Below are 72089 nucleotides of genomic sequence, written 5' to 3'. Positions count from 1 at the left end.
CGTATTTCGAAGGCCTTGTCTTCAAGGTGGTATTGCGTGAACTCGCCAGCGCACGCTGAGAGGCGCCGAACTTGTGGATTCCCAGGCGTCCATTTAACAAGGCGGCGCGCTGAGCCAACACCACCACTTCGTCTCAGTCCAGACGCAGCCGATGCTACAAGCGCGAGCATATGGCGCTGAACAGTGCGTGTACTGCACGAGCGCGCGTGCTTGGGAAGGACGCTGAAAGCGCGGAGCTCGCGCTTGTCGGCTGCGTCTAGACCACGGTGTGGTCGGTACTAAAGCTGAAACGAAGAATCAAAGGGGGATCGGTGGCCGAGTGGGCTGGCGCACTCCAGCTCGGAGCCCGTGGAGCGAAAGCCCGCGCTGCAGAACCCAGGGATTCTGGGCTCAATCTCTACTCCTGCCGGTTTCGACATGGATGAACATCGTACCGGCGTGCGGTCGTGTATCACTACTGCGTGGTGCACGTTAAAAGGAGCGGTGCAACGATATTCATTTGAAGCGCCTTGTTCACGTCTCCTTTCTTGTATCTTGTCCTTGTGTATTTTCGGCGCCCTGAAAGTTATCATGAACCAACTAGCCCAGATTGCCATTCTAATGATATTCATTTGGAATGTTTTTTCACTTTACACGAGTTTACTGGCACTAGTGGGACTCAAGGATACTCGCACGCAACGCCACTGACCAAGAAACTCCTCTGTTGCGGTGTAATTTCAAGGACAGAAGCGATCATTTTCATTTAATCTCTCCTTCGCAAATTTTGATGACGTAAGGTGGGGATCGCAGTACACTCCAATGACGATATTTGAATGCGGTTCAAAGATTGGACCCGAGCATTGCGTGGGCACTCGATTTGGGCTCGTGATAATTACTAGCTCGAGAAGCATTCGGGTAGTGGCCCGTGTCCACTCCCAGCAACGACGACCACAGCCGAGCCATAACAATGTCTGGAACTCAGCGCGTGTTCTGTGCTTTGCCAACCCCAGCGCGTGGCTATGATCAACATTGGCGGCATATAATCGGCTCCAGATCACGTGGCCGCTTGTTCTGGCTGCGAGTTGAGGGAGTGAACGCTGCTCGTTTTTCCTTAATTTTTTTTCTTGGACTTCTATTGCGTGGGGTGAAAAACGAACGCGTGTTTCATAGGTCATTAACGTCAGGGATCCGTTCTAAATGGTATTTGCGCAAAGAACAAAAATTGTTGCATCGCCCCTTTAAAGACGCCAGGCTAGCGGTTGTACTGCACTGGCTAAATTACTCATCTACAGCTGAGAAACAGGTCGCTCTTTGATGCAGACTAACTTCAGGCTGTATAAACATATACACAACACAATTAATATTAGAATAATCAAAACCTGTGCACAAGAATTTCGCCGTCATGAAAGTGAGATAGAGCGAAGACAAAGATTGTGTACGAGTGCTCGGCTGGACTTCGTGTCCTATAGTGTTGAAGAATGCTCGGCATTGCACTCGGGTTCAATTGCTGCGTTGGCACCATCCAACTGTGATGAGGAGGATGAGGCTTTCAATATTTTTACATGGTTTTGGCTGAGCTAAGTTCCCACCTGGATCGACGACGGGTGTCAGTCCCTCGTTAGAACGGCCGCCTTCTCAACTCTCATCCACGGAGCTGTCACGGTTTGTTGGCTGAGTTGGTGGAACGTTTGGACGTCCCTCGTTATACTATCTTTTTGGCGTAGAACTGTGATGGTAAGCGTAGCGATGATAAGACTCGGCAAAACGTGAACGCGCTCGACTCATATAATTGCGGCGCCGAGGAGGAGTCTCGAAGACAACTAGGGTTCTTCGCGTCGCGGTGAATGGGCGAGACGGGCCGGATGCGGACAGAAATCCGCCATGCAGCTCCGCGCGAGAATGGCGCGGGTTCGGTGGGCGTTCTGCAGCCGGGGCGACGGGCGCTCACCATGGTGGTTCGGCCGTCCAGGTGCCCCGCAGGTGTCCGAGGTGGTCCGAGGCGGCAGCAGTGGTGTCGTCCGAAGCAGGGCCAGAATGACCGCGCTCCGGTGCTTCTACCTCTGCGGCGGCGGAGATGGCGGGAGACGCCGGAGTGGAAGAACAAGTCGCCCCCTCCTCTTTTCGGCGGGGGCAAAAGACGCCGATCGGGGGTTATTGCCCGCCCCTCGGCGGCAGCCAGGGCCCGCCGGCTGCAGCGCCCGGACGTCCCGGCAGAGGTGCGTCGCCGGAGTGCACTCCCGCATAGTAAGCAGGCAGCGACGCCGGGCCAGCATGGCCCAGACAAGCCGCCGTAAATCCGCGCGCGGGGGGGACCGATCGGTAGCGCTTCGTCTCTGCACCGCTCCTCTTCTCGGGAAGGGTCCCCTACACAATCCGTTCGCCGCCGCTCAGTTGACAAGGCGGTGGGGGCTGACAGCTTCCCGGACCAATCAATCGCTCGCATTTCGTTGCCTGAACCCCCGCTTTCTGCGCGTGGGTACTCCAGGAGAGCGCGGTCACGTGGTGCAAAACGGACGGCTGGCTGGTCCAGCTAGCACGAAGCTTCCACCGCTTTGTCAGTGGGTTGTTCCTCCGGTGGATGCTTGCCGACACTTCATCTTGACTCCCCCCTCTCCTTTTAAGTCCGGATGCGGGAAGGCGTCCGGAGAAAGTAATCGCGAGCGGTCGTTATAAATTGGTCACGAGACGGGGGACTTGTTTTCGCTTCGCGTCTGTCAGATCACTCGCTATCCAGTGAGCGATGTGTCTCCCGCTTGGTCCGCTTAGTCGAACCATTTAATTCTTAAATTTATGGCCCCGAAATGCAGCGTGTCAATTCCCAATCGGCCGACGTCTTCGGTTTCCCTCTGCAAGTACCTCCCTCTGTTCTCAGTGGTTTCAGAGGAATGTGAAGGCAGGTATAGACCTTTCCAAAATACGCTCCTAGGCCGCGGCCCTGTCATGATGCTGATGCGGCTGGTGCGACTCTCGCGTTCCCTATCATCTAGAAATTTTCTGCGACTCTCCTGGTCGCAATCCTCTACCTATGTTTTACGGTTTTGCATTTGACTTTTTTTTGGCTCCTCTTGAAACTTTTCACTTAAATTTTTTGATGCAAGCTGCGTACCCTTTTTGTGTTATCTTCCACTGTGCGAAATAGGGCTGGTAAGTGCCTACCCTTCAACCGTTTCTGCTCGACATCCACGGAAAAAAAAGAGGGGAAGGACGTCGAACGGCCCTGACGCGATTTGGCGAACAATGACAACTGCTCTACCCCCTCCCAGAGATAATCCGCGTAGAGTCCTTCTTAGTCATAGCCAAAAATATTTGTTCGGGTTGAAGTCAGTCGCGCCCGTTCCTTTGCCTTGGTGCTGGTGTGAAAAAAGGAAGCTCTCCCCAAAACGTGCCCCAAAACGAAGTCATCTGGGATTCCATTTGATCGTAAAGACTCAAGATGTGACTGTCGTCGACTCTGACTGCGTTGTTTGAGATCTTTCTCAAATAATTTTTTTCAGATAGCGCTGCATCGTCTGGTACGTAGAATATATTGCTCGAATGTTAACACTCGCTCTATAATATGTGTGTGTCCTTTCCATCGGTAAACACGTTATTTGTGAGCGTAAAAACTGCATGCCTTTCGGCTATCTCCTGTTGTAAATTATTTTCGACAGCGAAGCGCCTTGTCGTTTGATGCGCGGCTAATTGGGCATAGTTACAGTTGCGCACACAGGGACAAGGACAGAGAAGAGGAACACGTAGACGACAGACAAGCGCACTCTCACAACTCATGTATTAACGAAAGAGGAAAAGAAAGTGGTGCAAAACGCAGGATCCTCTCGAGCGTTGGCCACACAGGCACGAAGTACCACAGGCTTGAGGGCTCGAGGGGCACACGTAAAATTACCCACACGAAAAAGATTTTAAGAAGTCAATTTCCTCCTCTGTTAATGAAACAGACGGAAAGCTAACATATCGCTCGCCCATGCTTAGGATAATGAAAGCTTCAAAAAATCTCTCTGGTGTGTTTTTCTCGGTACCTGCGTATTATCTTGGTTTTTGAAACTTTCATTATCCTAAGCATGGGCGAGCGATGTGTTAGCTTTCCGTCTGTTTCATTAACAGAGGAGGAAATTGCCTTCTTAAAATCTTTTTCGTGTGGGTAATTTTACGTGTCCCCCTCGAGCCCTCAAGCCTGTGGTACTTCGTGCCTGTGTGGCCAACGCTCGAGAGGATTCTGCGTTTTGAACCACTTTCTTTTCCTCTTTCGTTAATACATGAGTTGTGAGTGTGCGCTTGTCTGTCGTCTACGTGTTCCTCTTGCAATGGGAAGGAGCTGAACTAGTTGGTTGTACATATTTAGACTGTGGAAACCAGCTGAACTTACAGAAAACGGTGAGGATGCCTTTTCTCCTTTCTCTCCTCACCCTTTTCTGTAAGTTCAGCTGGTTTCCACAGTCTAAGTGTTCCTCTTCTCTGCCCTTGTCCCTGTGTGCGCAACTGTAACTATGTTCAATAACTACCCACTCGCCCAACTGTCTACTCTACCACAGGCTAATTGGGCAGCGGCATCAAAACTTATCGTGAAAAAAAAAAAAAATAAAAGCGACAACTAGCATTTTAGTCGCATTCGTTCTGTCGCGCGCGTACCCAAGGAAAATAGTTTACAGTTTTGTTTGTTTTTTTCAAATATGGTACATTGCTTTCTGAATGTCCTAGGGAAAATACACACACTATGAAACACAAAATGCAGGGGGAAAAGACGAGAATGTTGCCGCCAGCAGTGTTTGAAACTGCGCCTATGCAGGCTGCACCTATTGAAATTACAGTCCACTTGGTTAGGGTTAGCAGGGACGTCGGTGATAGTCTAGCCTCAAAAGCAGTGACTGGGCTCGATAACGGTTTACTGCCCCTGGGGTCGAACACTTTTTGGAAAGACGCGCACCTCGGAGATTTCGGAGTATATGGAGAGTTTGAAAGCACATAAACGCGAGGAACGGCGTTAACGCGTGCAGACGACACGTCATGAGCAGCTCACCCTGCAGCGTGAGCTAAGAAATTGAGTCGCATATGTATCTCGGTTGGAGTGCATGCGTGCGTGTTTTCGCCAGGTTTCACACGGTATAGGAGAGTGTGAATGAGCACGCACAAAGTCACCATGCCTGTCAGAACACTCTCGACATTGGGTTTGTTGTCTTGGAAGGTGTCGAGCATGCAGGACCTTTCAGGAAAGGGTCCACGAGACTCAAGATTGGCCGCGATTAAGCTGCGGTCACGCGGGTCATCGTGCAAAAATCAGTTCGCAGACACTTTCTGAGGCGTGGTTCTTGTTTGTATGACTGTCAGATTGGCCATATAAGAACTGTCCGCGGACATGTTGGAAGAGTGCATACTGCATATGTATGAAAAGAAGCAGACGCGGTTGAAACATGCGTGGGGCGTACCCGCAGAGAATTTTGTCGTCATATCTGCAAAGGAACCCTGTGTCGCTGTGTGATGTATAAGCGGGGCTGAGGCAGTAGACTGCAGCCATCGACAAGAAGGTGAGGCACCTTGATATGGTACCGGAATCAACTTGAAGACTACTCGGCTTTACCGTGAATACTGACATAGATGAACAGGACGCGAGAAGTGGCTCGAATGAAAGCGCAACCATTCGTCCGAGACGGCTCAATGATATATCACCGTCTCCTACAGCGCAGTGCGGGCAGCGCGACAATAAACCCTTTTACTCTTTAGAAACATAAATCGCTGCTTGCGTCTATAGCGACTTCCGGTTGATCCATTTTTGTGAGCCTGTCGAGCTTGCTAATTTCACCGGTGCTAGAAAGCATAAATGCTACGTGGACAACAAAGTTGGAGATTTAGCGAGGGCCTTGGACTGTAGGATTTAACATCTTGGAGGAGACAAGTTGGTTTAAAAGAAAAGTCGAAAACTTCGGAACATATCTCGCGCTTCTTGGTTCTTTTGGATTTCACCTGGAGAACTGGTGGTTAAATGATTCATCGACGTTTCAAACAGCGGTGTTACCACTCATTCACACTGGAAGCGGATCCGCGTTCGCAAATCGGTTGCGAACGCGGTTGCATATAGATCCAGGACAATTGCACGCGCACTCCATGACATCATGTGCGCGTGCAATTGTACTGGATCTTTATACAACCGTGTTCGCAACCGCTTTGCGAACGCGGATCCGCTTTCAGTAGGGAGTTTTCGTAGACCGCGCTGCCCCTTCCGCTAAGCGTTCCGCAACGAAGAAGTCGCTACTGCGCCTGCGCGCCGATAGCCTTGACTGTGGAGTTTCCGCTATCGCAGCGGGTTGCGGAGGGCCTTGCGGGACGGCGAAAACGATCTACGAAAACTCCCTAGTGTGAATGAGCGGTTAGGGTGGGCCTTGTTCATTCTTCTTATGAACCGGAAGTTCGCTGGGACGTCAAAGGTTGGAGCACCGCCTGCTGGCGTTTGCAAGGAAAAGGGTCTATTGACAGTCACGCAGCCCGCAGAGCGCGAACAATTAATTTTCGTTTTTAAATCAGCGTATGGTCGAACTCGCTTTTTGATTGTCACCTTTATAAATGCTTAACGTTAATGGTACTGTATCTTTATAAAGCAAGAAAGTAAACTGGGAGCCATTTGTCCTCCTTCTTAAAAACCACTTGTCTGACTGAGAACGCCGATTGTTTCGAGGTACAAACGTGACGTCCCACGGCCGCGACCGCCGTAAAGCAGCCAATAGACCATTTTCAGAAGTACGCGCCATCTATTAGCTGCTGCTCGAATGATCCGAGTCCGCCATTGTTTGGGCACGTACTGGATATGTATTGGACACGGGGGCTGCGTCAGCTTTCGGCGAGAACTCGGATCCAATCACACGCTTCGTGCCGAAGAAATGGCGATCGACAATGTTGCTCGATGGGCTTTTGAAAAGTGTCCAAGTTAAAAGTTCAGGGAAAGCTCATCACACCCCTTTTCACTTTCGTAGAGCGAAGGCTGTCCTCTCCAGTGTTAGGTCTGCTAACGTGGAAAGAGGTCGTAGGAGCTTCCCCTTAGAGGGGAACTCCGCCGATTTTTTGGTAGACTTCGATTTGGCTGGAAATTTGCAGACCGCGTCAATAAAGCTTTCTCAAATGATAACCAAAATATTTTAAGATAATAAAAAATTTCCGTGAAGTTATTCAACTTTCAAGTTACGCCGGCCGCGAGGGTTCCAGGAGGCGACTCTCTCTCTACTGGCAACAATGAAAAATCCCTACTTTTCCCTACCCGCGTGCGTCACGAATGTGCAGGCAGACGAGCGACTCGGGCAGCCGCGGCCCGCGGCCCGCGAAGTGGCTTTCCGGACGCCAGCGATCGAGATCATTTTTCCGCAGCTTCAAGGTTGAAAGTTCCTTTGCAATGGGTAGCAATATGTACTCCGCGGTAGATTGTAGAAACAGTGCCGGGAAAAAGCTTCTTCTTTTACCCTTGTTTTCGTAAGAAAAAAAAAAAAAAGCTTTCCCCGGCAGCAATGGAGGCCAGCCGCGTCAAGGTGCTTTTGCGCGAGCTGTGTGCCGAGAGAACTAGTGTCACGTGAAACATTTTCACTTTTGCTCAGAATACTTTACAGCCGCGTGCTGCGAGTTGAGTTTCCTTCAGCAGCTGGAACGCTTCAAGAGCGGCAAGCGCAAACTCAAGCCGGCTGTGACCATTACGACACCCGTCTAAAGAAGGGCGCTAATATTATCGAGAAATATAGTACACGATCTAGCACTATAATCGATATTTTGCACAGTCAAATTTGTTATTCACAATTGGTTCAGTGATTTTTTAATTTTTTAATTTGTTTTTTTACAAACACTATATTTGTTTCGACGTCGAATCTGGCTCGGGCTTCTCTCGGAGTTCTACTCACGCGGCCGATATGTTGAAGACAAGAAGTGAAACGTCTAAACAAAGTTCAAGTCTGAATTTAGACATCACTTTGGACATATTGCTATTCCTGTCTGATATTACAGAGGTTTATGGAGCAGGTGTTGAGCTCCATTAAAATACGATAGAGCCTTGCCTGGTTTGTTAAATGGTTGGCGTGCAATATTCTTTGCAGAAAAAGTGGTGAAAACGTCTTCAATTTATTCTATTGCGGAGAAATTTTATATAGGGCTGAAAAGTTTTTTTAACCATAATAATATTAATTTTGTTGAGGGGAGGCATTTCAAATTTACAGCTGATGGAAACTGTGCTAAACTTAATTTTAAAAAAAATCTTATATAGAATTACCCTTTTCCAAAGTGCACTCGTGGATGGGTGCTTGAAAGCGTTGCATTCTACTCAGAAAGTAGAGAGAAAAAATACAGGTACATATTTTTTAGCAGCTTTTGTTAACTTATTTTTAATTAAAAGATTTATGATGTCTTCTTTCTGTACCTCAAGCACTATTGTATCTTCAAGCAAATATTCTTTATTTTGAGATGAACAGTGTATTTGTGTATTTTATACGCTTTCCAAACCAGTCCCATGACCTGCATTCAACACTTCTACAATACCCTTGGTGGAGCAGATATTGATGTTTTTAACCCGAATTTCGTAGCTTTCAAGCCTGTTGTAACTAACCTGTGAACATTTTGTTGTGCATCATTACCAAAGCGTTAAGCTGTTCATGAGCACAGAAAATAAACAAATGAATGAATGTATGAATTCCATTGCACCTTGATGCTTGGCTTGGTGGTTGTGAAGTTCTTTTAATCGTCATTTTAACACAATATTCATGACCAGTAACCTGCCATCTGATCTACACAAATGCAGTTCATTCTATTCTATACATTTCATTGTTTACGAGAATCTCAGTCTGCATGTCTTAGGTCCCAGCCCAGCACGAATATGTTCATCGCTTTGGAAGGCGAGCAATGTACGCGCCACACGCACGAACGCTGAAAATGGCATCGACCAGAAGCGCTTTTCAGAAATGGTCAACAGATCTTTTGCTAAATTACTTAAGCACCAAGGAGCATATTCATGCCACATGAGTAGTTACACGTGCTGACGCCTGCATTAGCAACTTTTCAAAAGGAGATCTAAAACAAATGGCAAATTCCTTCAGGTCATACGATCGTGTGGGGCATCTGTACCCACATTCCGAGCATTTTCCGCGGGGCTTTGGCAATTCTTCAAAAAATGTATTGCGTGACTCTTCGACCTTTCTTCGCCAGCCATCTTCTAATAAAAGGAGAACGGGTTTACTGGCGATATTACGAAACTAGCGAGCCGCGGCTTGAGCGTAGCGAGTTGCAAAAACGGTTTTAAGAAAATTCCAATTGCTTCCGTTTTTCTTTTATTTTTCTTTTACTTTCTTATAGTTAGGCATGTTGGCCAAGGCCATACTTTGTGCAAATATAGATAATTATCAACTTCAAACAGCACGAACGGCCAGGTTCTTTTGCTGTTAGACGCGAGAAAGGCGGGCGCGAGCGCACCCGATTGCCGGCCGCGCGCCTCGCTGCACACAAGTGACGTCACGCTTAAGCGGCGGGGAAAACTAGGGAAAAACTAGGGAGAACGATGTTTCGGTTTCGGCAGCAAACAATATATCACTTTTTTAATTAACTAGAGTGAATCTGGGAGAACGACATAGCATTTCTGAATCAGGAAGCCATCCGCATTCAGATGATGCCTTTGGATTAGGTAGCTCAAAATGTCGTCGGAGTTCCCCTTTAAAGGGGCCATAAAACGAGTTTAGACAGGACTTTACTGACGGCATATCCTTTATGAAATTAAAAGCAAACTAGCACGCGAGATTAGGATAGGCCAAATCCTAATTTTTGGCATGAAATTTTGGCAATTTTGGCACGCCACTGTGAGTTTTCGTTCTTTTTGGTGCGAAACTGGAGGCAATAAAACGAAAACGAATTCCTGCTCCGGGTTTCATAAACATGAAGATTAATTCGGGTCTTCATTTGGAAAAAAAGCTAGAAAGTCATTTCATAGTCCCTTTGACTCTTGAACTGTCACCGACGATAGTGTCGCCGTCCCTCTCAAGCCGCCAGTTTCGAATTCACCGTACATGCACCCGAAGCACAACTTTGTACATAAATATTAAACTAAAGTGTGTTTCGTGTGTGTTTACGCTTAACCGGAAGAATCGGCGCCTACACATAGAAAGCTCAAAATTTCACCGAATGTAAATTTAGACGGGAGATTTTACCTTGTGAAACTTCAAAAGTGTAGTTGTCTTCCTTAAAAAAAATAATGAAAAAAATCAGACCAAGCATTTTGACAAAGTCAACGGCGGCTGAAATTTATTTATTTATTTATTTATTTGAAAATACTGCCAACTCCTTAGGGATTTTCGCAGGAAGGAGCACACAAAAGTAAGTAAGTACACACTCGTTCACATTTCATCACATCTACAACAAAAAATGCAAGTAATTTGTACAATAAACACTGGGATATAAATAATAGTAGAAACACCTTTAAGATTAATACACAAGGGTTAACATACATTTCCAAAGCCAAATTAAACAACCACTGTTCAATCACACGTAGAGAAATGCAGGTAAAGTCATTCATAATTACAGATCACTGTGCAATAAAACATCCAACCGAGATAGAAATGATGTGATGGAGGTGCTGTTAGTAATGACATGATCTAGTTGATTCCATTCTCTGGTAGCTAAAGGAAAAAAAGAGTAGCGGAAGCAGTCATTTTTAAAGTAGTATTCAGTCAAGGTTTTACCATGTTTGTGCCTGGTCTGTCTAGTATTTGAAAAAGAAACGTACTTGGATTTGTCAATTTTGAAAGCATCATGCAGCAGAGAGTACAAGAACTTAAGCCTAAGTAGCTTGTTAGCCGTGTAAGAAGACCACACTTTTGAAGAAGTTCAGTGGGTGAGTCGGTGCGCCTGTATTTGTTAAAAATAAATCTTACTGCTTTGCGCTGTATATTTTCAAGCTTAGCTATATTATTCTTCGTGCAAGGAAACCAAACGATGTTTGCATATTCTAGTGTTGGTCTAACAAGGCTAGTGTATGCTAAGAGTTTAGTGGGTGTAGCGGCTAGCTTGAGTGTTCTTTTTATGTACATAAATTTTTTAATGCCTCTGACGTTACATGATTTACGTGTAGATCCCACCTTAAATCTGAAGTAATAAATAAGCCTAAATATTTACACTGAGTCATCCGTGAAATCGTTAAATCATCAAAGCCGTACTGAAGTTTAGAGATAGATTTCTTTCTTGTTACAGACATGCAAACAGTTTTGCTCACGTTGAGGGACATCTGCCAATCAGCGCACCATTTATTGATTAACTGGAGAGAGCTATTTAGTACAAGGTGATCATCCGATGTGTTGATTTCCCGGTATATGATACAATCAACTGCAAATAATCTAATTTTAGCATCAATGTTAGTTGTAATATCATTAATGAAAAGTAGGGAGAGAAACTGGCGCAAGGACAGAACTTTGCGGAACGCCGGAGGTAACTCTGACATTTTCTGAAGCCTCTTGTCCATATTGCACAAACTGGGAACGATGTGATAAGTAGTTTTCAATCCAACTAACTATAGGTCCTTCGCCAATAGCGTGTTTTAGCTTGATGATTAGCTTGGGGTGTGAAACTCTATCAAATGCTTTCGAGAAATCGAGCAGTAGTATGTCTACTTGCTTTCTGTTGTTAATGCTTAGGCTCATGTCATGCAAAGTTTCAAGGAGTTGGGTGACTGTTGAACGACCACTTCTAAATCCATGTTGTTCAGGAGAAAGAATTTGGTGTGCATCAAGAAATGTTGTAATGTGCTTTAGAATGATGTGTTCAAATAGTTTACAACAAGTACAGGTGAGAGAAATCGGCCTGCGTGGCAAAAAGCGCGACGCATCACCTGACGATACACGGCGATATTTGTGGATCCAAGACACATTCGTGCCACCGCCCGTCGCACGACGCACACATATAGTTGCTGGGCCATCATTAGCACAGAACGTAGAGTCATTGGCTTCGCTTTAAAACGCACATCACCTAGACAGAAGGCCTCCGCATGGTCTCCTGAGTCCTCTCCCTCTATGAAAAAAACGTCATCAGAGTCGGATCGCGCCAACTCGGCTATTGGGTCTGAGGCCGACCTTCGACGCGCTGATTAGATACGAGCGCCAGCCGAACACTGACACAGCACTCGTGACCAATCTCGGGCCTCGATCAATCTGAGAGTGATGACGCGTGCGGAGGGCTTCTGTTGGTGACTATACTCGCGGAAAACTTTTTCTGGCATGTTCGATGAAGTGAAGACCGCCCGAGCACAGCTGTACCGTCAGTTTTAGCTTCCCTGCCAGGAAAAGTTGTCCTCTAGTATAGTTATGCCCGAAGCATCAATTAAAGTGTTAGTGTTAAAAATAAAACCGGTGCATACGTTTCTGTATTACCATTACATTACTATTTAAGTAATTTTGTCAAAGAAAACGTTACTGCAAAAGGTATGTTCACAACACTAAAACAATGCCGTGTTTGCTTTTTTTCCCCCCACCCGATGAAGCTACTATAGTATGTTACAGGTTAAGAAGGTAGAACGAGAGAAAGGAAGGTGAGAAAGGAGGAACCGGACGCAATGCTGGCGAAGGGAGGGGTTTCTCTCCTCCCCTCGCCAGCGTTGGGTCCATCATCCTCCTCTCCCACCTTTCTTTCCCTCGCCCTACCTTCTTGAGTTGTCACCGACTATAAGCCGTCCTAAAATAATAAAAAATATATCGAAATTGTTGTAATAGTGGACGTATAAGGGCAATTTCATTTCCAATCGCGCAGGAAAAAGAACGTAACATCCCAAGCCTAATATATATGTGAGTATGTGTGTGTGTGTGCGTGTGCGTGTGCGTGTGCGTGTGCGTTCGTGCGTTCGTGCGTGCGTGTGTGTGTGTGTGAGAGTGTGTCCAGCACAGACGTAAAACGTCTGTGCTGGGCCGACGTTTTACGAGGTCGAAACTGAAAACCGTTTTTGCGTAATATTTTTGGTTTTCGAGGCATTCACAGGACCAAAGATAACGGTATTTCGGCGATCGTCAGAGGTGGCGTATTTGGAAGCTTCTCCAGGCTCAGATACTTTCCGCAAATCAAAGAACGTTTACGCGGCTTTTTAAACTACATTAAAAGCGGAAGATGTCCATACAATTTTTTTTATTGTTATTATTCATTTCTGGAAGAAATCCAGAACCTATCCCTTTTGGCGATAGTTCACCAGATTTGGATAATGGCAACCTTTGTAAGAATCCATTTTACGACACAAGTTCTACGTATATCAAATAAAAGATTAAACAAAAAAACCTATTCAACAAGCACAATATTGTTATATTCAAATAAGGTTATATTGAAGAAAAACAAAAAAAAAACACATTTGAATACAAGAGAAAACTCTGAAAGTACAAATTTCAATATCAATTTTCTCAAAAACGTCACTTTTTAATATTTTCGCTTTTTTCTTCGTATGGAGCCTTTGGTACGGTCTAAAGCATACAATAAAAACAAATCGTAATATATGGGTTAAACATATAAATCCACACATTTAAAAAAAAACGAAATGTTTTAAGTTCTATTTTAAGATGCGAAACTTGGTCGTCGTCATTTGTATGCCCATTAATTAATTAATTCTCAGCACCATGTCATTAATATTTCTTGGCTTTGATTTAACACACAATTAGGTAAAGTAAAGCTTCTGCTTGACGGGATGTTATGTTGACTATACGAGGGTTTTCTGCCATCTGTCCAATTTAGTAACTTAAAAAAATTCTGAAATCATAATTAATTGGGTTTCTTAAATTTTTTCGTGATAATTAAAAGCTTATAGGTACTTTCCTCCAAACGTGTTATGCGGAATGATTGAATAATTGGGTGAAACCAAATATTTTCGATGTTCCGAAAGAGGCGAGCACGAAATTTCAGCTTTTTCCAACTCTTGCTTCTCCACGCACACTGAGTCTTGTAAGAAGGTAAGCTTGTTTAAATGATATCCGCTCCTTTAACTCTTTTTAGAAAAAAGCTTGCATAGACAGTGGGGAGGTGGATAAAATTACATAAAATATCAGGCACTGCAAGTTCACAGAAGCCTGATGCGTGACGGAATGTTACGTTCAATATACGAGGGTTTTCTGGCACATGTCCACTTAAGTAACTTTTAAAATATCTGAAATTACAATTATTTGGATTTCTTAAATTTTTTCGTGATAATCAAAAGCTTATATATACTTCCCTCGAATCGTTTTATGTAAAATAATTGAGTAATTGGATGAAACCAAATATTTTCGATGTTCCAAAAGCGCCCAGATCGATATTTCAGCTTTTTTCAGCTCTTGCTTCTTGACGCACACTGAGCCTTGTAAGAAGGTAAGCTTGTTTAAATGATATTCGCTTCTTTTATTATTTTTAAGAAAAAGCTTGCATAGACAGTGGGGAAATGGATAAAATTACATAAAATATCAGGCACTGCAAGTTCACAGAAGTCTGATGCGTGACGAAATGTTACGTTCAATATACGAGGGTTTTCTGTCACATGTCCACTTAAGTAAATTTTAACAAAATCTGAAATTACAATTATTTGGATTTCTTAAATTTTATCGTGATAATAAAAAATCATAGGTACTTTCCTCCAAACGTGTTATGCGGCATGATTGAATAATTGGGTGAAACCAAATATTTTTGATGTTCCGAAAGCGCCCAGCCCGAAATTTCAGCTTTTTCCAACTCTCGTTTCTCCACGCACACTGTGCCTTGTTAGAAGGTAAGCTTGTTTAAATGATATCTGCTTCTTTTATTCTTTTTTGCTATGTTATACAAAAATTTGTTTAACATAGCATTTAGAGATCCGTCCCCGTTTCGAGCTTTCGTCCATAAGTGGCATGACCGAATGTATTTTTACAAAAGCTGACAGCATTTTGTTACTTTTCTTGGCATCGCACCTGGCACTCCCCGCATGCCGTCACAGCACATATGGCTCGCACTACCTCAATGCCAGGTGCGTGTCGCGGCGTGTGGAGACAACTCAAGCTTCAAACCTCCCTGCACAACCGCAGGTCGACAGAACTCAAAAGAACTGGTCGTACTGATTAGTTTGTTAAAATAGCCGCCCCCGAAGCCTGCAATTATTCTTCCGAAAAGTTATGTAGTACATCAAGCACACTGCTACGAGAAAACAAAAAGCAGAAGGTTTTTTGTTTTGCCAATAAGATTCGTTACGCGACTTGTGGATGAAAACCCAAAATAGGGATGGTCCCTCACTTTGGGTAAAATGATTTTCTAATTATTAACAGTGAACCTTGAACCCATTTTAACGTCGCTTTGTGGTCACAATAAGCGCCCTTATGAACTTCCGTTACGAAGCCCGAGGCACAGTGCGCGGCAAAACTGTCCGTTTCAACGTATACGAACTGTCGCAACGATGGTCGCACCGGACTGGTTTGGTCGTTCCGGAACGTCGGATCGGCTCCGGCATGCGATCAACTTGATATTCGCCGCACGGCAGTCCGGCTGTCGGACGGCCGCAGGCAATGGCGACCGCACGGATGGCGCGAACGTCTTGTTGTCCCGTGACGATCGGTCCGATGGGCAGACGAGCTGCTGGACCGGGGAAGCGAATAGCGGTGTGAGCAATGGAGGCCATGGAGTTCTTTCGCACGCGCACAAAACGTGCTGGTCATTTCGCGCGTCCAAAGCAAGTCGACCCTTTGGGACCGATCGAGACTGCCGAGACCCGAATACAAAATAGTTTTTTTTAAGAAACAAACACCTTTACACCCTAGCAGCATCAAGGGGTGTACACTCATTACTTAACCCCCTTCTTGCACTTTCCTAACACCCTTCTGACACCCTTTCATATTCCTAAAGGTGTATAAAAAGTGTGTTTTAGTCGTGTCGGACACCCTTCTCGCACTTCACATTAAACATTAAGGTGTTAGAAGAGTGTGTCTTGATATCATTACACCTATAAGGGTGTAAAAAGTTTATTGTGTACGCTCCGTTTCACCTTACGATGGGCAGCAGCGCACGCTCTACGAGCCATTCCAATGTCGCGTGAGTGTCACGTGATAGAAGAGAGACGTAGCAATACGTAGGGTGCATAGTCACCTGATATGATCGCAGTGCTCGCTTCGCTGGCATGGCTCGTAAGGCCCGCTGCGGTCCACCGTGATTAGGTGATGTTGAGCAAAAAATTAACCTCACTCAACTTAGATAAATATATTTTTTACTTACGATTTCTTAGATTTCTTGGACAAGTGTGTGTAAAAATTAAAAACCGTTATACATTCCATGCTTAGTTATTTCTAAAGTGAAGCCAACCAACACTATGGGTAAGTGTGAACAAATAATTAACAATCTGGCAAAAGCAAATGACTACGAATAGCTTTGCATCTTAATATAGAACTTTAAATATATCGTATTTTCGAAGGTACGGATATGTGAGACCGAACCATCTATTACTCTGATTTCTATTGAATGTTTCAGACCACTCCCAACAAATTTTCATACGAAAAAAAAACAAAAAAAAAAACGAACACGAAAGTATTAAAAATGTCCTTCGTAAGAAAATTCATGTTGAAATTTGAATTTTTAGAGTTCTACTCAGAGGCATTTTTCGACAAGCTAATTTTTGTAGGCTTACAACGATATTGTACTTGTTGAATATCTGTTTGCTTAGGCCTTCATTTATGTCATAAAATGTCATGGCCTAAACGTTATCCTCGTCCAAACCTGATAAATTATCGTCAAAAAGGCCTAATTCTGGATTAAAAAAACTATACATAAACAACAAAAATGTTATTAATGTCTTCCGCTTTTAATGTAGGTTAACAAGCCATGTAGAACGTTCCTTCGTTGCGCGAAATGTATCTGAGTCGGGCGACGCTCCCATATAGACCTTTTTCACAAGGGCGCCGCCATATTGAAATATTGTCACTTCCAGTATGGACGAAAACATTGTTTTGCCGTCGCCACGTACGCCAATAGGATACATTTAAGGTATAAGCGTAACCGTCACCCATTCTCGTTTCGCCACCCCTTTATTTCTTTTTCCTATTTACGGGTTTAAATGTTTTATTTATTTTTTGTTGCCCATACCAGATATGCCCACCAGGTGGCTGGAGACGAGAGTATGCAAAGAGTACGCGACCTTGACGATCGCCCAAGTTCCCAAATCCGTGTTTGGTCCTTTTAAAGGCGAAAATTCGAGAGCAAAAATAAGGCGCAAAACGTTTTTCACTTTCGTCCTGTAGTCAAGTTACATGTCAAGAAAAGTTTTCCGTTTGCAAGTACGGCTTCGGGGGCAGCACCATCTTGCTGCTGTGTGAATATATCGTCTGATAGTCGAGCACTGCTGAAGGGTACCCACGGTTTCCAGACTAGCGACCAAACAAACCGTTTTCCATCCACGGTGGCCAGACTAGCTTTCGAAGCGAGGCTGCTCGCAAGCGTCTATAGGAAAGAATTTGCATAGATATATCTCTACCTTTTTTTTTTAACGTTTTTGAGACCTGATTTGTTTCTTGTTTTTTTTATTCTTGAGCGATTTTGAATAAAATCACCTATAAACGCTCCTTGAAAAATTCAGATGCAACGTGTTCCATTCTGCTGCGAAGTTATTTTATATAAATCGCGCAGCACTGAGCGATCCACCCGAGTGAAACGGAGTAGTGTTTTCTCCCAAGATGATAGTCGGAGCCTAAACGGAGCATTAAGAAAATCGATCAGATCGCCGTCCGCGATAGTGCGCGCGGGGCGTCCGTGCTCTAGTTCAACGACGCGCAGCCTCCGTGACCTACGTATGTGCTCCGTTCACCCCTTACGCTGACAGTGCGGGAGGGCTACGCACTCCCCGGACCAATCAACCGCCTCTCTTTCATCACCTGACCTCTCTCGGCGCGTGAGAGCATGATCACGTGGCGAAAGAACGACGTATGACTGCAGGTCCAACAGATCAGACAGTGCGGTGCAAGCTTGGCTTGCATCACACTGTCAACTTAGAATTTTGTTTTCTTTTTGGGTAGCAGGGGTGTTTTTGTTCTTGATCACGCCACTTGTGTGGGCAACCCCGCGCTGGCGGGGTTGCCGACACAAGCGGCGGTGAGTTGCATCGTCTCGGAAGTAAGGAAACAATTCAAACCATGCAAATCACTCGCAATATGATCGCAGACGCTTTCTGCGCAGATCGGTTACAACTTGGAAGTGCGCATCCGTTACCCTGTGGCGTGACGAGAAGGAAAGCGAGAGATGAGGCGGAGATGCTCGTAGTCGGCCGACACTTTCGGCTCCTCCCCGCAGTTTGTATTGAAAACGTGACCCATAAACCACGTGGCTCCCCGATCGAGTTGTTGGAGACTCTCTGAAACTTTTAGCACACTTCGCCTCCCTCCAAGCTTTCTTCTCCACGCACAGCGACTTATCCTTGCGGCCTGCTGTGCCGTGCCCGCCGCCACTGGGGGATGCTCGGGCGGCGTGATGCACCTCAATTGGGTCAGTGTCTCTGACGCCTGCGGCAAAACGGTAGTGCCGCGTTGGTGGCGTGCATTTGCATAGGCGCAGATAGCTTCGCTCGAGCCTCAGGCAATTCTGCACGCATCTTGCAAGGACCCGTTTCGGTTTCCTTTGTGGAGCGTGTGCATTAAGCTGGGCATTTGTTTCAGTCAGCTGGTGCACTTGGATTGGGTTTAGAAACTGCGGACAGCACCTGCGCTCTAAGATGTCGATGTGCGTCTTGAGAACGGCTTATCCAGCTCAGACAATGCCCGTCACGATTCTTGCCGTCAGAGGGGTGAAGGACATAACTAGGCTGCAATGCATTATCGGGCTATAGAGCCCGATAATTTATTTTTACACACGCGCCTGATTAAAATCGCCATTGCTGACCTTCTCTTGTTTTCCCAAGATGCCAAGCCACTAAAGCGGGCGTTCACGAGCCTCCGCAAAAGGCCTATGCTGTAGAGAAGGACACGCTAGAATCTAAAATGCAAAAAAAAAAAAACCTGTTAAGGATGAAGTGAAATAAACGGAAGAGGAAACAAAAACTAAAGGTCTATTATGGCGGCGCCCAAGCTCATCTGAATCAAAGCGTTTGTTGGCGACAAGATGTTTTGGTGGCCCATCAAACATTTTTGAGTGTCCATCAAATTTTCTTGATTGCCCATCAAACCTTTTTGATGGCCCTTCACAACTTCTTTACGAGCCATGACACCCTCGATCTTGATGATCCAACAGACTTTTTGGTGGCTCATCACATGCTGGTCCGACAGGCTTTCTTGGTGGTGTCTGATGTACCATCAAACATTTTCTGATGGTGGCTGGTGGATCATCAAAGACTTATGTTAGTAGCTCACAGACCATCAAAATGTTTCTTGTAATGACTGCCGGATAATAGAAACGTTTTCATGTTTCCCGGGTGAGCCCGTCATGCAGAATATCTCGATAGACCATCAGAACGTCAGAGAGGCTGACGGTGCTTTTCATCACAACTGAACGTTGTAGAGTGTCGAAAGCAGCGAGTGCATTAAGCTCATTTTTTCTTCCATTTTGTTTTCTCGGTTTAATAGTTTAACATTCAGTCCTTTCTAAATAGAAATAATAACATGCCATAACCAAAATACAAACTTTGCTTTCAGGTTTTCACGGAGATTTCGGAAGGTATCCTAATGCTTCCGATGTTCCCTTTTGAAATAATAATGGACACGAAATAAAGTTAAAATTTGTCTATAATGCGATCTTTGTTTTCTGCCGGTACATATGTCTGTTTAGAAATTCATACCTACCATCATACCATTTAGACGTCAGATGTCCCAAAATACGAGAGACCCTCACACCATCAAACCATCGAGCCATCACACCGTGAAATCATCCAACCATCAGACCAACAATGTCCAAAACTACGAAAGACAATCAGATCATCAAACCATCAGACCATCAATATCCCAAACTGCGAAAGACCATCAGATGATCAATGTCTCAAAATACGACAGACCATCAGAAATTTTCTGATGCTCCTTTTCGTTAGGGACAGCCTGACATTCCTCTTATCTCCATTACTGAACGTAAAATGCATCATACTCAAGACGTCATATATAGTGAGCGTTTCGCCAACCGATTTTTTGAGCTACTTCAACTAACTATATTTTCTGACTCCCCGGCCTTTAGCCTTTCCAGTATGCTGTTTAGCATCGCGAAATTCATAATAGGTATTCTGAAATCGGCAAATGAAAATGGTGCAAAAACCAATATTCAAATATTCGCGCACTTTTCAGTGCCGTGACGTCAGTGGCAGGCAGGCTTGCCAGTCGAGCAAGTAGTCTAAAAATAGAATATGCCAATCATTTGTTCCGTGCTGGAGCGCGGATACGGGAGCGAGCTTACAAAGCACTCATTTGACACCAAGAAACTGCTTCAAATCCGTTGGGAAAAACTTCTGTAGTCCAAAAAGTTAACCTCTGCCTTCCACTGACGTCACTTTGTTGTTGTTGCCAGTAGAGACTTTCAGTTTGAAAAACATGGTGAAGACCAAAATTGTAAATTCAATAACTTCGCGAAAAAACAATATTTTGACCTAATATTTGGGATACTATTTTAGCAATGTTTTTTGGTTAGTTTAGCAAAATTTCAAGCAAATCGAAGACAATGAAAAAACTTGTGGAGTACCCTTAACGAACGGCAAAGCGTTCCTTTTTTTTTTTCGAACTGCGCGTGCACGTTCGAGGCTCACGAGACGCCGAAGCGTCATCGAAGGTAGAAAGCTAGCGCTAAAGTCTGAAAAGCTGAAACTACTCCCTGCTGTTCAGGTAGACGAGAATTACGTATACTCTGTCCTGTTCTCCTCGTCTGTCTCTTCCTCGTATTTTTGCTTTAAAGTATTACGTTAAAAATAAACATTACTAGGCTTTAGATTTTCAGGCATTTATTTCCAAGAATAACCTGCGAGCGTTTCCTCAATTATCATTTATAAAAAAAAGGAAAGGAATATTTCCACTAGTGCCACTAAATAAGCTACACTTCAGAGTAACGACACTTGGCCATATTGTGTCTTAAAATCATGGTTGCCAGTTATCTGAAGTTTTATCTGAAATCACAGGAAACGCTTTTCCGCCCTCCACAAATGTTTAAACAGTTCGCGACAGTGAAGAGCAATATTACATGAGCTTCCTAACACCGAATCTAATGCTGAGGAAGTCGCACTTTTGAATCATGACGGTCGGCAGTTGCGTCTGCTCTGCATACGAGCTAAAATTGCGGCGCCCGCAACAATGTTGGGCAACGGAGTGCCGATACTCCAAGCGCAGCTCACTTAGGGGCTTTAATTTCCACAATTTGTTTTGTGCGGACGATTAAAAGAAAACGGAGATTATAGGTGAAGAGCAATTGCCGATAAAAAGAAAACAAACAAACAAAAAACACAACAACTTTTGCAAAGCTTCAAATTTAATTTAGAATTTATGCATGCAGTTTTATATGAAGCCGGGGTCACACTGTGACATCGATGCTTCGAGTGCCGCTTGGCAATGAGTTCAAGAAGAGAACTCGGCACGCGGCATTCGAACCACGCATATTGCGGTGACTAGTGTTTGCAGACTGTCCTTTTTGTGATGGATGAGCAGGGGTGCTATTCTGGTCACAAACGGTCACGTTCGTGTTTCTCGAAAACTCCTCCCCTTTACGAACCGCGCGCTCCTATTGGCCACAGCCCGCGTGATAATTCCACGCGGTTCCCATGGGAACGTTCGCGAAACACGAAAGCAACTGTGTGCCGTAACTGTCACTCTTCGAGCTCGGACCGTGACGACAAAGTGACGTATGACCACGTCCGACCTACGTAGCACATAGCGGAAGTCGCGCAACTAGATTAACTGCGGTATTACTCGACACACCCTACTCTCTGTTTCACTGTGAGTGCGAGCTAGTGCGGGTGTAGGAGCTACAAGGACGTGCTCCGGGCTTTCAACGTCCCTGTCGAGCAGGCGCGCTTGCGCAGTGCAAACCAACGTTTGTGCAAGCATCGTTTGGGGTGATGTGCTCGTGCTTTTAACTTCTGTTTCTATTGAACGAAGGGAACAAGCTTTGGGCAGGATTCTAGAGCGTAGAAAATGGCGGCGATGTTTGTTGCGCAACGATGGCTCGATTAACGCGTACAATGACGGGTTTTCCGCGAGCACCCGGTAGCCTTCGCGATGCACGACGACTGTTTCTGACGACAATACCGCTTGTCGAAAAGCACCGTGTGATCGCAGTGTGACCAGCTGCGCGACGAGAGACGGCGACGATGAGAGATGATGATCGTCGAGCAGCAGCAGACTAATTGAATCGCACTGAGATTTTTCGCAGCGGGGAACTACAAGAGCGCGGTTGCCACCGATGATCACATAGCTAATGCCCAGTGGATGGTGATCAGAGCCGTGACGGCCGTCGCGAGTGTCGCTGTTAACCGGCTGGGAAGAGACGGCTGGGTCGACGAAACCCCGAACCGAGGCAGCTGAGGCATGTGCGAAAGAAGGCTTTTGTCGCCACCACGACAAGCATACCGACGTCGTGGGGTGCGTTGACGGAACCTAGAATCTAACAGAACCTTCGTCACCATTATCATCGGCCTGAAGGAGATCGTCACCGTTCTGAAGGACTTCAACACTTTGCCGCAAACACCATTTTGCCATTAACAACATGGTGGTAAGTTGACGTTTAAACTTCAGGGTTTCTACCGCTTCGAAGTTAGTGCACGCTTAGTACCTATGTCTTCAGTTGACAATTTGTTGCGGTCTGTAGCTACTGTCAATCACGCAATAAAATCTGGATGGGTTGCTGATGGCATTTTGTTGTATCAATTAGATATTTTACCTTTTCACGCCAAGCTGCTGGAATTGCAAGTCAGTCATCGGAAAGTCATAAGAACACTTTTCGATGCCCTGCAATAAACTACGAACAGGTCTGTCCTAAAATGAATCGTTACTTGTCTAGACAGCAGCAGTTTAGTCTGACAGAGTATGGTAACATTGTTACCCACCGTACACGAGAAATTTAGCCAGTCTCTTGTGGTTGTCATCTTCGTGACCAAGAAAAACAATAAAAATAGAATTGTCTTACATTAAACACACGTGTGTTTAATGTAAAGGTTATTATAGCAATTAAATAGATTGTCGTTTCAAAAGTGGCAGTAACTCATTGAAATTAAAGAGTAGTGTGAGCTGGATTTTTGAAATTTGCCTGTGATGCAGAGCAAATACGCACTGTTGGCTTATCAACATCAAGCATAAACGACAAGCGGAGGCAGAGTAGATGTGTGAAGGAAAAGCGAGCATATGTACTAAAGAAAGAACTGCTACGTAACGTGAAGAATGTCAGCAACTATCTTGCCATTGTGGTACGAGCACAGTGGCTATGCACATGCTTATAGCAGCCTGTGAATGTAGGATGCTCCCGTTATGTGGCAAAGCCAGGGGGGGGGGGGGGGGGGGTTTATGGGGCTTCGCTCCTTCCCTCCCCAAATCCGGCGGGCCCTAGAATATACACAAAAATTCCGACACCATCCCCCCCGCACCCCAAGTCATAAACATCCCAGCCACCTCAACCCCCCTCCATCCTCACCCCCTTAGAAGCTCCTGGCTACGCCACTACTATCAACAGCACTCAATAGATAGTCAGCATTATCAAGATAAACGAAATTTCTTTTATTTTATGCACCATATAGACAGTGTTTTTGTCTTTATATGCATGCAGCCAAAGCACACACTGTAGAAAACACTTGTGTGAAGCCTGCGTTCACAATGCGGTCCCCGTCAAACTTTCGAGGCGTTAACGAATTCCACAAATTAAATTTTCAACGAAACGAATTCGTTTTGCAAAACGCTGGCAAACTTACGTTGCGTTTTACATCATTCACCTTTGTCGTCCGATGAATCAGCAGTCAGCACTACACAAACCTCAATGAGCTTGTCGTTTGTTTTCTTGCCGTTGGGGCGATCGCTGGCGGTCGTGGCGGCGGCCCAATTCTTTCTCAGACCGTTGGCTGCTGCCTCCGTGCTCGCGGAAACGTGGGTCCCTTTGTGTCAAGGTGAGGTTTTGAATCTTAATGCACGGCAACGCTGAATAAAGGTCTATTACCGTCTTCATAATCTCAGCAACGCTACCGTACGAGCCACAACAACACCACCACTTTCAAGCTTCATAACACCGGCACAAATAGAAGCCAATTCTTGCATCTCGCCAAGCGTTACATCGGAGACGTTAAACGCCAGCTCACTGTGCTCTTCGACCCGGTCCTGCCGCCGAATGGGCTCATCCAACAGCACGAAAGTGTTCGTGTGCGCGTTGGTCAAGTGACCGATCGCATGTCAAACCCCAGCCGCGGTCGATCCGACGAGCATCGCGGCCATGTTCTTTCGAGTTTAACTCGCCAAGGGTACGGTTGTCGAGTTAAAACAATGCAAATAATCCCGTGCATTCTTGTTCTTACGTCATTTTGTCGTCACAACCCGAACTCGAAAAATGACTGTTAACGGCAAACAGAGGCTTTCTAGTTTCACGAACGTTTCCATGGCAAAGAGCGTGGAATCGTCACGGGCAATGACGCCAATGGGATAGCGAGGTACCTATGTAGGGACGTGTAAAAACGTGAAAGCCGTTTTCTTTTCTTCTTTTGTTCTTTTTTTTGCACGAGCTTTTTTGCAAATATAAAAATAAGTAAAAAAGACTGCCCGAGATTATGCGGTCGCGTTCATTTCTTCAGCGCCGAAAGAGAAGAGCATGGCTTATGGGGACTACCGTCGTAATCACAGTGGTGAGCAAAGCGAACAAAGCATTATTAAAACTGCACGAACAAACTTTCCTGCATCATCCACAGCATGTTCACAACCGGTGCACTCTGCGTCGATCTCATGACTAGTCATATATTACCACAGAGTCGTCGTCAGCTCTGTATCCATTTGGAGTCTCCCTCACAGGCGAACAGGAAATTTCATTTGCAGCTTAAGTTCACGGCGGCTTCACAAAGGATGGTCGGTGTCGCAGCGTACCTTCACCTAATATTTTCTTCTCGTAATGCCATCCGTATCGTGCAGAAACAGGGAAAGCAACCACGCAAGCGAGACACAAACACCACAAGGTCGTTACCGCGGTTTTCGCCATGTTTGTTTTCAAAGACCGTAGCGAAAGACTTCGAGAAAAAAAGCTGAGATATCTTAGCTAAATTTACTTTACGTCATAATTATTGAAATAATCTTTTGTATTTTATAAAAGGATAATATTATTTTTCTCTGTTTCCTTCCATTTTCCGGAAGGTAGCCTTTTCTCCGTTATTCGCTCGTTCTAAGTCCCGGAGGAAAGGAAGAAGATAACAAAAAGAACAGGGGGAAATGCAGGGATTTCTTCGCCCCAACTGGGTGGACACGTCACCGCGACGTAGGGCATCGTCAGATTCTAGCTGACCGCGCGCGTGAACTCGAACGTTGGGGCGGAGCCTCAAACAAGAATCATTCTAGTTTGAGGCTCCGCCCCTTCTTTCTCGATACGTCACAACTCGAAAGGTACCCATTTGCGACCAGAATAGCACCCCAGTATGGCTCCGGCTTAAAGGGACTGTCTGGTGATATCCAGAAGTTACTAAGTTTTTACGCTGGGCGCATAGAGAGTGCCAAAGTAAGTCGGATGTTATATTTTTTTAATTAAGAGACGCCCCAATATTCGTTATATTAATTATGCACATCACTACGAAAGTTCACGCCAAATTTGGCACGTATGCATGGCTGTTTGTGTCGTGACGTCACATCAGGCTTGGTGAAGTCAGAGTCGCGGGCGTTGACTTATTCCCGGTTTTGATCAATATGGTTGATGGTGCATACAAAGATCATCGTCGAAGAATTGAGCTTCCCTCAATAGCCTAGATCTTGTATTTCTTAAAACGAAGGCATTGTGCTGCGACAGCAGTCAAGAACGGTTGTGACTCTCTTTGCACGATGTTACGTCAGAGCTTCCGCTGTTGACAACGAAAACGCTGTGTGTTTTGCGGGTGCAATCTGAGCATACTGCACTGGCTAAATTTCTCATCTACAGCTGGGAGACAAGTCGCCCGTTGAGGCAGACTAATGGTGAATTCGGGTGGTCGCCTCTCTCCTCTGACCCTGCTTCAGCAGGGCGCCCCCCCTCCTCGCCGCCAGAGCTACACGGGATCCTTTTCAGCCGATCACAACTGCTGGGTTCAGAGCGCTCCGAGATTCTCAGACCAGTTAGGGAATTACAATTTCTGGACATTGGTAATGCATTAAAAACAACACGATCTTACAGCGTACGGTGGACGATTGAGCAAAATTTACGCTCGCAACGTGATGAAATAACGGTTTTGACGTAAATAGTATTACTCATCGGAATGTAAAAAAACAGAAAACAATAGTATGTGACTTAATTTTCCCAGAACGGAACGCAAGCCAGCGCTTGGAAACAGTTGTCAACTCATCGCGTTTTCGACAGTGAACGCGCTGCGATAGCGGTCATGCGTACGACTGAGCAGGCGAATATAAAATGGTTAATAAACCGCATTTTTTTCACGGCGAAATATCGTGCAATGTGACACAAGTCGCAGTGCACTATATTCGGCTCTCCCTTTATTTTACAACACAAACCTTTGAAGGCACTTTTACCAAACCTCAAAAATTTCTTGAAGCGACTACAAAATCCGGCAAAACAGCGGCGAGCTCTGCGAGCTGTTTCGTCGTCGGTTAGCGGATTCACCACCTTGAGATGAACGATCTTGTGAAGGCGCTGGGAACAGTTCACACGTCGGCTTTTCCTGTTACGGTTGCAAATGAATGTCGTCCCGTCCGTTGTAATCCTCGCACCGCCGAATGCACAAGCACTTTGTAGAACCACACATCAATCACCGTCATGCCGGACCCCGCACACCGCCACAGACCACTGCCGGCCATCGTCAACAAAACCACGTGATCACCGTCCAGCTACCACGTGACACCTGCGCCGCACCGCACTCCGACGGCTACAGACGGAGTGCGAGAGAGCGCTCTGAGAGGGAGAGGCGCCCTCGGAATGAACCACCCGATCAGGCCACAACACTCTCTTTCAACCACCCGATTTCGAGCGCTCTGGAAAGAGCGCTCGAGAGCGCGCAGAAAGAACCACGCGAATTCGCCATAAGTTCTAACTTGTATAAACACGCACAAACACCGTTTATTTATTTTTTTTTACAATTTGATTAGCTTGGTTTTGTTTAAAATTGAATTACTTGTGCGGCAACTGATTAAGAATTCGGATATTGTTCAGTTGATATTCCTAAAAGCTGGTACAATATCATTTAATCGTTTTCTGAAAGACAAACTTTTACCGGACAATTGCTTTGACGCTTCACGCTGCATCATAATGCAACACTGCTTGCAAACGACCGATGACGAGTTCGAACACGGGTCAACGTCCAAGTTTCCTAGTAGTCTTTAACGCAGTCAACCAGAGATTTGCGGGTTTTTTTTTTTAATTAATTTTTTCCGCTCCGTGTGACGGCAAAAATTGAAGTGTTCTCAAGCAAGATGTTTCCGCTACGAGGAAGGCAAGTTGAACTTGCCTCTTTCGCAAGGTTTCGTTGATAACGGCGTACCGTGTGGTTTCCAACACCGTCCAGTCCTGACCTGAATACAACTGAGACATTGCGACCATCCGTGATGACCAACCGACTGATCTAACTCTGATCCTACTATCCTCCTAGGTCACTGTTTGGCTCTGATTCGAGACTGACAGGAAGCTTGATTCTAGGCATGTATACTATGACCGTGCGCCAGCTCGTCCGCGCAGTGACTCTCATGAAACACCTGAAACATTCCTTATTTCCATCGTCAGCGATTGGGGATACCGAGGAAAGAAGATTACAGGCCCGACGAACGTTCAAAGAGGGTACGTGGTTTCGTTAGTACTAAAATAAAGTTGTATTTTTAATGTGGTAAGGGGGAGAATAGAAATCAGCATGATTTAAAACGTGGTTTAAATCATAATTTAAATGAAAATTTAAATCGTGATCTAGATCAGACCAATTTTACTACGATAATTTAAATGAAACCATTGTCGCAAAAAATAATCCCGAAAAAAATTTACAATTTGCCTATTATTTGATGTTTTCGTATCGAAATGGAGGAATCATCCAGCAAGTAGGATCTATAAAAGGCTGAAAGCGAAGAAAAATAACCATGTTGGGTTAACCTGAGACTATGGTAGAGAAGGAGAAGAGACAGAAAACAGACAGGTCGACGTCTCAATGGATTTTTTCCAAATACCGACGGCACCAGGCGGTGGCTGCACGAACTAAAAATCGAGAAAGTGACCTACCTGCGTTACCAATCGATAATGGGAGCTACGCTACCAGTTGCTTCGCTCTCTGAGCTGCGTCGCGTGCCTAACGCGACTTTAAAGAGGGAAATCCGTAGCGTCCACCCAAACGTCGTGTTTTTCTTTCCGTCCACTTTCTTTTTTTTTTTTTGTGTAACACAATTATATATATGCTGCAATTACGTGTTCTACTCGTCGATCTACCGCCTCATTCCGAATTTCCTCCATTTTGCGTTCCGACTTCCACCGCTTGGCATAGGGAGCTCGCGCGTGCGCAGAACGCTCCTCGGAAAAGGTCCATTGCCTCTCCTGCGTTTCGATGTTTCTTCTCTACCCCAATCTCAGGTTAATCCAACATGGAAAATATTCACCAGCTCACCTGCACCCTTACGATAGTTTCTAAGACACATAAGTTATCTTCTGAGCAAATCAGAGCGTGTTCGTCAGCCACGTAACATTCTATGCGCCCAGAAACTGGTAGAGTGTATAGGAGACTGAGCTCGTGGGGAAGTCCGCGTTCTAGCGCGTTCGACGAGTGCGGTGGAGACAAAGGCTGGTAGCGTCAGGTCTACCCACTAATCTATCCAATCAGAGCTCGGAGTTCTGGCGCCCCCGTGCGCTCTCGTGCCCTCCTCTCCCTCGGTTTTTCGGCGGACTGCCACAAAAATCGAAACATATATGGTTCGAAACCTAGAAGAGGAATTTCGTATTGAAATCCAGTCGCGAAAGAAAAACTAAACAAAATTTTTTAACTAACTAAAACGTCAGGCTTTTTTTGTTCTAGTATGGCGGGGATTAAGCTGATAACAGGTTGTTAATTAAACCGTGCTTTACATTTACACTTGATCATTCTTCCGCATTGTTAGCAGTGAACGGACGTAATTTACCGATCAATATGCCGTGTTGAGAAATACGTCTAGTATAATGAATGACTATTTTGAAGCTTCGGTAATTTTAATAAAATAGTTTGATTTCAATAAAATAATACTTTTAAGTAATTTTCTAAAAAAGAACGTTTATTTTCTACCTTGAATGTTGTTGACGACTGTATGTAACAACGTTATGTGGTCGCCTGAACGCTTCTCGCCACATATTGAACACTTTTTCACTCGTTTTGGCAGCAATTATATTGAACGCTCAGTTCTTGCGATCTTTTCTGCAGAAAGTAGCACGTGGAAACAAACGTCAATATAGTGTTTTTTTCATCTCTGACCATGCAGGTTCCACTCTAAGCCGTACTTAGCGAAGTATTTGAAGCACCATTTCAGAATCCCCCTAAATGTTATTATCTATACAGCTCGGAGTGGCCCTAGCATGAAAAGAAATGAACGTCTGTACTTTACATTATTTAAGTCATGCCCCACGACGCCACCACATGGCTGTCAAATATTTTTCAGGGCAGCTGAGGTGAATCGAACATGCTATGAATTTTCATCGTAGAGTCTTTATTTGTTCTTGGAACAAATCGTATTTGCAGAAGAGAAAACGTTATAACCTGCCCGAATGACTCTTTCTAGAGTCGCCCGCCCGCGAATTTTAAAGGGAGGGGGGTTTGCTTTGCAAAAAGACGTAACGTCACAGACCTAACAAATATTAAAAAAGGTGCTTTATTTTTTTTTTTTTATTTTCCCCTAAGAAAAGCATTTGGATGTTCTTTTTTGTTCCTTGGAGGCTGGGCAGGTCCAACTTTCTAATTTGCTGACGTTAGTAATCGCTGGAGCTCGGCGTATTGCGGAGTTCACCGAACACACACAAATAGACTGTCATTAAGGCTTTTTCTCTCCGACGGAAATATAGCTCGGTCAGAAAGAACAGCGCGCAAGTCGTAGTCTCTTGCTGGAAACCATCTGGCAAGGCAGGAAGGGAGGTGAGGCCAATGAAGTTCTAGTCGCACACGCACACGGAGAGCGTAGCGTGCTCTGGCGGAAGCAAGCCAAGTTTCACGTGCGGGTAAGCGTCCTCATCGCCAGAGGGTGCTCGACTGCCAAGAGCAAAAAGCGCTTAGCGTTACCGGAAGAGAACCGGTAGCATCTTCACATGGATTCTACCTCGGACACATGGTCTTCGAGTTGTACTGTCGGGAGCCCCGGCGACGCAGACCACCGGACGATAGTGACGAGAGCGCATTCAAGCCACAATAACAACTTTAGTCCTCCACTCCAACAGCGCGAAGAAAAAGAGAGTTCCCGGCGTGTTTACAGCTTAGGCGGCGACGCTACGTGTGTTGCAAGGACGGTCGCCGGGCAATATACTGCGGCGGTAGTTAGACTCGATCGAAGCCCTCATCGCTCGCATTCCTGTCGATTAGCCGTAACGATCTCGATGCGTGCTGCTGGCTCCGAATAGGGGCGAACCTCGTTTCGTAGCGTCGCGTAATTGCCGGTTCGAGACAAAATTTTCGGGGTGGGGTGGGCCCCTGCTTTATGCCCGCATGTCCCGCCTGCCCCAGTTCCGGGCCTCTGAATTCTTCGGAACCTCCGGGCTAACCTAGTTCCGACGGCGGTCTCTGTAGAAAGGGACAGCGAAAGTTGCTAACGACGTTCTCGGAATGCATGCAAACTCACGAGAGGTGGTGCGCGTCCACTCTACAGATTCGTAAATGTCGCGTCTAAACGATTTGCTGTTTCGTCCCTCGTTGTGTAGATATGTATCCCCGAACGTCTAAGTGCAGAGGAATTTGCAAACTCTTTTCCCCAAGCAAGCAGATTATATATATCTATAACAGAAAATTGGCACCGACCATTATCCCTTAAGTTACTAAAAAAGTAGTGCTGAGTGTTGATTATTATTTTCAACCCGATTAAGCACCACTCTTTAATTGATTAATTCATCGATTAATCGGTATCCTTGATTTTTATGCATAATAGGTTTAATGGTAAAAATTACTTTTTTTTTTTGTGCCTTTTCTGAATATGTGACAAACGGCACAATATAGAAAATTTGATCAATCAACCTCGATATGAAGCTGAGAACAGTTCAAAGGCACTCACCTTCACAGATTACTACTTCAATTATTGAGGCAAAGAGGTTCGTTGATATTATCCGGCAAGAGCTACCTCCTTTAATAAGAGGAGGACGGTATTTTCACGACTCAAGAAATAAGTATTAAGGGGAATTCACCAACGCGCACACCCCGAAATCCTGTGCTGTCCGAAAGCGTATTATATACACCTGAAAATTGTACGCGGCAATTAAACTAAGATAAGTTTCACCCAGTGTGATATATTTTTGTTTTTTCTTGTAATGGTAAATATTTTATTAAAAGTATCTAAGTTGAAAACATAAAGATCGACTGCACCAGACCCCAATGCATCATAAGAAAAGAAAAAACAGTGAATATTTTTCGGCTTATTGTTTCCTGTCGATACTTACTCTTATATTAACATGCTCCTACACAAAAATAAAACCTTATGTTGTTGTTTTTTTACCATTGTGAGTTGCAGGTTTTTTGCCTTCTGTAGCCGTCTTGACAAACAAAAAAGCTTTCCACAACAACCCTTTCGCATGATACAGTATGATTTGCAACTAATTACAATAGTTTATTCTTCAGCTTTTGGTGAGCAATTTTCGCTCGCAATATTTTGCCATCAAGGGGAGAGGCACAACGGCGCATGTGCGTTAAGCTCCTGCAAGAACGACGATTGCTTCCCGCAGTGCTTGGCAAGAAAAGGACGAGATTCACACATTTATCAGCGACCTCCGCGGTTCTCCGTTGCCGGTTCTTCAGAAGCGCCATAACTTGCGCAGTGAATGTTACGACAATGTGAAATGCGGGACATTTTGAAGATTTGGGAATGTCTTGCGGGACGCGGGACACGAGCCCTCAATGCGGGACAGTCCCCCGAGTCGCGGGACGGGTGGTCACCCTAGCAATGGGTGAGGCTGCTCGTCGTGGCTGCGTAGCGGCGAATGCGAATGAGGTACGAGCCGGGGTTCATCGTACCAGTGGTGTAGTAGCAAGGCATACCACGGCTGAGATGGCCTCGCCGGTGCTACCACCCGAGTGAGAGGGCTGGTGGATGTCTGCAACTCGGCAATGTATACTTGCTCGCATGGCTGACTGGTGGAACGGCATAGAGTCTGTTTAGTCCGGATTGAAGGCGTCTACTGCTGCAGCCAGAGGGTCCGGATTTCAGCTGAAGTCTTACTTGGTAACTACTAACTGGAGAAGCCGGCAAAGAAGTCTGTCTGAAATTTGAATGGGGCTATGCAGATTGTTGATCTTCTGGAATATGCTCAGGGACAATTGTGACACGGTGGACAGTTCCCCAGGTTCCACGCCTGGCGCCGTCCATCTTTCTTTTTTTTTTTCTTCAAAATAGCCTTGTAACGTTTACGTCACTTCCGGAACAGCAAAAAAAAAAAAAAAAAGGAAAAAGAAAGAACAGTCGGGAATTTGATTGTAAGTGAGACAGAGGCTGACGCATGATGTCGGTTTCATCGACGATAGCTCCCTCCGACTAATTTCCGCAACATCATATCCGACACGTATGTTGAATAAGCTTTAAAGCTTGAGCGCAGTGTTGGACAAAATACTCGATAAAAACACTAAATACCTGCTTCATAAAATATTTAAAATACTACTCAAGTTACAATCACTGTAAAGTATCCTGAGTGGAGTGCAAATACTTAGAAATGTAATTAAATTACTTTTGGAAATACTTCCGAATGGCGTAATTTATATCGACGTCAGTGACAAACACAATTATACAGTTGCGCAAATCTGGTTTGCCAGAATGGTTCTTTAGCGCGCAATAGCACAAAAAGCCTATATAAACATAGTAGGGTTATTGTATACAGTCATGCCATACATGTTTCAAAACATTTATGGGGAAAAAAATTCAGCCTTTCCACTTTGATGAAGAAGGAAGAGCAGCGGAACTGTGGCTTCTGTTCTCGACGGTGGCTTTCCAGGCGGACGATCTGCTCTTCTTTCGCAAGGAATCTGAAGCGCTCGGCGCAGTGTAACTTTAGGCGGGCGGCGGCTCATTGCAAAAATGTGAACCCACTTGACCCACCCGAAAACGCCGCTTCGCGGCGTCCGACTTTTCGCTAAAGTGTCATTCGGTGAAACGTGGGCGTTTGCTAAAACGTCATTCGATCAAGTGAATGCCTCCCCTTTAGGCGACAACGGCCTCGCGGCGGTTACGAAACCATTCGCGCTGCTGCGCGCTTCGCCGCTCATTACGCGTTACACATTTTTGAAAACCGGAGACGACGGACGAAGAAGGGGACAACACACAAAACGTCTCAATTGAGACATTTTGTGAGTTGTCCCCTTCTTCGTCCGTCGTCTCCGGTTTTCAAAAATGTGTAACATCAACCAGCTCGCCTGCCTACTTACTTTATCTTCAATCATTACGCGTTCCCGCTCTGCTTCCTCCACAGAAATGTTGCCGCGATCTATGAGCGACGGCGGCAACCAGAGTGTTGTGTCGACATTTCTTTGCTACCGGACGCGATCCTGGAAAAACTAACCCTTAACAGCTCCGCTTTAAAAAAAAAAGAAAAAAAAAAAGGGTTGCCTCAGCTATAGTGCTGAACATCACGTCCTGCGGCGCACCTTAGACGCAGCGTTTAACTATACACGAACTCAACTCTCCTACGTCACGCCGCGGTGGTGGCGCGCCGGACGCACTTCCGGTCTGGGACGGTGGGCAGAAGTCGCCGTGCCAGACATGCGTTCCTGTGTTCCTTTGGGAGAAACGAGACAAAAAACCTGCCTTCTCGTCAAAATGCTGCGATGGGGGCTGTACCAAGAGTCTGGAAAGGTTTGAAGATCTGTTTTCATGTGTTTTCGCCCCCTCCGTTCGTCTGAGAACGTGGATAGTAGCCGTGAAAAGGGCAAAGCAGACGCTGTCGAACTACGATTGCGTGTGCGGGCCACACTTTGGGGTCGCCAGATGTATTTGCTTTGTTTCAACATGAACGAGAGAAAGCCCCCAAGTTGTCCGGACCACCCACGGGTTCAGTGCGTCTTCAAATTCACACGGCCGCCTGATCGTTCGAACTTTCGTCTGCTCTTTCAAAGTTGTCTGCTTTTTGTCGTCTGCTCGTTCAAACAAAAGCGGCCCGTAAACCAAACTTTGACCCGGTGATTGCAATAAGAAGTGATTGCAGGCTTCAAAACACTTAAGTAAGCTCGATGTAAACAGTAGATACAAGATGTTAATTATTGGTACCGGTGGCCATCACCGACTTGTTACGCTTGGTCTGTTCCCGCTTCCGATTTTCAGTATCGACGTCGATCATCGCCGCCACCTTCTACACTTTTGCAGCACGAGCGACGTCGCGACCGAAAATAGCTACAAGAATCTCATCATGGTTTTGGCGTCCATTCTGCAGCGTTCATGCGAATGAATCGCCGCACGTCAAATTATTTACGGAAAGTTTAGCGGCGTAACGAGCCTTGATAATTTCGCTCAGGCGATTAAAGTGGTAAGACATTGCGATGAGGACGTAGAATCGATAACTCCAACGCGAAAAAGAGTATGCAGACTCACACAGACGCCGACAACGTGACATTCGAATGGTTTGTTGACGCGGGACGCGGTGCTTCTTGCCCGTACTCTATTGCGCATGCGTTCGAACTGTCGTCTGCTCTTTCAAACTTAGCTGCTTTTTGTCGTCAGCTCGTTCAAACGACAGCGGCCCATAAACCTAACTTTGACCCAGTAATTGCGATAAGAGCTAAATGCAGGCCTCAAAACACTTTTGAAGGTTGATTGGGGTAAGTCGGCTAAGTGTAAACAGATACAAGAAGTTGTTGATCATTGTTACCAATGGCCATCACCGACTTGTAATGCCCGATTCTACTTGCGGTTTTCAGTATCGATGCCCACCATCTCAGCTACGGTCCACGCTTTTGCAGTCCGAGCGACGTCGCGACGGAAAATAGCGAGCAGAATCTTAGCGTGGGAGTCAGGCTTTAGCGCCCATTCTGCGGCGTCCACGTGAAATGAATCGCCGCACGTCACATTATTCACGCAAAGTTTTGCCTCCATAGTTTTGCTGAAGCCGCTCAAGTAGTCAGACATTGTTAGGAGGACGTAGAATCAACAATTCCAACGCGAAAAAGAGCACGGGGACTCCCACCGACGCCGACAACAACGCAATTCAATGGTTTGTTTATGGGCGACGGCGGGCTTTTTGCTCACCATCCACCGCGCATGCGCGGCGCCGGTGGCGTCCGCTAGGGGCGCTCCGGTTCGTTTGCAAACATGAGTTGGTGTATAATCTATAGTATTCTTTTTAGTTTACTATACTATAATTTATAGTTTACTATAAACGAACTTGGGATAAGGAAATTAGAGAATGAATGACAAAGAGAGCCCACATAATATCCACGGCACTGGCCGCACCTTCTTCATGTAGGTTGCGTTCAGAAAGGCACTCAACGTTGGAAAACGCTTTGTTGGCATTTTGAGAGGTCATCCTGTTCGTAGTTCGTTTCCTGTCCTGTTCTCTGCTCATCAATATGTTCGCTTACAGACAGTATTCACGAGGGCAATAAGTGCCGGACTGACGACACAAAGAAAAAAAAATCGTCGTTTTGCAGTAGCGTCGTCAAATATACAAAGAGCAAAAAAAGTCTTATTTTTTGTCCACTTCTCATTTTCTTCTACTAGTATTTGTTATTTTCTTGACACTGAAGTCTTCATTGTTGCCGTCGGTCGTTTCCCGTTCTGCATTGCGCCTCGGCGTGGCAAACCTTTACTTCCATAAAACCACCACTTTTGTTTGAAGATACCTTGGGGGAAACTCTAGGAACCAAAAGGCGCCTTTAGAAAGGCGAGGAGAAAACCTTCATTGTACGAACTTTAGGCTGATATATGAGTCACAATGGGCACAAATGCGATGTTTTCACGAGCTCAATCAAAGTCACCGTAGCTTATCGGAGCTAGCAACAGGATTTGGTTACTCGAAAGAATGTTCCCGTTGGCTCATGCCACGTCCACTCCACTTCATACCGAAAAAGTTGGAAAATTGAAGGTATGTCAAATATGTATTTGGGATAATGAGTGCAAGATACTCAGAAATGTAATTAAAATTCCGTATCAAACACTCTCGATCAAACGTATTTGGATATACCAAGATACTTCGAAAAGTATTTCAAATACAGTATCTTGAGTAGAGTATTTGAGATAGGCACAAGTCTGCGAAGTTGAACGTGGAGCAACTGTACTCAAACCACGACCTTGAGAGTGAGTCACACAAGAAGAGTCCGACAACTCGTGTGCCGGAACCCTTCCGATGACTTTCGCGGCTCAGATGCTATATATCGCAGCGCTCCGCGGAGCTTTCCCAGCCTTCCGGATGCCAGTTGCGTTGAGGCCGCCGATACTGCGCACTGTATACAGAGGCGCGGCAGATAACCCGGAAGCCGGAGTGGAACAACCTTAAACTTGACCGGGAGGAGGAGGAGGTTCGAGGCCGTCAGATAAGCAGTTTCATGAATGCGCGACCGAGATGAGCCAACCTCCTCGGCGGCGTAACCTTACGCTCCGAACACGACGCCGTTCTTATCTGGGCCGCTTCCGGAACCCGACCGATGCCACTTGAGCTCCCTCCGGCTTCTTGGCCGCTTCCTTTTACGTGTTCTTCGATCAACGTCTTCGCGCGCTCACAGTCTCGGTTCTGCGTGGGAACTCGAATCCACTGGGAAAAACAAAGATATGCGGGTAGCACCAAAGACTTCGGAAATAAGTGCGAGCGGCCTTTGGAACCATGCAAACACGTGAACCGCCACGAGTACCCGAAAACCTTCCGTTGGAGCAGACCTATGGAGCCGGGTGCTTCGCGGCGTTCTGAATTCTGATCAGGCTCATTGCGCACACCCAACGATCACCTGCTGTTACCCTGACGCGTATCACCGTTTGCTGGAGCAAATGCAGGGCCCTGACTGCCCTATTTGAACGTCCCGCCCTTTCGCAAGCAGGGGACGACAGGGACCCTTTCGCGCTTGTTGTCTATTGTTTGAGGTAAGGGGACGAATCTCACCAAAGACGGCGATGGGGTCGCCCTTTTCGAAGGAGGCCGCAGTGGCGGACGCCAGTGTGTTGTATCACTAGGGCGCGTGAAACCCACCCGACCCCCCTCGCTCACGCCGCTTCGCGGCGATAGTCTGGGGCGACACAAGCGGTGCGGCTGAACGATAGATATTTGGCGGTAAACAAAAGGCTCACTTGGGCGCGCGTTAACCCACCCGAACCCCCTCGTTCACGCCGCTTCGCGGCGATAGTCTGGGGCGACACATTAAAAGGCGACAGCAATGGGTGCAGCTGTCGATAAATATGTGGCGGCAAACAAAAGGAGGTTAGTTTTGGCGGCGAATGCAAACCCTAGCAACGCGGCGGCGATCACGATAGGGCCGCAAGACAAGCAATTCGACCAGCAAGCAAGCAAATCCTCGCGAGGCGGCATCTCTATATCCGCGACAGCATCCGTGTACACGTGAAACACCGGCGCGCGTTTTAACCCGCCGGCGGTGCTCGCATTTGTGACGTGCCTCATAAAAAGCCAAATCAGAAGCCCGGGTTCGCCCCGTGGCTTTACTCCATGAGGAAGCAGCTAATTGTCCCCCCCCCCCCCCCCCCCCCCCCTTTCCTTTCTTCTTGTACAACTCTAAAACACACACAGCCACCCGGACTGCGGTGGGAATCAGTTCATAGAACGACGTTTCATCGACAGATCGTTTCATGGACAGACTATTTCATCGACAGCTCAGATTAGATTTTGTCTGTAATAAGCTACATCAGACTGTCGCCGCGAAGCGGCGTTTACAGGTGGGTCAGGTGAATCAACATTTCTGTAATGAGCCGTCGTGAACTGTCGCCGCGAAGCGTCGGAAACGGAGTGCCGGATATGCCAACACGCACCTCGGTGATACACGCGCGGCGAAATGTCCCCACAGCGTGCAATTCGCGTAGCGAGTGTCGATGAAACGTTAGTGTCGACGAAACGTGTGTCCATGAAAGTTGGGCCTATGAAAAGTAAACGAAACGTAGTTCCAAGAAACAAGTCTCGACAACACGATACGGACCTCCCAGGCTGTGTTCCAAAATTTACTCGATCCGTCTCCGGAGTAGAGGTGTCCTACCGTAACTTTCAAAACTTACTCGTGCTTACACGAGGATGTCAGAGCTCGCGTTCCAGAAGCGGGTTGTTTACTCCGGAGTAATTATGCGAGTCTTGTTCGATTGGTGGGAACGCTTCCCATCAAATCGAGTAAAGACGTCACGTGATCTGTTTGCCGTGTGCTCCAATACTGAGTTTGCTAATAAGTTGAGTTCCAACCGTTACGAAGATGTCCGCCTATAGATCTAATATGTCATATTCCAGTGAAAGTAGTGTGTCATATAAATGATGCAAGTTTTGATTTTGTTGATGTGAAGTCTGGCGTGCCACCGGGTACAGTGCATCTTCTGCTTTCTGCATTTAAGAATGACGGCTTGGTAGGGATTACCTCACCTGTGCCTCCCTCGTAGTGTAAACGCTGTTACTGATGCTGCGGTTTTGCAATCAGACATATATGGACGCTTTGCAAACGCGCCAGATTACAGCCGCCATTGTTGACCTTCTCTTGTTTTACCCAGACACCGAGCCACTGAAGCGGTCGTTGACGAGACTCCACTAAGGTTAATGCTGGGGACAAGGACACAGTGGAATCTAAAATTGCAATGGCCTGCCCTCCTGTGGTAATGAAGTGAAGTAAACGTAATGGAAACAAAAACTGAAACTCAGTTACGGCGCCGCCCACACACAGCTGCTGCAAAGCGTCTACACTCGGCGACAGTTTAAGAGTTCAGGATGAGTTCGGAGTTGAGGTCGCCTCCTCTCCAGCGCTCGCTCTGCTTAACTGGAAAGAGGTGGCAAACTATACAGCATGTAGACAAGCGGTTTTAAAGGAGTTGTGCAGCGATTTTAACGTTGAAATAATTGGCATCTTCTACTTTTGACATTGTTTATCTTGTCACAGAGGACAGAAAACACATCTCCTTCCTTCGAAATGTTGGGATTCCGCCGCGTAATCGCGAGGCAAAAATTGAAATATTCTCCGACCTGAAGCCGCCAGCGGCGGCCACGAGAACCACATGGCATGACGTCAATGAGGCTCTTATAGAAAGATGGCAAGTTGCGCGAATACCTGCTCGATCAAAAGGTAACTGTTCTATAAATCTTGTCGTTCCAACATAAATATAAATGCGTAAAAAAACTGGTATCACTGACAAATCTTTTATTATACGAAGGCTTAGTGGCGCCATCTATCCTAGGTCCACAAAACCATCTGCTCTATCTGCAACCGCGAACAACCGCCAGAAGCCGGAGGGGGAGGGGGACAGAGCCGGACGGGGATGGCCGGACTTGGATGAGACTTTCCTCCTTTCACCATGTTGTTTGCGCTACGCCAGCCATGCGTCAGCATGGCTGGCGCAGCGCGGTCGTGAGCGGACGAGTTTTCGCTGCTCACTGATGGCTCTAGAGCTTCACCGGAACCCCGCGTGACCCCCATTCACGTGACAGCGCACGTGACTAAGAAGATGGTGAAGGAATTGAGAGGTGCCGAAAACCTCACTCTGTCTATTTTTAAAATAAAAACTGGGACATGTAGGCAATAGCGGTTTCTTGTTCTTTTCTTCAGAAAGGTCGATACACCAACTCCCAAATTATTTAAGCAAAGCAGAGAAATTGTTGCACAGCTCCTTTAAGGCAATATAGACGGCCCGCGAAAATCTGTTTCTCAACGCATCCCGCTGCAATTTACTACGGAGGTGCAAGCAGGCAATAAAATTTACAATAAAAAAAAATTAAAAATAGACTTACCTCGTTAAAAAAAAAAAAGAAGCATATTTTGGGCAATTAATATTTTGGACAACGCGTAGTGAAGAGTGCTGCCGACAGGTAGCGTACGCACCGTTGTGGGAGTGCCGGCCAATTCGAGTTAAATAACAGACGATCCCGCGAACGTTCCTACTATTCTTCCTTGAGCGCGGCGCGCTTTTTAAAAATGCATACTTTTTAAAGCGTAATTTTTATTTTAAACCTGAATTTAATATAAAATAGACGCCCTATTGAAAAAACCAGCTTAAGCTGGTCCCAGCTTCAAGCTGGGTTATTGCCCCAGCATGCCCAGCTTGGCATGCTGGTCATGCTGGTTGATCTGGTCATACTGGTCATGATGGTTGATCTGGTCCCAGCTTCAAGCTGGGTTATTGCCCCAGCATGCCCAGTTTGGCATGCTGGTCATGCTGTTAAACTGGTCATGCTGGTGAACTTCCCAACCAGTTTAACCTGTTTAAATTAATACACAGAATAAAAAAGCCAAGCTCGTCAGAAAAGCCAACTCGGCATCCAATTTATTATTTTCGTACTTGCGGCAGCCTCACATGAACTCAAATGCTACACATCCTCGGCGCTGACACAGTACTAACCGACGCACAGATTCTCAGTGCAAATTGTCTACAATGTTAATAAAACCAGATTGCTTATCTCTCAACACGAAAAAAATACTAGACACAGGCCAAAAACAGGCAATAGCAGACGAAAATACTACACGGACGAGAGAAGCGAACCTGGGTCCCGCCAGCGATGGGGGCGAAGCGGCAACTTGCGTGGTCGGCAGAGGCGAGGAAATCCGTGTGGCTTGGATGGCATTGGCGATACTCCTCGGCACCGCCGTCATTCTTGGGCACACACACGTTCGAAGACACGAAGCGACGCCGCAGTCGGGACGTCTGACATCTTCCCGCACTGAACGGACTGCCGCTCGCTGTCTTCTCAAAACCCGCTTCGCTTGCACCGTCGTTCAACTAGTCTCCAAACAACGCGCACACAGCCGTCCCTTCGATCTGCCCTCTGCCCAAGCTATCCAAACGCGTCTTCGATTCTCCGTTTCTACCACTCTCTCTCTCTCTCTCTCTTTTCTCGCACACAAAGGTAGCTTGCAGCGCGCCTGACGCGCCCGGTGGTCTACCAAAAACGAGAGGACAAAGAACAGGACGTGGCCTCGTTCCAGCAGCCGACCTTGTCGCGCGCGCTCCCAGCAATGCCAGTTCGGCTATCTCTAGCCGACCTTGGCGTGCGCGCTCCCAGCATGACCAGCTTGACCACCACGATTATTATTTCGACCAGATTCACCAGCTTGTCTCCCAGCATGACCAGCTCGTCTCCCAGCTTGACCACATTGGCTCCATGGAAAACCAGTTTGACCAGTTAAGACCAGACTGGCTCCCAGCTACACCAGATTGAATCTAAAACCAGATTCGAGTGAGACCATGCTGGTTTTTACTTAGACCAGACTGACCAGCTTAAATTCCAGCTTGCCCAGCTTAAACCAGCTTGATTGCCAGCTAAACCAGTTTAATTACCACATTGACCAGTTTGACCACCTTGATTACCAGCTTGACCACCTTAATTACCAGCTTGACCAGTTTGATTTTCATGCTGGTTTTTCCAATAGGGCGTGCAAACCTATTGTTTGGCCTATTACAAAGAGCGTTCAACGCAGCATTTCGTGTCTCGGTTGCGCCATCTGTCGGATGCACCTCTCAGTACGCGTGCATCCTCTGCGAAGGTTGTCGAAGTAGATGGAACCTCTGAGTGGTGTAAGGTGTGTGAACTAGGACTAAAGGCTGATAATATCAGTCCAGCTGTTTGTATACAGGAATTTTTTCCTTGACTCTTCCAACATTGAGTTTGTTGAAAAATAAAAGAAAGTATTATTTTGTTTCGTCGTGCTATATCATTGATAATAATTAAAGTAGTAAAAAATAAAACATTTAAATCATCTGGAAATCCCTTTGCCAAAAACTGTCATCTAAGGTTGACTAGACCTAGACTATGCAAAATGCTAGTTCCGCGTTGTTGAAATTTATTTAAAGCAAGGTAGTGTTGCTAAAGGATAAAACAGGGAAAAAAAGAGGGAAAGTTTCTTGCTGCTTGGAAACGCTTACACCCGAATGGCCTGTTCTGTGGAATCTGCACCGAAGGCATTGTTTAGATAGGCAAGGAGAACTTCAAAAACCGTGTCGCAAGGCTTGTATCGAGAAATGTATATTATAAATATTTCAGCGTAATAGAAAATAAAAATGCGATTGATTGGGAACCATTGTTAGGCTGGATAAAGGGCTCGCCTGAAGTTCATTTTTGCTGTTTTGAATAACGTTGCGGAAATTTACGAAAGTAATTATCGAGCTATGTCTCGACTCCCGTGGACCATTAAATGAAGCCCCACACAATATTCTACCGGAATGACCTCACGCGATATTAGGGAGTTTTAGCGAGTCGTCTTTGGAGCACGCGGTTCCGAAATCATGAGCGGTGCAGGTGGTCCGTTCCGTGAAACAGTACGTGGAATTTAACATAATTTAGCAAATCGTAAAACTGGCGCAACCGTGAAAACGATGATGATGATTGTGTTTGACCGGCAGCGCCATCTTCTAGTAAACATGTGAAACATTCTAGAGCGTACAAATCCTTGGCGCCTCGTGTTGCCGGCGTATGACTGATGTAGACAAGATGGCTGACCTAACATTTGCCGGTCAGAGTTTCAAGACCTGTGACTCTAGATAGACTAAAAAGTCCCACGATAGCAGAGGTAGGTGATGTGTCTCCGTCATCTTGAACTTGAGCAGTGATTTCCCTACACCCCCCCCCCCCCCCCTTGTTTTTCTGAAAGAAAGATTTACCCCCCCTTCCCCCCCCCCCCCCCCCCCCCCCCCCAACTTCAATTCCTGGGGAAACCCGTAAAATTCAGCTATCATTCATGTTGTGTGCCGTCGAACCAAATCGTTTCGTCTGCTCGCGGTCGCCACGGCAGCTAGTCGGCCCGCAGATGGCAAAACTTCACTAGCTTGCGTAGTTTACAGCATTCACGATTACTTACCATTGTGAGCAGACATCGAAATGATTTGATTCAACCCCTCAAATAAAGCAGAGTAACAGAATGGCCACATCGTTTCCCGCTGTTCTAAGTCTAACGCTCGGCTGAGTCGGCGGAGTCAGTCACCAAACCGACCGAAATGTTTTTTGACCGAGTCGTGAACGGTGCTGGCTGGGTTCCGGTGACGACCCCAGCAGCCAGAATGGGAGCCACAAGTGAGAACCTCCCAGGCCCTCAAAGACTCGCGTGCGCATGCGCAGTGGCGTCGTCGATCCGTTCGAGGACGAACCGTTCGCGTGGAAACGACTCGCTAAAACTCCCTATTCATTTTCCCGTCGGACAATCTCTAAGCAGGATGCGCTGAGGGAGTCATCCTCGACAAGTAATACGGTGGAACCGTTCCTTTACAGAAAGTGATTCTGACTTTCAGCTTTGCTCGCTTTAAACATCTCCTGCGTGTGCGTTCGGCAGTACTTTCATTACCTACGTATTTCGCGCAACCGTCTCGCTTTTGGGACTCCAGCTCATAGAACCCTTCGAGGCTGCAGGTTTGGGAAATAAATAAAGAAATTCTGTCAGCCTTTCGACCCTGATGTTCTTTTTGGTCGACGCAGCTCTTATTAATATTTGTAGTCTGGAAACGGGGTGCACATCCGGATAAAATGTGTAAAAAAAAAAAGGTGGATGTGGAATGTAGAGCCCATGACGGATGGGGGTCAGGTTGCCGCTACGGCTCGCCGCAGTCAGTTTCCGGCACGCCAGCCGTGTCGCTACTCCACTGCCCGATCTAAAGACATCGTCGCGATGCGGTTGCTCGTGCCTTTTTTAGATATGCACGTTGACGTCCGAACACAACGAGAGAAAACCGAGCCGACCGTCGTGAGAGCAGACGTCGCTGCCAACTGCGTCGCCGGATGGCAACGAGAAACGAGATTTCCGGCCGGCGAAGCTAACAAGAATGTATGAAAGAAAAAGACACGAAAATGTCTCTCTCGCGCACGAGAGCGAGAGATTGAGAGCTCGCGTTTACTTCATTTTTTTTTTCCCTCCGTTGATGCGGCAGTCATAAAAGACTGCCGGAGGCCAGTCGTTGAACGTACTCAAATGCAAGTTGGCCATGTGGAAACCGCAGTTAACCAAGTGAAACCGAAACGAAACGAAAATAAGTACTAATAGACCGTTTTTTTCACTGCGATTATATACAAGAATAATGATTAAAAAAACTTTTAGTCGATTTTAGCGAGACTTACTGTCGTTGTCTGGTACTGACAACAGACTTTCCGGAGTATAAAGAACAAAAGCTCGAAAGAAACGTTCTAGAATTGGAAAAACAAAAAAAGCGGAATAAACTATTCGTCCTACACGCAAGGGGAGCGAGTGCAGCCCGTATAGCTAAGCAGAATTCCAGCACGTGGTTTTGGTGCTTGAGAATTTTTCAAATAGGCTTAATTTATCATCTGCAGCTGTCACCAGACGCACATCGAGGCAAACTACCTTCCGGCTGTATTAACTTACTTTTTTTTTTTCCATGCTCCTCGGCAACACGAACATGGCTAACATCGCGCCTGCTACGTTTATCCCCCCTCAGGGGCGTCGTAACTGTTCACACACAGAGGCGAACTGGGACTATGGTGGACGGTGGATGTCGGGGGAGATCATTATACCACTTCCCTCGTATTGTTAACTTCACTGAAATGCCTAAACTATTGAAATGCAAAACAAAACAAATAGAAATTGCGTGGCGACCTCCTTTTCGTTCTTTCTCTCGGGAGCACCCATGTCAGTACTTACACGTTTTGCCGTGCTCCAGTTCCGCATTATCCTTTGCGACAAAAACTCCAAACCCAGATGGAATCGGGCCCCGAAGCCCTTCAAGAGACGCGGCCACGGAGGCCATCCCGCTCGCAGCCTCGCTTCTGCACCAGCGCGGATCACACGAGGAGACTAGAAGACCCCCCGACCGGCCGCTGACAGCTTTGACAGCCCGCGCAACGTGCGTGTGATCGGCGCACATCAATACCTCCGGTTCCATTGCACACCGGAGAGAGTTCGGACAGCGTAGTTCAGCTGGCACACGCCGGGGGCTTCGTCTCGCTTCGCCATTCCAAACCGGGAGTAATGGAGACCTCCTCTCGCCAGGAACTCGCCTGTGGACGGACAGACGGCCGTCTCCGAAGACGGTCCCTCGTGCTGCCGGAGAACGCGCTGTCGACGGGGAGGAGGACCTACCTTTCGGGCCTTCGTCAGACGTCAAGTGCGCCATCGTTTAGGTATACGTAAACGGCAATAGAGAGGCGAATCTTTGTCGCTTCGACGGCTCAGTTTTCCGACTCCTTGGAGGTTCTTCGGCTGCGTTAGCACTGTCGACTGTTATGAAGCCCCCGTACCAATAATAGTGCGCCTGGTGCGGCTGCAAGACCGAGCGACTCTCTTCCGCAGTCAGTACTGCACGCACCCGTTCTACTGCTCCAATCGGGAAGGGGTGCGTCGTCACTGAATCGGCTGAGAAACGAGGAGTGAGCGAGTGTGGTTCGGTGGCTGAGGAGGACGTTTTTGCGCTCCGATAACGATACCCAAAGACTACGCGATGCAGACGCAAAGGCGCCGGCGGAGTACCGTGTATCGGCAGCCTAAAAACAACTCGAGACCGAGGGAAAAAATAAATAAAAAAGTGTGCGTGTGTGTATGGGGGGGGAGGGGGGTGGACAGTCCCCTCTCCTCGTTCCTTGAGTTATCACGATGTCAAAAGTTAGCCATCTCACCTCTATCGTCTTCCGCTATTTTTATCATTATCGGAATGCAGCAACGATCCACTAAACTCCATATTCGTACCTTCAAATGTGGCCCACAAAATGAAAGGGCGTACGTAGACACCAGGACAAGAACGTCCCTGTTTGGCGTGCACTTAAAAGGCCCTCGAAAAAAAAAAAGGCATTTACACAATCGGCGCGTCAGCTCGCGATCCCGACTCTGCGGGTGACCCTCGGTATACGCCGGATCCATAAAGACCTTCTGCCTGAAAAAGGCCTTTAAAGCCCCCTTGAAGGCTCTCTTGCCGATCTTCAGCTTGTTTGCCTCTTGGGGCGGGTACGAGAAGCCTCGAAGGATGGTGTCATGCACGGGTCTTGTCTTCTAGGAAGTACGGATCAGACAACGACACAATGGGTGTATAACCGGGGCAGCAGGCGGCGGGGAACACCGAAGACACGGATTCACGTGAGAGTTTTTTTTACTGTACACAGGGCATGAGTCTTGAGAAGTGTAAACGAAGGTATAGGGGCCAAAGAAAAAGGAGAGAAAACGAGTTGCCTCGCGGAGTTATTTACAGACTCGAGTGTAATACTTTGGTTCGATGCATCGCTCGGAGAACGCGGCCGGGGGACCTCTGCTTCCGGCGGAGCTGCTCGGGCACCTGCGAGAAAAAAAGAAAAGAAGGTGAAGGTCAGACGAGGAACATCAGGACACTACTTGGAACCGTTTCTGGCAAAAAGGTCTAACAAGTTAAGAGATCCCACAATCACGTGACAGCCGAGTCAAGAGATTAAGCGCGTCGATAGATCCAACGCGTCAAAAGATATGGGTCAAGGTTTATCGAATCAAGAGATCCAACAATCACGTGATAATTCCGAGTCAAGAGATCCATCGAGCCGAGAGTTCCAAAATGCGCGAAGAGATCAAAAGAAGAGATCAACCGAGTTCAGAGACCCAAGGCGTCAAGAAGGAAGTTCAACGAGTGAAGAAGTGTGTGGCTGATTAAAAGTCAACACCACAGAAGACTTCGTTAACCCGAGACAAGTTCACTATTAGATATGGGCGAGGAGTCGGAAAAAATTTTTTTTTTCGGAAGTGCTTTTTTTTTTTCGTTTTTACTTCTAGAAAAGGGGGAGAAAACAACAATAAACGTTTGCTGTAAGACGGCATTTCGAGCTTCCAATCGCGATTTTTTAAGTACACCATAAATGACCCTGAACTTCTTTTAAATGTTATTTCCGTGTTGTTGACGCACTGCGGTATGTCATCTCTTGGACGACTTTTGAGGGATAACGGGGCTTTGCGTGTCCCATACAACTTGTCAAGACACAATGAGGGCCAAGAGATCCAACGAGAGACAAGAGATCCAGTGAGGGTTAAGAAATCCAAAAAACCAAGAGGTCGAATACTGAACCTTCTTGACTCGTTGGATCTCTCGACTCACTAGACCTCTTGTCTAGGAATTGCTGGCAGCCTGGGCGACATCGGCGCCACCCGCGACGATGCCGTAAAAAGGACACGTGACTTGGCGAAAATTTGACGGTGTACCTGGCCAAAAATGACTTATGAAATGCAATTAAAATTTAATGCAGTTCCAGAAGTATATGTTCTACACAATCGGAATCACTGCAGCACAGCACGTACCTCATTAGAGTTACGGGTTACCTATTCTCTACCCGACTCGAGCGTCAACAATTTGACGGCGGTTTTCCTCGACGCAAACGTATACTCGTTCGTTCCTTCCCTCATTGTTTGAGGATCCTAAGAAGCCCCACTTTACGTTCGTCACGCTTCGCTCCTTTGTCTCGCCGAGACAGCTTTGTCACTTCACCGCGCCACTAACCATTCAAGGGCGACGGTATTTTTTATCGCGGCAATTCGAAGAGACATTTAATGCAAGCCACTCGCGACGGGCGGGCAGGCGGCCAAATAGAGTAAACCCCCCTCCCCGAGACTTTCGACGCCTCAGGGGCGGATCTGCATAGGCGCCGCCGTAACTGCTCTCGAGTCCGGATGGCGCACTCCAGGCACGCCATCACGCGTCGGAGGTCATCGCCCTTGTAGACCCAGGCGACCGTCGTTAACGCCCAGGCGCTTCGAGCGGCTTCGTCGTCGGCGGCAATGCTCCCCGACGGGGCAGGAGAAGCGCGGTGCCAACGGCTCGCATTTCCATGCGCACGGAAAGCGTCCTAACGATGCCCCGCAACGGACACTGCGAGTCACCGGAGGTCCAATCCCCCAACTCGCAGTGTATCACGTGACCATTCTGCTGGGCGGAGTGAGTGTGCGCGGAGCGTGAAGTCGCGTGGCACGCGTGGAACGCTGGAATTGGCTAACACGAATCCGCAGCATCCGCCGTCTCGCTACTCCGTGATACGATTTGAAGACTCCGCATTTACACCTTTACGGCGAAGAACCCTAATCTTGGGGGGCGGAGTGACAGCAAGGATCCAAACGTGTCAACCGTGTCACGTAGCGCGTACAACTTTCAGGGGACCGTTTGGTTCGCTTTTTTTTTACCGCGGTTCGTGCCTTCGTTTCGTATAGAAAGGAAAGCGGAGCTGACAGTGCGGTGGGGGCTCATCACTTACTAACCTGTCTCTCTGCGCGGGAATATGGGCAAAAGCGTGATCGCGTAAAAAAAAAAAAAAAAAAGCAGATGTACAATTGGTTTAAACGAGCACGTAGCTCGTTTGGACCAATCCTGAGCTAACCACACTGTCGGCTTACGAGTGAACGGAACATATGCAGTCTCCTCTCCTACTGCAGAAGGCTAGATTCCAGAGCTTTCGCACACCTCTACTTTTCAGTTGATCGACATATAGAAATGCGCCTCCAGGGATTACGCAATCACGAGACGCATTTTTGAAATGGGACCATCATCCGTCCGCGAGAAAGGTTGTCGAGTTGAAATTCTGCGGACTCCGAATCGAGCAGTTTGACGACGTGTGCGAAGATACATCGATTACTCCCGAATATACCATACAGGCGCTCTTGCTGTCGCTGGTAAACCTGACGGCCCGTACAATGCGATCCTCGCGGGCGGCGGCTCCGAGCTGCTCTAAAACTGGCGTATACAATAGAGAGGAGCGAGCCGTTTCAAAACAATGAGCGCGTCTTCGAGTCGGGAAGAGTGCCGTGCTTAGAAGATACGAAGAAAGACAGGCTTCACTGCAAGGGGGCGATAAAAAAAAATAAAAACGAGGTCAATAGACAATTGCAAGTATGGCGTCCAGAATGGTGCCCCGCACGGTAAGGCCCGTATTGCAGCTTGCGAGTGAACAGAGCTTTCGCAAGCCTGAAATAGCACGGGCTTGTCCGCACGAGCAAAGACATGACGGCGGCCATTCGCCTTGCTTGCAATCGTCTATACTCCGTTTCGTACTTAGTGTACAACGACGGCCCACTCGGCCACCGATCCCCTCGGTTTACATAGCTCTCCACTTGTAATGGAGAGGTCCCGGGTTCGATACCCGGACCAGGCGGATTTTTTCGGTCGCTCACCAGCCACCTAGCTGTGTTTGGAGATTTATGTTTGTCCCTTGTCCCTCTTGTTCCCCTTCTCCAGGGATTATTTTCATCATTATTGTCCAGCTCGCTTGCCCCTTTGCATTTAATTGCATTATAATTATAGCTTACGTGTTCTTACCTTGCGAATAAGTTACCGAAGCATTAGTGTCTCGAATGTCGCGTGGTGAGTGACAGGCTATGTCTAAATTTTCTATCTCATTGAAGTGGTAGCCACGCTTAAAGGGACAATGAAGGCGATTTTATTAAATTTTTTTTAAAATGGTGTTTTTAGGCTTCTTGGGAGCCTCGCATACTGCCCAATTTTTTATAGACATTTGTGACGCGTATTTCTGTACCTACGAAAGAACTGAAGAAACCGAAACTGAACTATCTGCGTTTCTCGTTTTTGGGCCTCCGAAAACGGAGGTGACGTAGCGAGTGACGTCACATGTGAATTGTCGGTACCGGTAGCATTTAGGGCGTCGAGACTCTGGTTATCGCGGTGGGTTATAGCAGCGCGGTGGCGCGGTCGTTTCGTCGGACCAACATGGACGGCAATGCCGCTCTCGCGAGCGAATTCGGGCTCCCGTTCAGTAACCTCACACCAACAGAACGGGAGATGCTCCTAAAGGCCCTGTCACACTGAGGCAACAGTTGGACAACTCTATCCGGCAACACGGGGAAGTCGTGTTGCCGGCAACCCTGTCACATCGAGGCAACAACAACAGTCGGGCAACATGTTGCTGCCGCCCGGCAACAGTGTTGCCCGATTTGTTGTCCGACAACCCAGTCACACCGCGCTGACGGCGAGGACAACACGGGGAATACTCCGCCATCTTGATTGTTTACCTTCGTGTGCGGCGCGGAATCGCTGGAAATGTGACTCTACAAAGTGCTAGTGCGTTCGAAGGGCCGGGAATTACCACGGTACGACATCAACCAGTGGCTATAATTAGAAAACTTGACACAGGGAGTATTTTTCGCTCTTTATTTTATCGAAATGTTCTTCATTCGCTGAAAAAGCAGATAGCCCTAACCGAGGAAAGTGGCATCGCTGATGTATTTTTGGGATTTACGCCACCGTATGAAGTGATTCTGTCCGGTTCTTTCATGCAATTCCTACTTCTACTGTAAAATTGCGTTAGCACCGGAAGTACCCCAAAGCGTCTTTTGTAACGTGGTGTTGAGCTGAACTGACAGTGCTTCAAAACTGCGACACCGACACCATCGGCCTTCATAACAATCGGTGAAATAAATATTTTTCAACGCTGTCTACTGGCCTACCGCTGCTACGTGATCGCTTCATTCCCCCAAAACGTCCTGGGTATTTTTAAAACAAATCAGGTGTCTGGTAGCGGCTGTTTCCAAGTTCCAAGCATCAACAATCATGATCAGAGTGGTCGTTTTATGCTTCGATTTTTTAATCTTAGGTTCTCTGAGTTATTTTTATTATACTTTATTAGTGGGTGGGTAGGCATGCCATTTTATTTCACTATCCGTAATGTGTGCTGGTCTCTCGGGAGTTCTAATTTCAAAACCAGTCTGAACGTTCACGACCGTAGCTGTGACCATTTCGAAAATTGCTTTCCGTAACTACGCAACCAAAACATTAATCGAAAATATTTTAGCTGCACGCCAGCCCTAATTATTGTTAAATAACGTTTTCCAAGCCTTTATTTGAGTAAGACTTTATTGATAGGGGACTAACTCTACCATCGAATCTATCTATGTTGTCGTGTTGCCGGCCCGAAATTCGCTCAGCCAGCGATCAGGGCAACACTCGTTGTCCAACACAAGTTGCTGCTGTTTTTGTTGCCGAAAGCTGTTGCCGCGGTGTGACAGCTTTGTCGGACAACACGGGGAGCGAGCAACAAGTTGCCCGACTGTCGGACAACGTGTTGTGTTGCTGTTGCCGTCGTGTTGCCTCAGTGTGACAGGGCCTTAAGGACACGGAACTCTGGAATTCCTCTTTACGAGTACGCCCCGGAATTGCCGCCGACCCAGAGTAATTCGCCTCACAGCTACGCCCAGACTCCGACTAACCTGAAGGTTCTGTTCAAAGTCTCCTGACCGAAAATGTAGCGAACAAATTCTGACGCCACCGCCGAGACCTCTGCGCAAGACAACGCTGTTCAACCAGAGACTTCGCAATGCTTCATCGCTTGGGAGTAGGTGAAAACTAGCGCCGCCCGAACGATCACGGGTCTTCAGTCGACCGTTTGAACATACTTCAACAGCGCACAAATTTGGCATGACTGCCGCTTTGCAGAATCCCTCGAGTGCCGTGTTTCTAAAGTAAACACGGCACCGACATCTAAAACCAGAACTAAAAACCTCCCGCGTGCTCCGCGCTGTGATCTTTATTTTATATATTTTGTTTGCCCATAGTTTCCCGTTGCCCGTTTCGCGTGCAGTGTAGCAAAAGAGAAAAATAATTATGGTGTTTTATTTACGGTTTAGTTATCATTTTCGGTTCGATTTATAGTTTTCATGGTTGTTCAAGTGGAATTAGAACAGTGTTCATAAAAATCACGAACCAAAGCGTGACCGAGGGCACGTTTCTCGTTTCGACCAATCGCTGACACGTCTCTTGTGACGTCACGCTTCCAGGCCCAGCAGGGTCACGTGACCTCCGCTTCTGCTGGTTTCTCCCGCAACGCTCGGGGCGTCGCCTCGATCGATCGCGGTACGATTATTACCGTGACTGTTTAATTGAATGGCGCGGCACACAAGCGCCGGTTTTGGCTGAAATTTGGGCAACGTGGCCTGAGGCGTGCCGGGAACCCAGTTCACTCGCCAAAAAAATATCCGAAATTGCCTTCATTGTCCCTTTAATACGGAACACAGGAGTCCTTGTGACGTGTGGCGTAAGCACAAGTCAAGATTTTGTAACGCACCGTAAGAAAACGGGGCCGTCTGAGCCAGTCTTTATGGGCTCTTAGGAGGGCCACGCACGAGGGCCACACGAAACTGCACGAGTAAAATGATGCTAAAAAGAGCGCGGAAGTCGTGTCCGTGCCAACTGCGTCACACAACGTCCCTTCACGCGCGCGGCAGGACGAGCGAGAGGCGTCGAGTGGCCTCGCAAGCCACACGCGCGACACTAAACGTGCTCCCATTTTAGGCCCGCCCTCGCAAAAATGCGGACGAGTTTTCCTCTTTTTTTTCTTTATTTTATTTTTTGTGGAAAAAATAATTGACGTTATTAAGCCGCTTCCATGAGCCATGCGGCGATTACGATTTTTTTAAAGAAAACTTGCGGTTTCTCCTCGCGAACTGCTTGAATGTTGTAACGAAGGACAGCAAACTTTAACCTTGAGACGGGCCCTTTATAGTCGCTGCTAAGCGGACAGCAACGGCAAAAAAGACGTCATTACCTTCCGCCGAAAACCGGAGGGCAGACATAGTACATCTAAAAACAAACCTTAATAAAAAAAATAATAAAAAGAAGACGGCTGACGGTTATCACGTTTTTAGCTTCTTTCGAAGGTTTCCGACGACCGTCAAACTTCGTCAAACGACTTAAAAAACGAAATGCCCAAAAGCTCGGAATGCTCAATGCGTAAAAACGTCACGTCCGGCAACCGCCCTCTCTTTTCTTTTTTACCCGCTTTCTGGAGCGCGTGAGGCGGATCACGTTTCGCGGGTCGGGTCGGACAACCCTTTGTCACGACGCACGCATTCTTCTCTTGTCTGGGCATGCGCTGAACGAGACGGGGTTTTTGAGAAGACGCGTCTGCAGAGAGCGAGCGGCTAAATAAATAATAACATATAAAAAAAGAGAAAACCGTTGGGGCGCCATTTAAAAAGGCGAGTCTCCCGAGGTCACGAAGGAAACGTAACCACATGCCCTGTCGGGTCGGCACAAAGGCGCCAGCGGCGCTGGTCCGGACGTTAATACAAAAAATGAAAAGGAACGTCAGACGATACCGGCGTGGAACAGAGAGCGAAAGCCAACGAAGCTTGCCCCCGTGTATCGCTTCAAAAAGGAAGCTGGGGGAATCAGTACCAATATATATATATATATATATATATATATATATATATATATATATATATATCTCCCGATAAGTCCGACCCCAGCCGAGAGTACACGATCCGACAGAGTCAATCATGCAGCGTCAAAAATGCATCGTCATGATGCTGGTCGCTTTTGTGCTTTTGCCATCATCAGCTGAACCAATCGCGCAAAAAAACAGAAGTAATACACGCAGTACGTTTTGTATTTTACACGGTATAAAGGTGGGTGTGACCAGACTTGGACCAATTCCGCTTCAAGCAACAAATTGCTTGGTGGTTCGTTATTAATATACTCCTAGTTTCGTAAGGAAAGAATTACATATTTTCTGAAGTATAATTATTTTACTCGAGCTACGTTGTCAAGGATAGCGTATAACTTCAGCAGCGCTCAAACTCTGCCAAGGCTAGTTGCGCATGCGAATAATACGCAGGACAAAGTCACGTGTTCTCACAGCAGTGTGGGGCTGCGGTATTGTAGCTGGAGCTACGCTAGCCTTGACTATGTCCGTCCTTATTTACGTAACGGATTTATAGTATTTTCTGTTGACGACAAAAAAGCGGGAAATGTGAACACATATCAAAATGACTTTCAATTCCAGAAAAATGGGAATGTATTGATTCCGGGAAGACGGCTATACCCGACATCGGAACTTCTCCTTTTACTCAAACAGGGTTGTCGACGTGGACTTATCTTCACCGCTCAGGTTAACGCCCCGCGTAAACACCTTCCACCACTCCCGTAATTAAAAATAAAATAAAATAACAGTGTCGCGCATTTTGCAACGTTGTTAATGATAGCGCTAGAATGACTGTATAGACGCTTTGCGCACGCGCCAGGTTACAGCCGCCGTTGCTGACTTTCTCTCTCGTCTTACCGAGATGCCGAGCCACTGAAGCGGCCGTTAACGAGCCCCCACAAAGGCCTATGCTGGGGAAGAAAACCAGGTAGAATCTAAAATGGCAATAACATGTCCTGCTGCGCTAATGATGAAGTAAAGTGAATGGAATAAGAGGGAACCAAAACTCAAAGTCGCGGTTCTAGCCGTGCTCCCACGCACAGGTGCTGCAAACCGTGTATATTTATGCTACTCCAACTGGAGCGAGCGCCTGACCTCGATCGGTCGTTTCGTTCACGCGGTACATTCTCGCAACTTCAACACACTCGCTACTTCAACCCGCACGCTCGCGACAGCAGCCTTGACAAGGCAGTACGCGACGTTGGAAACAAAGTATACACGCTCGACCGCAAACAGGCTGTCACGCGTACTGACACGACACAAAAAAAAGGCGTCTGAGGCTCAAACCCTTTCTTCAAGTTGCCATTCCACTCGAATCGTTTCTTTTTTTTTTTTTCTGTGTCTGTCACCGCAGGTGGTAACTGACGACAGCATACGTCATTCGTCGGCTTGCTCGCCCGCATCGACGGAAGACAGTGCGCTCCCCCGCTCATCCATCATACAAAAGTCACGCGTGTTCGCTGCACACACGACGACGGAATCATCTGCGGATTCAAGGCTGTTAGAAACACGTTTGCTTCGTACAACTTCTATGCTTTCAACGTGTCTACAGAATGTTCTTCGCATGACCAATGCGACCGTCATACCAGGGAGAAACAAGCCTCAAACTGTCTTCTGTAGAACGTTTTTTCTGTATGACGTATTCAGTGTGAACGCGGCTTCGAGCCGCGGTTATAAAATAATGCCACACTCGTGCGAGGCCTTATCTGAAATCGCAGGAAAGGCTTTTGTTCCGTCCTCCGGAAGTATTAAAAAACAGTCCGCGACGGGCCAAAACGATATCGCCCGGGATTCCTGAAACCGCACCCAAAAGCTCGGAAGATCGCAATGTCCAATCGTAACAATCGCAGTGGTGCCTGGAAAGCGGTTCTCCGACTGGTGCGTTTAGCATCCTATTCCGCCCATACCTCGTAAGTGTTCCCGGAGTACCAACAAACGAAGTCACAAAAGTCGAAATGTCACACTGTCAGACTTTGCGATCCCAACAAATAAACAATAAAAGTTTAAAAAAAGAAAATAAAGTTCGGGAGATTTTGATGGATTTTGTCGTCGCGGGGTCCCAACTTCTGGCTGCCGAAGCTTCCGTGAACTGTCAAGCTGGAGAGCGATTTGCAGCAGAGCAGGCGTCTGTCAGATCCTCCACCACTGCCTTGACAGCGCCAGCGTCATGTCGCGACCGGCGACATGACGCTGCAATGACTTCACCGGGCGAAATTCGAGGGACTACCTTTGAGGACGCGGTAAACGCGTCAGTCGGACACCACCATATATACTATAGACCTTTTCTGTGTACTCTCGTCCCCAGCCGCCTAATAGGCGTATCCGGTATGGGCGACGAAAAAATAATCCAACGTTTCAACCTGCAAATAGTACAAAAATAGAGGGGAGGCAAAACGAGAAAGTGTGACGGTTACGCTTATATCCTAAATGCCTTCTATTGGCGTGGCAAAGGCAAAACAATGTTTTCGCCCATACTGGAAGTGACGTCAATTCAAGATGGCGGCGCACTTGCAGAAAAGGTCTATAGCCAAGCGCTAGGCAACAAAATGGCCTCGCCTACGAGGCAATCAGATAATTGGGTGTCAGTATCCTGAGGGTAACCTATCCAGTGACCCTGGGCGAAACGGTTCTGGTCGGCAGGGCACGCGGGGCCACGTGCGCGGGGCGTCTGAAGTCACGCTCGGACTGCGGGCGGCCAGATGGCCCGACCGTAAATAAAACAGGAGACGAGAGGATCCCGCCGGAGAGGGGGAGATCGTCCAGACGGGCACCCGCAAAAGCGCATCGACCGCCTTATCGACGTTTCACGCATGCAGCTCGCCCGGATGCCATTTCGGGAATCCAGAATCCGCGCTTCCCGGGAGGACGATTGACGCCGCACCCCGCCTTCGAGGCACGCATCGAAGCGTTTGAAGAACGGCTTCGTTTCATAGATAGCAAATACCTCGGCTACTGGCGCGAGCGTGTGGTTTGTTCTGTTGCCTTTCTCTTGCACGCGCTCTCCTGAAATTGTGATGCTGGACACAGCCTCCAATATACTGACCAGGACCAACTTAAATAAGGGGAGACCTGTCTACTGAACGGTGGCTCAGCGCCGGCTCAGTAGTACGCGCATTCCTCACGAACGCTCGTGGTGGCGCTCGGAGCCCCCCCAGCCTTCCCTACCGGATCCAGTCCGGGAAGCCTTGGGGAGCACTGAAGCGAGGTGGCTGCGCCGTTGGAATCTGGGTGTTACGATCCGAAAATTTAAGTGTCGACTCGAACTGCGGCTAAATGGTAGACTGTTGCTTGCCGCTGTGTACCTCGCAAGGCAAAAAGGGCAAAAGATTTTCACTTCACGAATTTCCATCATCGAGTGTCCGCGAAGAATGAATCAGAAGAATCTCGAGAGCGGGTAAATGCCGATTTTTAATATTTTTTTTCATCTCAGTGATCTAGGAAAGTAAGATTAAAAGCGACATATTGTATTCGAAAAAAAAAAAAAAGGCAATCAGGACATGTTTTAAGGTTGTTGTTTTCGTGTTTTTTTTCTTTTCTTTTGAAGTTAAAAAAGAACTCCCAGTGGCACCCAAGTGATAGCGGGGGCACTGTCCTATGCTTGCTGCATTTTACATCAGATGACTATAAAGAGAATGGGAATATAAAAAAATACTGAAAATTACAGCGGTGCCAACGGTGTTCCGTGTTCGAGATTTATCCGATGGTAGGAATTAATTTTCTTCTTGCGTGCAACTCATCTTTCCGAGTATTTGTAACAGTTATAAATGGCGACACAAGAATTTTATCAACTACGAACGGCGAGACCGGTGAACGAGAGCAATGCTGCCTCGGAGAGGCCGAGGTGGAGCCGATGGACCTCTCGATATTTTGACTCGAGAACACATTCATCGAGTATGTGAACAATTGGAAGAGAACGGCACCGTCGGTCAGAATATATTTAACGTCCGAAATTGACGAAGCCTTGGCAGTCACAACGTTGTCTTCTGTATTGTGTACATGTCACCTAATGGACCAAGGATACAAGTACATTTTAACGTTCAAGTTCTCTTCAGACAGAGTAGAGTCGCCCTTTTCTGCGGTGAGGCAACTGAGCGGCTCCGATGACCGAGCGGATGCTCGGTCATCGGTCATCATCATCATCATCATCATCATTTATTTTTCTTGAAGCCTCTTGTGCGCTGCTGCAAAAGCCAGTACTTCAGCATGCTGCTTCGCCGAGAAATATGAAGATTTTGAAACCATTTTAAAGGAACTTCAGACGTTCGTTTATAAAAAGTTAAAACTAGTAAAAAACGCAAAACAATTTTTTTGTTAGGTTTTCCAGCACCAGGACTGCAAACCATCACTCTGGCACTCATGTGAGGTTTCCTCGTGAGGGCGGCTGAAGACATTGCCTGCGACAGGTGCTTGCACCAGATCAAGGCCCCTTCACACAACAGCGTAACCGTTGCTATAGCACATAACCTGGACCGTGGGGTACCGCGCTATGCCAGTCCCCGCTTCGTCAACTTTCTGAGAATGCTTGAGAGCGCATCTAATTCTGCCGAGACGAGGTTATGAGCATTGAGGAAGCCACTGCTGCCGTTAATTAAAAGGTTCTGTCGGCAATTGCGAGCAACCCGCTATTTAGCTGTGGAGTCAACAACTCAGAAAATCACAGAGCCACCCGGGTTACAATCGTGGTCAGGAAGTTCACGAGGCCTTTTCTGACAAACATTGCATCAAACATGATGGGGGAGCGCCGGGCAAAGTAGGTCATAAAAGAAAAACCGACTTCCCGAAAGGTGTTGAAGGTTTAAGAATTCTGTGAGAATCATGTATAGAATTTGTTTTGTAATTAGTGTAAAAGAAATGCTTCATATACCTATTTATTGCTGTGTGAATCCAATAAAAGGAAATTTTTGCGCGCAAAGCTGCACCAGTGTTAAGTTATTTCATGATTTAATAGACGCCTGTAAGACAAAATCACAGGTTTCAGCATCGCAACGTGAATCGCGCAGCCTTCCCCATTCAAAATGATAGGGGGGCTTTGCGCGCCGCCTTGTAGCCGCAACGTCAACTAGAGCTCCAGTAGCTCTCCCATAGGAAGGGCGCGCGATAGACAGGTCTCCCCCCTATTCAAGTTGGTCCTGATACTGACAAAGCCTGGCAGATCGCTACGAGAAGCGGCCGCTGAAATGGAAAAGGAGAAGCGGCAGGCAACGGATGCGAGGAGAGCCACGCGACTGGCGCCCCGCTGCGGCGAGACGCCGAACACACTTCTTCCGAGCGAACCAGTGTGTCTCGGGTCCTCGCCGCTGCAAAAGCTGTGTGCTGACGTCCAGGTTCCCCTAAGGCACCTTGGTTCCCCGAGAAAGGGCTCTCTGATGCCCTGTGTGACCAGATCCTCGAGCTCCAAATCTGCGACCAGGCACCCTTTGGCTCCGTCGTCGAACTGCCAGGCTTTGCGAGTATAGAGGAGACTGTGTGTTGGATCAATCCACGAACTCGCTATGCATCAGGGTGGTGACATCTAAAGTGTGACATCTGACGAGGGTGACGTGGGGGCCTTCATGTGAGCTCTACTCACGCCGGAGTCCCACTAGAGCGACAAACAGAAACAAACGACACCGACAAGCCCCAAGCACGTGCAGCATTCACGGGAAGGTATCTTTGGCAGCCTTGCAATCACTCGTGCTTATACCGAAGTGCTGCAGGCTGGCCAAAGGTATACCTTCGTACTGCACGAGCTAGACAGAGGCTTGTTTCTGTTTGTCTCACCTTAGCATCATGGATTATTGTTAGCCGCGCATGCTAAAAGCGCGAGCTACTTGCTTTGGATGAGCGCTCGTGCAGAGAGTGCTCCAGGCAAAGCAGTCAAGGCTACCCGCTCGCGCTTGGACATCCTTCGCAGTGAGTCCGTGCTAAGGTGAGACGAAGTATAAAGTGGACTTGAGCATCAAGGCTGGCTCACACAGACCCGGTTTCTTACGTCACGTTTCCTTAGGAAAGCTTACGTCTGCTCACGCCACAAGTCACCCGGAGGTACATCTGTGCTTCATATTAAGTGGGGCTGTAAGTGCGGCTGCCAACTCAAGGAGACAGCCTGGCACGCGACATTCGAGACACCAATGTTTTGCTGACTTAAACGTAACGTAAGGAAACGATATTTATTTATTTATTTACCCTCAAGGTTCGAAGACATTACAGAGGGGAGTCAGAAATACAAAGAAATAACAACAGACAAAATAAGCACAGTCATATAAAAAAAAAATAAAAAAAAGGTAGTGCATCTTTAAAAATGCAAAGGTCATCAATGGTGGGAATGTCAGGAGGAAGGTGGTTCCAGCCTTAAAGTGGTATTCACACGACAGACAAATCTAGGGAATTCTCCCCGACGCGCGCATCAAGCGATGAAAACATCAGGGGTTTTGCGATACGGCGCTATGACGTGTGCTATGCGCAGTGGATGAAGTATGCTCGGGTGGGCACAAACAATCCTGGTTTGACGGCGGGTCATCTCTTTTACATAACATGTTGTCGTTAAACTACTTAGTGTCAAGTGCAGAGCTCGCTGAATTCGTCGGCGGTGGTGTCAAGTGCGCAAACCGCTCAAATGGACTGGAAACGCTGACACCCCTCCCCCCAGCACCTCGTCGGAGTGAAAGACGAAGCTGAGGAGGAAGTTGCGCCTGGATCGCTAGGTTGGACATTTGAGAAAAGGTACATGGAAGTGACGTAACGCAAAGGAGGAGCGTATCCTAGCAACACTCACGTGGCGGCTCTGCCCACTTTGACGCCGCTACGTCATCGCAAACTTGACACCCGTCACCCGTTTCAGCGACGTCCGGAGCCAACCACCGACGAGCGGAAGTAGCTACGCATTCCCTGAGGCGTCCCTACGCGCGGGATACGGGGTAGGATTTACTACGACGCGGGGAGCAGTTCCTGCGTTTAGCGAAGGAACGGCAACCAATCCTGTGCGTCGCTGGCCGTCGCATCTGTTCTAGTACAGGTAAAAGTATTGAAAAACAATCAAAACCTTTTGGGCGTTGTTAAAACAAACCGCTTTTTTGTACCCTTTTGCAATAAATTTAAGAATTATTTGGAGAGAAAGTTGTTCCAATATTATGCGGGATGTGCGCTACGCGCCTTCTTCAAACCAAAATGTCGAACCACGAGGAGCCGGGTGTGCCGGGGGCAGCGGAGGGGTCGGCGGAACCAACGGGGAGCGCGCGAGTGACGGCTGCTTTAGTCAGAAACAATTTTTTTATATTTCGAGAACTTGCTATTGCTGTGCTCAAATAAGAATGTTTGGCGCAACATCTGTGATAATTCTTTCAAAGTGGTCCAGTGTTTATATGGTGGTATGCTAGTCAGAGAATATATATATATTTTTTTCCTTTCTAAATTTAACTATTGTGCTCAAATAAGACCAGAGTGTTCAACAAGATATATGTGATATATACTTAAGATTGCCCAATTGCTTACATGGTTCCAGTCGATGCTCAGTTTTACTTCCAAGAATGAAATATTACATTCCATGTTATCACACTTTTATTCATGAAGTCACAGGTTTTTCTTTAAGAAATAAAGCAATTTTCAAAACAAACTACATGTGCACTGTCTTGAGATAACACAATCACCTAACTTTGATGAAGTACCATAAAAGAGATAATAAAATGGAGCAGAAGGCAAGACGCTTTGAAGCATTTTTAAAATGAAACAATGTCCATGACAACAATATCCCTGGTTCAATCAGCAACTAAGAAAGCAATCTCTGCAAAAGCAAGCATTTCTTTCTAGAGGTAGTCTAAATTACTTCTGAGTTCTTTGCAGGGGCAATTCAGATGACCTGTTGGTCTGGCAACTAAACCTCCGAACCTTTTCTGTCACTGTCGACTGCGTCTCGTGCCTTCTGCTCATAAAAATTAAAAAAAAGGCTGTATCGATTTCACCGCGATGCACTCGACACGTATCCGGAGGCAGCACGCTGGCTGTGCGACGAACTTCACAAGGTGTAGGAGCTGAAGAGAGTATGTAGCTTGTGGACGGCCATGACTGTGGAGCAGGAAGCGAAGTGTGCACTTTACGGCTTCCACGGGGAGGGCTTCACTGAGGGCAAGAATGTGACGGGGTCCTTGGTGGTCAGGACCTCAGTCGTGGTGGCGAGAGGTTCCCTGTCGCTGGCGGCGTCCGTGCTGGGCACCACCGCAGCGAGGGCGCTGAGGGGCTTCCCGACGGAGTCCCTGGTGGTCGGGACTACCGTCGTGGCGGCGGACCCCTTGCGTGTGGCGCTCCGCACGGGCACGTCTGCGGCGGGTTCCGAACCGGGCGACAAGGCGCTGCCTCAGAGCCTTCCCCCTGTCCGAGAGGCCGACCGGAAGGCCGACCGGAGGGCCGGCAGGAGCCAGCCTCTCGGGAGCCGACGCTGACCTCTCCGAGCTCGGCTCAGAACCGTCCGAGCTCGGCTCAGACTCCAACTCTGACTCTTCAGGGTCGGAGTCTGACTCCGGTTCTGGCTCGCTCGATGCAAGGCAGATGTAGTGGAGCACTGCACATGCCGAAATAATGGCGGTGGCTGTTGAAGGGTGGTAATACAGAGCCCGGTGCCTTTGCAGACACCGGAATCTGTTTTTCAACAGCCCGATGCAGCGCTCCACAACAGACCTGATCGAAAAATGCGCCTTATTAAACCGGCCGCAAGCGGTGGAGGTCGCGTGGTTCCCGGGGACAGGGGTGATGAGCCAAGGCTCCAAGGGGTAGCCGCTGTCACCTGCACATGTAGAGGATGGAACATATTACATTCTTTACTTTTTAAAATAAAAGGCAAGAAAACAGCTGTGTGCAACTATGTCAATTATAATGTAACTTAAGTGTGTTAATATTTCTGCACTACAGTATCAGTTTACATTATGATTAGTTAGCACCAGCTTGCCTGCAAACTCCCTGTTATTTCATGTAACTATGTGTTTTCCTGGTGGGTTGTATGGGATGTGTGCACGATTCCTTAGGGGAGCTGTGTTGTATGCAAGTGCATTATTAGGCCCTTGCATCTGACAGATAAAAGCTCTGTTGCTTTTGGGAGTGTGGCCGTGATCTTAGGCACGGGCAGAGCAGAACACTTTGGCCTTGTCTTTGGCAAGCAAGGGGATAAGGCGCCAGTTCGACGAACCTCTTTCCTAATCCTCAGTGGAGTTGGAGATGGGGAAAAAAAAGGGGGTGGTTAGATTGGAAAGGAGTCAGGTCCTGTTGGGACACGGAGGGTCTAATAGGAGGAGCTATATAGGCAGACCGAAGAAGAAGGGTCAAGGAAAAGAATCCAGTGTGTGGGACAGAGACGACCCGACGACAGATTTGGCGAGCCCCAAGTGGCCAAGAAGGAATTGATCCCATTCCGTACAAACTGACGACCGCCAAAGCGACCACGCGAGCCCCCAGGGATCAGCGAAAGAGCTCCAACTTCATGCAAAAACCAACCAGCAAGAGGGTACAGGCAGACAGTAACAGTGAGTGGGCCGAACCGGACAGCGACTCGCACTGCGGTCGCATTCCTTGCATAGTCTATCACTGTCGTGAGATTGGTGTAGTGTGGCTTTCGTAGCCTGCAGAGTGTGAGAGTTATGTGGACATAAACAGAGATTAATGGCCAAACTTTGGGTGTTGTCTCACTTCAAGGAGTTCCAGCAACTGTGTCTGTGTGCCTCACAACAAGCACAGCACGTGTGGTACTGTGGCTTTCAAGCAGTGGGAGCCACCGTGTGCGTAAGGAAGGAATTAATATGCTCACCAAGCAGGAACCGACCGTCGCGTGGCACCTGCTCTTGCTCGAGTTGGTTTCGGAGCCAAGAAAATTGCCACACGAAGGAGTCGTGCACCGACCCGGGATACCGTGGGTCGATGCACATTATCCGGCAGTCGGCGTCACACACCTGAAAGTGAGAGAGATATTGACATGTAATTACCTGAATCCACAAGTAGTAGATTGTACTTATGGTTCACAAAGCAGTCGCAATTTCAGAAGCTTTTAAGTTATTTTGTCTGACACATGCATGTCAACACACCTTCCTGGATGCAAGGTACAACTAACTACCTTGAAACAAAAATAATGTGTTTTTTTTTTTTTTACGGAAGCTTGCACGTTTTAACAGAGAAATATTATTTTTGGGAGAAGAGTCTTACGGCTCACATGCTACGTAGAGCAGACGCTCGCGCAGTCGTGAGACCCCACAGCCCGCAGTCATAAAACGGCATACCTAAACGGTATCGGCAAAACGTTTTTTTTTTTTTTTTTTCTACAGATTTGGGGCGCGTTTTGACAACGTAACATGAGTGTACTTACCACCATCGCGTTGAGGGCGTAGAAGTACTTGCGGCACCAGTACGCCGCCTTCGTGACGGTGGGGTCGTTCTTGGACGGGCCGACGATGGAGACCATGGTCCCGTCCACGCAACCGATGACGCCGGGTATCCTGCCGAGCAGCCTGAAGCCCTTCTCCGCGTCGAACCTCTCGCTCGGCGTCTCGGGGAAGTGGATCCAGCCACGCTGGACCCCGAGACGACGCACGATAGCGACGGACACGGCGCGGACCGCAACGCTGACTGTCTTTTGGTCCCGCGCTACGTGTTCGTCGCTCGCCACCATGCCTTGGAAGCTCCCCGTGCCTTAGAAGTGCAGTGCACACAACACGTGAAGCTCCACAGTCATGACCGTCCACGAGGTACGCACCTTCCTCACCTCCGGTTCCTCGCGAAGTTCGTCGCACAACCACCGCACCACGATCTTGGGCAGGCGGTATTGCTTCCAAAAGATCTCCTCCGCGAGCTCGAATGCATCGCGGTGTTCCCGATACAGCCTTTCTGGCGAAAAAAAAAAGCTCTATTAAAGAAAAAGACGAATTGACGAGACGGCGACGCCTCGCCGCCGAACACATGCTGCCAATGACACCTAGTTCCGAGCAAGTACCTTTTGAAACGTACTCGGTACAAAACGAAACGTCATTTTGTTGTCACGTCCGGTAGCCGACTCCGCCCAGTTTTGCCGACTCCGCCCACATTTTTCTAGGGAAATTACGTCACTTTTGTTTCGAACCAATCAGACGTGATGACGTCACTTCCGTGTACTAAAAAAAGGTACATGTACAATGTCGAACCTAGCTATCCTGACGTCGACATCACGCACATCCCCCCGAGGATTTCTGTCCCGTGGGAATACCCCTTTAGGGTCATACACAACTAAGCAATAGGCCCACAACGTTTTTTTTTTTTTCTTTTCTGTTTTGGAGCATTTTTTTTTTTTGGTACGAGCGCTTGGTAGTGACTGACGGCATTTCGTCACACGTTATGTATGGCTATGTCAAAACGGAGTTCAGCCAATGCCACCTAGAACTTTGAAAAAAAAAAAAAAGGGCTGCGCCTGTCTGTCTCTTTCTCCCTTCCCAAACGTCATCATTAGCCGATCTACGCACCGCCGCCTATACGTAGCAAAACTCCGTCTGCTTCTTGCATATAAAGTTGCGTAGTGTCAGAACGCCGAGCTCTTATTAACCGATGAAAAAAAAAAAAAAAAAAAAAAAAAAAAGTGGGGTAGCCCTTAAGGCATCTAGCACTGCGGTCTACACACCATTCTTTCAATCAAAGCCAATCAGAACTCGGCGTCATTCTGACGTCAGCGCAACCACCTGCGCAAGAGGCAGACTACTTGCTCTCCGAATAGCTTGCGAGAGCATCGTCACCAGCGCGTCTCGCAGCCTCCCCTCAACGAGCGGGGTGTTCACGCGGCGACGCCGAGACGGACGCGTCTGTCCGGTTTGCTGCGACCCTCGTCGATCTTCAGCGCGTTAACGATCATGTCGCGCGCGGGCTTCGTCTTGCAGGTTGTATCGGTTTAGCAGACGTATATAGCCCCTCCGACCCGCGCCTCTGGCACCCCGCAGTGATACGCGCTGCCGCGGAGTGAGCCTGTCACGTGACACGCGCTTACTGGATTATTACGGTGGCCGTATACCTTCCACAGTTTGCCAAGTTGGCGAGCAAGGAATCAGCGCACCAACAGGTTTCTGGAGGCCCGTGTGCACCGAGCGTATCGTGGGCTCGAGGAGTCTCGCACTGCCGGGGGGATGGCCGCGCACTGCTGCGGTGCACGGTTCGCGCGTTCCAACATTCCGTGAAGCCGCAGACAAAAGACGCGGTGTTTTTTACAGACATCGTGGACACGCCTTAAAGCATGTTCGAAGCCCGTTTGTGTCGTACGTTTTACCAACATGGCTGCAGACAGCGTTCGCAGACCGTCTTTTGTAAGATATATACATTGATACCTCGTTAATACGGACCCCTCCACTTCCCACCAAGAAGCGACAGTAATGTGTGTTGTCTATAATAAGGAGACGAAAAGGCAATTCGTTTATCCAGTTAGTTCCGAAAAAATGTTGTCCACAGATTAACGGGTATTAACGAGACATGGCTGCATCAGTAGTGTGATAGCGGCTGGACAAGAAAGGAACGGAACTGCTGATCTTCTAAAGCCTGGTTCAGACAGTTGCGTTTGACTGCGTTGCGGCAGCGAGAAACCAGGACATCCCTGCTGCTTATATCGCGTGCCAAGACGATTCCTTGAATTGGATTCCACGCTTCATACGAAGCACAGATGTGCCGGTGACTCGCTTTCGGTTCTCGACTCAACACAGTCAAACGCACTCAAACGCAAGTGTCTGAACCGGCTTTAACAGGCTCGATATCGTGGCCGCGGCGTCGCGTTTGGCGGGCTCTTGGCGCGTTCTCGTTGACAAAGGTACACAGGCGCGAGTGCGTTTCTTTGCAAATGCGACTTTTACGCGCGAGTTCCCGTACAAACGAAGTATCCTGCTGAGCTGTGCTCGTCGAGCGTAGTGCAAAAAACAAGACTCAAATCCCTATACATTTGAGGTAATTTTTTATGAAGCAAAATGTAGAAAGCGCAATAAGCAACGGCCGGTTTTACCTCGTTTCATTCTTAGTTTAGAGATCGTCATGAAAACTTCGTGCAACAAAACTAGAACGTTACATAAAGAAAAGAAAATTAAAAAATGAGCTGAATTTTGCATTTGCGCTAAATGTGTCGCGCTGTGTAGTACAAGTTATCCCTTGGATAGTCCCGAAGAACCTTCGAATCCCTTGCCAAGACGGCCCTGCCACGGAGGCGTCCAGAAATCCAATTTCAAGATATATATAATTTTTTTAATGATAAAAACATCAATTATATTTAATTTAGTCAGAAATCTCACATTCACACAAATAAAAACCATTACACGAGTCTATGCGGCGTGTGCTTAGGCTCGTGAGAGAGCATAATCAGATCTAGAAAGTTTGCAAAATGCAGCTACATCGTATAATAAAAACGTAAGAATAGAGAGGAAAAAAACTGTCGAATTGGTGAATTTTTAGTTTACCGAAAACTCTTGAGTGTATATTTGCACCTTTGGGTCTCTTCAATTAAAGTCGAGACACCGTCCTCAATATTTTTATGAACGTAGGAATGTTGTAAGGTCCCCCCCTTAAGTCTTTCGGCAACTCCCTGATCGTCGCAATTTATGAATCAGTAGCAAACCAGAAATTCCGCGCCTACGTCTCCTCGCCTACGCCCTTCCCGTACGTTCACCTGTGATTACCCCCCGATCTGTGAAACGGAATTCCTCGCCATGAACCTCACACTCAGTAAAGTACTACCACCAACCATTATGAAAGTTCTTATTGTAGCCGACTGTCGATCTGTTTACGATTCGCTGACAGAAGGTGACGGTCATTTGTCTTTGCCTGAAGTACTCTCGTGTGCTTGTGACAACGCAGATTACGAGTCAGTGCATTATGAGAATAAACAAAACAGCGCAGAAAAAGGACACGGGGATAAGTGGAAAACACCGCCGTGTTTGCATGTCTTTTCCACTCCTCTCTGTGTCCTCTTTGTACCGTTTTATTTTCTCCCCGCCATTTTGACATACTACAAAATGTGGCACCCGACCACCTGACCAAGCATTGTGTAATCGTGCTCCGCTGGTTCGCTCCATTTCACTGTCGTTGGTGCTATGAATATACAGTACCTAAAGTTGATATTGTGAATTGAGTGTCGTATCAAAATATGAAAATTAAAATTAATATTAATTTCAGTGTCGGGTGAAATCTGGAAAAAGAGAACGGTCCCCGCTCTAGCATCTGCGCGCAACGCGCAGATGCCGGATTGGGAACTGTTTTATTGTCCCGACACCTATTTTGCACAGAGGGCAAAAACAAAACTCTTTCTACTTGCAGATATTTCTTATATATTCTTTGAAGACTGACTCCTGTGAGTTCCAACAGGTTGAGTCAACAATGACGCGCGTGCAATGCAAGATCCCGCATCTCAAGGTCTACTCACACAGAGTTGGCATTCCCATTTTGTCAGCTGCCATCAGTCTAACACTAACAAGGGTGAAGCTTGCATTTTAAGGTTATAATTATAATGCAATTTAATGAAAAGGTGAAAGCGAGCTGGACAAGAATGAAGAAAATAATCCCTGGAGAAGGGGAACAAGAGGGACAAAGGACAAACACAAATCTCCAAACACAGCTAGCTGACTGGATGCGCCTAACACGGGACCTCTCCATTACAGGTTGAGCGCCCTACCAACTGATCATTTAATTTCATTATAAAGAAACAACTTTTTATCTTGCAGTAGAGTTATGCGCCAGTGGCACCGTTATTTCGAGCAATCATTCTTCGTGCTGGGCATGATGCCCCAAGCGAGCCATTCTTTTATTTTTAGCGATTTTTCCTGGCTTTCCACACATAACGCTCTATGCTGAAACATCCACGATTACTCGTCGCATGCAAACGTTGATAAGGTCGTCTACGATCAATGCACAAAATTTATCTAGAAAAAAGTATCTATTGATATGCACGACTTTCCCTGATTTGAATATCGCACTGAACTTTGGCCGAGTCCTCTTTTGGCTATCGGCAAACAACTTAGACTACAAGTTCAGCAAGATACCCTGTAGCGTAAGTGTTATCATGAGCGAAAGAGGTTATCACTGGGAAAGCTGCCAACGTGACAGGTGCAGACCCTTAACCCAGTGATCAGAGATAACATAGCAGCAGAATCGTCGAAGTATTCTGATAACTCGAACGGGACGTCATCACGGTGAGATCGCGGACGTGCGTCCTCGTTGGGTTTACACAATACCACCTGAAGACAAGCTCTGAACGTTTCCCCACCAAACGTCACCTCTTGTGAATCCAAGCGGGAATGCGAAATGCACTTTGCCTGACAGCGTTGCAACTCGATACGGTGGAACAAATTTAGATGCCCGTGTCTTGGAATTCCCCCCATTCGCGAATTTCGTAAGAACTTCGTTAATAAATAAAATAAAATAAAAAAAGACTAGTAATCGTAAGCTCTCCCCTAAAAACAGTCGGGACAAAATTTATGGATTCTGAAATTTACAAATACGAATACTCGCATAACCGAAGGTTAATAAACTTTAACTAAGGGGGTAATTGAAACTGGCCGCATTGGCCGACGGCCATTACCTACGACAAGCGGGTGCCATCAAGACTCAAAAGCAACTGGTGGTGTAGCCCTCAACCCCCTTCAACAAATGAATGAAGGGTGACGTTCAAGAGGAGAAGACTGAGAACAACCCCGATGAACAACCGTAGTTTACCTCCGCTAACAGAGCCTCCGATTGTCACCTCCGGCCTGCTTGAGGCTCGTAACTTTGATCTCTCACACGAAGGCGAAGGGGACGACAGGTCTCGTTGGCCAGGTTGGTCCCGTGCCAAAGCAGCGCGCGGCTGGCTGGCTGCTGCGCCTCCGAGCAGCCGGCGATTCACCGGCAAACCCGGCGAAATGACAGCGCCGGCACGACAACGTGACGCGCACGGCTCGCCCCCGCTCGGCGGAAACACTTTGTAAACTCTGAGTGCTCTGGACGCCAACGAATAAGGGCTCTCAAGACCACCAGCCATGGTGATAGGTCTTTCCAAGTGACGATCGTAGCGCTTCTCTAGAAGGTTCACACCGGCGGGTCCCGCGGATGGGGGCTGACTCACCGTCTAGAGCCGGTACTGCCTGTCGAAGAAGGGCGACTGGACCCGGACTTGCGTCTGCGGGCCCACCTTGTAGTTCTCGACGACGGCGCGGTACTTCCAGCGGCGCGGGATGCAGAGCGGTGGCACCAGCAACAGCACCAGGAACACGGACACCGTGCCGGGCAGCAGCAGGACCCAGCTGAGCAGGCGCATTGCCCACGCCGAGCAGTTTGAGCTCGACAGCGTGTAGGTGTTGGGAACGTAGGCCCGCGTGTAGGGCAGCGCGGCCACGGGCGTCAGGAAGAAGGCGACCACGGCAAGCACGGCCAGCACGTCGCGGGCCATGGATTTGAGGCCCTGGAGGAGGGCGCGAGCCACGGACGCAGCCGCGGCGCCCATGCTGAAGCTGCGGGAGTGGCGACGGCGGCGGGAAGAGCAACCGGCGAGACACTATCCCACGCCGGAGGAGTAGACGGAGGCGAACCCTCCTCCCCCGTCGCCCTTTCCCCGGAGCGGTCGATTGCTGCTGTCGACGGGGGGGACGGCTGTCGGCGGCGCCCCTGGCAAACGTGACGCACGTGGGGGTTGCTGCTTGCGCCGGTTAGAAAGATCCCAAGCTGACAGTAGGGAGGAACACACGCACTCTCCGACCAATCAGCAGCCTCCCCTTCATCACTTGACCCCGCTTTCTGCGCGTAATTAGGGCTGGGAGCCTGATCACGTGGCAAACGTTAGATGTATGTTTAGTCAAAGCAGCATGTAGCTTCCACTGCACTGTCAGCTTAAGTGGCAAAGGAGCGCCGGTTAACCGACCGAACGGGCAGGGCTTCTTTATCAACACCGTGCTTTTTGGGGCTGAAAGCCGTCTGAGCCGGATGCCGGACCCGGCTCCCCGCAGGCGTTTTTTGGCGGGTCCGGTGCGGGGACATTCCTGTAAAACGGACGAAAAAAAGAAAAAAAATGTCGGATGGGGAGTTTTATTTGAAAGCGGTTCATCGTACGATCGTCTGCATAAGCACCCGCGTGACAAGAAATATGTGTATTACAGGTCTTTTCCTTGGGTCCCCCATCACAACGGATGAAAATAAAACTTATTATTATTATTATTATTTTATTATCTTTGTCCTATATTGTTATTTTGCGTGATACCTTTCAATGACTAGTTTGACGTTTCATTACACCGCTGCCGGGTCCATTCCCACAAGCCCCTATTGGCATTTGACGGACCCGCATTTCCAAGCATTTGTGCGATAAAATTATTATTATTATTATTATTAAAATGAATAATGGAATGTCACTTGCAGCCGTAGCTGCAGTCAAGAATGTGGCTACGCAGTGAAAAGCTATGGACGGATGTGCGCTTGGCTTGCGCATCCTGAGCGCCAATCAAGCCTGTGCACACGCGCTTTTCACCTCTTCTCAAATGTCACAGAAAGGCGTCCGCGATCGTAGGCCGTTTTCACTGGCGTAATCAAGTCGACCATTTTGTTGTTATGAGCTGGTAGGCGCCTGCTGAAAGTGCGTATTCTGAAATTCGCAGGACACCTTCAAAGCAGCTGTGCACAAAAGCTTCTAAGTCTCATTACACCTTTTTTTTCTCTCTCTCTGATAAATGAAACATTTCTCACTCATTCAGTTTAACAACAAAATGGCGGAATGACGTAATGTGAGAACGCTCTGTAGGTGCAACAGATAAAATTGTAAGAAAATAAATGAGACTTCATGGGCTTTTGCACCGTGGCATACGATATTTTTCCGCTAGAGTTAGCGGATGGTGGGCACGTGACACTGACTCTGTGATCACGTCACGTGACATCAGTTAAGCCGTGGTGTTACGCGACATTGTGAAGGCATATGAAGTACCCGAACGAAAACAGCCTCATGTGACATCACGTGATGTCACGTATCGTTGTGACATCACGCCGTCATATGTCACAGCGAGTACGTAAGTTGACAGTGATGTCAACTTACGTAGTCGCGTGACACTGGGGTGTCACGGTGTCACGTGACAGGGTGTGGCGTCCATTTACCTGTTTATGTGACATCGTGACGTTAATCTTCGTTACAACGTTTTCCATACTGGCAACAACCACGTGATTGTCGTACTGGTGAAGACGTTATGTGACGCCCTAGATGCAACCGATGAAAACATGCTGCTTTAACAGAAAGGAGTACAGGGGGACGAATCACCCGAATTTTCTTTGGTCCTAGAAGATATTTTTGTTTCCCTGCATGCGCTGTAGAGGGCGAGCTTGGAAGCAAGCAAGGAAACCTATGATCCGTGCTCGGAAATCGCCGGTTCAAGAGGTTCTGGTCTGCAAATACGTGAGCACGTACTCAAACGAGCGAGGGTATACTCCCTTGACTAAGAACGCTATAGGAAGTATTCGGCGGGCGGCAATAGTTGTGTGCGCAACTGCTGAGCATGTGCTAAAGGCGAGCTTGCACAGTTCTTTTGCAACGTGCATTCCATGCCATTAATATTGCCGGTCTTAGTATCCTACTAATGTGAGCTCGTTCTAAGCACGCGCTCTAAACAGCGCCCTCAAAGATGGCGTCCGGTGAATACTCCCTATACTCGGTTTCACCTCAAGAACCGCAGTAAAAAAAAGTCCGGCTCATCGCGGAGCATTACTAATTT

At 47.4% G+C, this 72089-nt stretch overlaps 1 long non-coding RNA gene across 1 annotated transcript; it reads right to left on the bottom strand.

The window, feature by feature from the left end:
- Window positions 1-46337: 46337 nt before the first annotated feature.
- On the bottom strand, window positions 46338-70186 carry LOC115317424. The gene is made up of 2 exons (XR_005718112.3): window positions 69470-70186; window positions 46338-46538 (listed from the first exon to the last, which is right to left on the bottom strand). It is a non-coding gene; the product is annotated as an uncharacterized LOC115317424 (long non-coding RNA).
- Between the last annotated feature and the right edge of the window lie 1903 nt (window positions 70187-72089).

This window comes from Ixodes scapularis, unplaced genomic scaffold (assembly GCF_016920785.2).
Source record: "Ixodes scapularis isolate PalLabHiFi unplaced genomic scaffold, ASM1692078v2 PGA_scaffold1__304_contigs__length_218370807, whole genome shotgun sequence".
Classification (NCBI taxonomy): domain Eukaryota; kingdom Metazoa; phylum Arthropoda; class Arachnida; order Ixodida; family Ixodidae; genus Ixodes; species Ixodes scapularis.
Note: the sequence above shows the minus strand (reverse complement) of the source record. Positions and strands in the feature narration are given on the sequence as shown.